This window comes from Mytilus edulis, chromosome 7 (assembly GCF_963676685.1).
Source record: "Mytilus edulis chromosome 7, xbMytEdul2.2, whole genome shotgun sequence".
In the NCBI taxonomy this organism is placed as follows: Eukaryota; Metazoa; Mollusca; class Bivalvia; order Mytilida; family Mytilidae; genus Mytilus; species Mytilus edulis.
The window spans coordinates 3010767-3082855 of NC_092350.1; the positions used below are offsets into that span (position 1 = coordinate 3010767).

At 32.3% G+C, this 72089-nt stretch overlaps 5 protein-coding genes and 1 long non-coding RNA gene across 6 annotated transcripts; 1 reads left to right on the forward strand and 5 right to left on the reverse strand.

Moving 5' to 3' along the window:
- Window positions 1-13475: 13475 nt before the first annotated feature.
- On the forward strand, window positions 13476-15072 carry LOC139529736 (uncharacterized). Its single transcript, XR_011665881.1, has 2 exons — window positions 13476-13561; window positions 14787-15072. It is a non-coding gene; the product is annotated as an uncharacterized lncRNA (long non-coding RNA).
- A 5794-nt stretch (window positions 15073-20866) lies between these two features.
- Window positions 20867-28518, reverse strand: LOC139529737 (glycoprotein 3-alpha-L-fucosyltransferase A-like). The gene is made up of 2 exons (XM_071325608.1): window positions 28369-28518; window positions 20867-23260 (listed from the first exon to the last, which is right to left on the reverse strand). Exons 1-2 carry the CDS (start codon window positions 28388-28390, stop codon window positions 22056-22058), a joined length of 1227 nt encoding a protein of 408 aa, XP_071181709.1. The 5' UTR covers window positions 28391-28518; the 3' UTR covers window positions 20867-22055.
- A 2722-nt stretch (window positions 28519-31240) lies between these two features.
- LOC139482744 (uncharacterized) lies at window positions 31241-32602 on the reverse strand. The gene is made up of 2 exons (XM_071266813.1): window positions 32477-32602; window positions 31241-31974 (listed from the first exon to the last, which is right to left on the reverse strand). Exons 1-2 carry the CDS (start codon window positions 32529-32531, stop codon window positions 31376-31378), a joined length of 654 nt encoding a protein of 217 aa, XP_071122914.1. The 5' UTR covers window positions 32532-32602; the 3' UTR covers window positions 31241-31375.
- Window positions 32603-39373: 6771 nt separating this feature from the next.
- On the reverse strand, window positions 39374-41404 carry LOC139482745 (uncharacterized). The gene is made up of 2 exons (XM_071266814.1): window positions 41292-41404; window positions 39374-40097 (listed from the first exon to the last, which is right to left on the reverse strand). Exons 1-2 carry the CDS (start codon window positions 41344-41346, stop codon window positions 39478-39480), a joined length of 675 nt encoding a protein of 224 aa, XP_071122915.1. The 5' UTR covers window positions 41347-41404; the 3' UTR covers window positions 39374-39477.
- A 4916-nt stretch (window positions 41405-46320) lies between these two features.
- LOC139482746 (uncharacterized) lies at window positions 46321-50186 on the reverse strand. The gene is made up of 2 exons (XM_071266816.1): window positions 50132-50186; window positions 46321-47164 (listed from the first exon to the last, which is right to left on the reverse strand). The coding sequence occupies exons 1-2, from the start codon at window positions 50184-50186 to the stop codon at window positions 46425-46427; spliced, it is 795 nt and encodes a 264-aa protein (XP_071122917.1). The 3' UTR covers window positions 46321-46424.
- A 4943-nt stretch (window positions 50187-55129) lies between these two features.
- Window positions 55130-56940, reverse strand: LOC139529738 (uncharacterized). Its single transcript, XM_071325609.1, has 2 exons — window positions 56867-56940; window positions 55130-55959 (listed from the first exon to the last, which is right to left on the reverse strand). Exons 1-2 carry the CDS (start codon window positions 56919-56921, stop codon window positions 55220-55222), a joined length of 795 nt encoding a protein of 264 aa, XP_071181710.1. The 5' UTR covers window positions 56922-56940; the 3' UTR covers window positions 55130-55219.
- Between the last annotated feature and the right edge of the window lie 15149 nt (window positions 56941-72089).

Consider the following 72089-nt stretch of genomic DNA (forward strand, 5'->3'; position numbering starts at 1 on the left):
ATTCTTCTTGTCCGTTCTTGACGCTTCTTGTCGCTAAAAGTTCTTCTTGTCGTTATTAGTGAGACCGCTATTTTTAGATTACAGGTGGTCATTTACACTACACGTATAACCTGTGTAGTGATTTTTATTTTACGATAAATTTATGAATGAACGATAATTTTATGAATGAACAAGAGCACCTGACCTCTTTCTGAAACACCAATTAAACATATAAAATCGTAGTTATTAAGATATAATTCAGTCAAATTTTCACCACTAAATCAACAACTGAAATGATTCCATATTTTGTTGAAACATCGTACAACCGGAGAACAGAAATCGCAGGTATGAAAATGCACTTTTTTCACTGGTGTTGGAAACCCAAAACTAATTTGACTAGAATTTATGAATGACGGAAATTTAAGCGATAACAATACATCGGAGTGACCTCAAGGTCATCCTCTGTAAAAATGACAAAAAAAAGGTTGACAACAAATAAATAAAGATTCAACTTATTTTGGGCGTTTCATTTTTTTAAAGTTGTCTTGCTGATCGGTTTTGTTACTTTTTTTTTTCATCTACTATTGTTCTAGCAAAAGTCACAAAAAATGTTGTTAAATCAGCCATGCGACTTATCTGGAATGATTTAGCTGACCTTTCTTGTTGTTTACACATTTCAATCATTCAACTCGTGCGTAGATCGTCTTTCCCTCGAATGTTTTTTTAAGGTAAAGATAGCGTGAAATTCTCACTGCACCAGGCATCGGTTATACATTCCTATCATATTTTGATCGGACAACGCTGCGTATTTATATAACCAAAAAGCCAAACACACCCATTTAGCAAGGGTATACTGTGGGACGGGAGAGATCCAGAGATGTCAATAGTTCTATACCCATGCGATTCATTTGGTTTTGAATTAAAGGAGATAAAGGTATACATTAATGCGACAGCAACTCAAAGACTCAGATAAATAAAAATATTTAGAATCAATATTCGGTCTTTTTTTTATAGAAAGATGCGTATACAGAATAATAAGCTCAAAACCGACCCATGACTAAATAATAGTTATACGGAGTTAATTCAATAATATTTACCGTCAAATATTATATATCCGAAAAGGCACATTTGATTTAATTATATGGTCCGAGACCACAATTGTCGTCCCTTGATTTTAGAGTTCCTAGTGTTGACAGTGGGTTACTTGCCATAAATGTTTATACTCCTTCCAAATTTATTTCTCCATGTTTGCCTCGAATTGCAAGTGAGGGAGTGAAATTGCACTGTAAAAAAAATTGGATCCAGAATTTTAAAGGAAGTAGTGATTTGGTCCAGCTGAAAAAGGTTTAAATCAGCACTTCGGAGCTGTCAAAAGATTTCAAGACGCCCTAAACATAAAATTGTCCATAGTTTGAGTTAGAGCCGATATAGTTTTCTATAATTTTGATATAATTTGTCCCAAAAGTAGTACAACACACTTTAAAAGTTTCTTTGAGAAAGCGCAGGTGGTTTTATTTTTATTTTCATTAATGTTCTAAAAGAAATGCAGTACGAAATAATTGTGGTCTCGGACCATATTATCGTTAAAGATATCCCAATAATCACTAGTGTTTGGTTGAAAAATTTCAGCTGCCATATTTTAATTTTGATTCGTGTAAATTTAAAAAAATGGAATGTAAATTGGTGAAAGAAAAACCCTTCACTATATAATATATATATATACAACGCTAAAATATATAATGATAATTGATGACGACCAGCGGCAAATAAAATTAATATCCAGGACGATTACATGTAAATATGATAAGAATATTAACACCGTGTTTTTAATTTCCTAGACAGACAAACTAGTCGGTTTATTTATTGTGTAAGTTCATAAGATATTAGTTTGCAGGAAGAAAAGTCACCCGACCCGGACACATTTCCGAATCTGAGCCGATCAGTCTGTGCTCTTAGTCTATGAATCCATGTGTTTAGCGTTGAAATAGAATACCAATTTAATTAACGTCTTTGTTTGAGCCGTTCGGGATTTAAACAAATGACCTCCCGCTCTCGAGCCGAACGCCCCCACACGAGACCAACCAAAAGAGCGGTAGGGATCGGTAGTACAGAATATCATACCAAACACTAAAGTACAATACACAATACACTTTCACAGAATTCTCAGTTACTAAAGCAAGCTAAAAGTATCTAGACTAAATTAGATGCGTGAGATGATATTTTAAACTACACGTAACATGGATGATCGACTTCAGGGTGGATTTTATGGATCAACACTCTCGGCAAATTAAAACATTTTCAACCTTTTATTCGAATGGTCCGAATATTGCCAGCTGTTTTAAGTCTATTTTTTTTCCTTATTCAATATAAATGAACCCTCATTTCCAGTGATATTTTAAAGTTTCACGTCTAACCTCACTGTCGACCTCCTATTGTATGACCTATCTATTGTATTTAAAATTTATGTGTTATAGTCATAAACATGCATGAGATAATTGCTATTGGACTTAAAGCTAACAACAAAATTGATTGATTCCTCTGTACTAGAACTTAGCACACAAAGACAATATCTTGTAAAATGCTACAATTTACAATTCCCGTTTAAATATTTATTTATTTTTTCTAAAAGGGGGGGGGGGGGGTCTCTTCAGTTTATCACATAACTGAATGCTTATTAAAACAGTTTTAAATATTTTTTTACTTTGGTTTTACTACGATTTATAACATGATTTTTTTTGTCAGGCAAGGATAAAACTAAGGGGGGGGAAAATCAGATACAAAAGGAACATTTACCGGATGAATATTGTAAAGGACCTTATGCTAGGTCTGTCCGAATAGAAGTTCTGAAACAAGCTGTTTAAAAAACTATTTGTTGGAAGAGTTTACTTACTGTTTTCTAAGGTCTGATCTTTACGAATCTATTTCATGATTACTGACATATCAAAAACATCAAGTATATATAGCATGAAGTTGTTGGGAATACTATTCATTGGTCAGTTATAAATGAGGTCTGTATTGGGTTTTGATTGCCTGATTTATTAAATAATAAATCGTTATTTTGAAAAGTTGGATAAACAAATATAAATTTACCCCCTAATTTTGTAAAACTATCATTTAGTGTTATTTAGTCTAAGATGCTATTTTTTTTCATAAATAATAATTATGTGATGTAATGCCATTAAATCGGTCTGTTTTCATTTCAATTTGGTAACTGTTAATTGTATATATCAGTCTGAGTACTGTTTAACTATCATTTAAGTTGAACATATTTAGACTCGTCCAGTTCAGGGGAATTAGGTTTCTGCAAGTGCTTTTTATGTATTTTTCTTATATTTGTGACGGTTTGTAAGTCAGTAAAAGTTCAATGATTAAGTTAATATTGACATTAAAAGACCTCCGAACAAAAAGGGCTGTTCAAATCCCCTCGCCCTTTGGGATCGGGGATCTGAACATCCCTTTTTGTTCGGAGGTCTTTTAATATCAATATTAACTTATCAATGAACTTTTACTATTACATATATATATATATATACAGCCATGTATCACCATCATTGCTGGTGATCCGCTGTTGTAGAGTTGTCACTGACTCAGACGTACTTATATATATACATATGTATATATACAATTCGTCTAAACATCAACCCAACAATGTTAGATCTTGGTTCTACCCTCGCCGGGGTTCGAACCCATGCTACTGTGATATCGTGACACCAAATCGCCTGCAGTGCAGCCGTCCCGCTAGACCACACGACCACCTGGGCTCTACAATAATAGAGCTTTCGCTGGCCGTGTGTTATCTTTCCTCGACAGTTTTAATCAAGCGGCGTACTACAGTACATGATATATAAGGCATGAAGATGTTATTGTTACAGATCAGCTAAATTATCTATAGTAAAGGATCCTACAAATTAATGTAAGATAGAGTCACAGAAAATAATTATATTTATAAGTACGTCTGAGTCAGTGACAACTCTACAACAGATGTATCCATCGGATCGCCATCAATGATGGTGATACATGGCTGTGTACATAATGTATATACAACTCGTCTAAACATCAACCCAACAATGTTAGATCTGTAAATTTGCAAATTTTTGGATCTACCCTCGCCGGGATTCGAACCCATGCTACTGTGATATCGTGACACCAAATCGCCTGCACTGCAGCCGTCCCGCTAGACCACATAACCACCTGAGCTCTACAATAATAGAGCTTTCGCTGGCCGTGTGTTACCTTTCCTCGTCAGTTTTAATCTAGCGGCGTACTACAGTACATGATATATAAGGCATGAAGATGTTATTGTTACAGATCAGCTAAATTATTTACAGTAAAGGATCCTACAAATTAATGTAAGATGCAGTCACAGAAAATAATTATATTAATGAGTACGTCTGAGTCAGTGACAACTCTACAACAGAATTATCCATCGGATCGCCATCAATGATGGTGATACATGGCTGTGTACATAATGTATATACAACTCGTCTAAACATCAACCCAACAATGTTAGATCTGAAAATTTGCTTTCGCAAATTTTTGGTTCTACCCTCGCCGGGATTCGAACCCATGCTACTGTGATATCGTGACACCAAATCGCCTGCACTGCAGCCGTCCCGCTAGACCACACGACCACCTGGACTCTACAATAATAGAGCTTTCGCTGGCCGTGTGTTACTTTTCCTCGACAGTTTTAATCAAGCGGCGTACAACAGTACATGATATATAAGGCATGAAGATGTTATTGTTACAGATCAGCTAAATTATCTATAGTAAAGGATCCTACAAATTAATGTAAGATACAGTCACAGAAAATAATTATATTATAATTATATATATACAACTCGTCTAAACATCAACCCAACAATGTTAGATCTGTCAATTTTATATATATAAATGAAGTGAAGTCAGCATTGTAGATTGCCTTTCTTATTGTTTTTGTTTAATCTTCAATTTTGTTTTACTTAATTTATAACATAATAAAAGAAAATGAACAAATGATAATAAATAATTTTAATTTTAATTTTCGAGTAGGCTGAATCTTTTGGCCTTTCCGAACAAAACATAACATTGTTCAGTGTCCAAATAAAAAACAATGACTTTAAAGTAGTCATGTCATATTATCATTTATACGATAGAGAGATCAGACGGTCACTTTAAAGTGTTATTCTTACAGAAAAAGAGAGTTTTATTCCATATTTCTCTAAAAAATAATGCTTAAATGATCACGTACGTTGAAACGCGCGTCTGGCGTATACAATTATAATCCTGGTACTTTTGATAACTATTGACATACATTTAACCAATGATTTGTTTAGTCGTCCTATATAATTTATTGATTGAACAGATTATTAATTTGCAGTTTTTATTTCACGGAAAGCTAAAGATTATTGTATCTTTATCTTATAGTTCCCTTCTCCGCCATATAATTCTGTCTGCACCTACTGTATTTTCGGCACACTTAGAACTTGTTCAGATCACAGTTTTGTCTCGTTTTATTGAACTTTCGGTTGATTCCGTACATTCCGATCGTCTGGAACTCGCCAACCGAGTGCATCCTAGTTGTCGAAATCCGGAAGGGATATAAAACAAATTATAGCACCTCATGTTTGTGGAGTTTGAATGTACTTTTAGTATATTTCGCCTCTCTTTCATAGTTCTCAGTACTGGACAACATTTCTATTAAAAAATGCATTAATCGTTTCATTAAGTTAGTATTCCAATAGAAAATCCAAAGGAAGTTAGTTTAAACATATTTATTTATAGTGGATTGGGAAACAAGTTTTGCAACTTATATTAATCCCTTTCCACTTTGCGGGTGCGAGTGCTGCCTTGTAGCGGCATTAGCCTACTCTTTTTCGAAATCTACAAGGGTGTCTTTAACGTGCAAGAGATATGGCTCTCTCTTAACACGGGTCAGCCATTTATCGTCCCCTTCCGACGGACTATCATCGTTTCCTCAAGACCATACTCGCAGATGGTGTCAAGGAAGTTGGTATATGAATTTCAGGTTGAAGCTTTTCTACAATACCTTCAAAGAAAAATGACAGGAGATGAAAAGTTATATTGCCTTTGTATAATTTACCATACATTATTCAGGATCTAAATCGCAGAATTAATCTTACACAAACAGGAGCGAGGAGCAGAGCAAGACAAGGACATACTATACAGATCAGACTTAGTTTTATAATGTTTTAATTTGGTATTTGCACTCTTGGCCCAATTGATAACATAAACATAAGGATATGTGGTATGATTTCCAATGAGAGCACCATCCACAAAAGTTCAAATAAAGTAGATGTAAGAAATTATAGGCAATCGTACGGCCTTCAAAAATGAGAAGAAAAAATATTGTATAGTCGTCTATAAAATGTCCCGACATGAAACATATAATACATTTCAATTTAGAACTAACGGTCTGCATTATAACAAGATATTGTATGATTATCAAATATGACAGACTTTAACAAATGTGTCATACAAGATTAAGGTTTATCTAGCTATAAAACCAGGTTTAATCCACTCCTTTCTTCATTAAAAAATACTTAAGTAAAGTGAATAAAACATTATCGAGTAAATAACCCAGATATAGAAATAAATTTAAGGTTTTTCTCGTAAGCCATGGTACACGATTTGTCTCAATTTTTTCAGAAAATATGAAAACCTATATGTGTGGTCATCAACCATTACAGACGATTTCCTCTGTTTATCTCTGAATTGGCAATGTCCATACTGACACCTTATACATGTGAACACGATACAATTATTAACCTTAGTGACTCTCACTTTTGTATCAGAAATAAGAATGAACTCATTCAAAAATTCAGGGGGAATATTGTAGAAACAAATCTTCTGTATTCTATATTCATAACAGAGCAATGGATATTTAACTTTTCGGTTTAATATTACTAAAACCGCTATTGTGCTCAATTTGTTTTTAAATCAAGTACTTAAGATTCAACGTCTGCATTTTCGACAAAATGTTACAACCTGCGTAGCTTTAAAATTGCCTGTGCACTAACATAATGATTTCATTACATATCATGGGTTCATCATCTTCTTGGAACATGGAATTTATCTGCAATCAGTTTACCGGATACTTCCTCTTTAGTTATAGGAAAAAAGATATAAAAAAAAATCCAGATAATTATCTAACTTAACTTATCTTTTCCGAACCATCATTTAAAACATAAGAGGAAAATACTTGATATTATATGCATCAGAAGGTTCTTCAGTGCTATATTTTGTACCTCCAACTTTATTTCCTCATCAGTATTCTTATTTTGTAAGGTTATACCACTACCCGGGTTAGGGGGAGGGCATGGCGACTTTAAACTAGTTTTACCCCGCCACAGTCTGTATGCGTCTGTTTAAAGTCAGCAACCTGTAATTTAGTGATTGTCGTTTGTTGCTTTATATCAAATATGTTTTTGCTGTGCCTCATATAGCTGACTTTGCGGTTTGGGTTTTACTCATTGTCGAAGGCCGTAAGATGACCTAGCGCTATGGTTGTTCATTTATTTGTCATGTGATTCCTTGTTGAAAGATATTTCAATGGCAACATACCACACTTTCTTATTCTATATTGAAAGATGTGAACCGTTAACACGAGTGTTACCTACTTAAAAACAACTATGTTTATCAAAGTTGAAAAAAACAACTCTATAGCTCTATGACTGAAGGTGACATGTAACGCCATTTTATCATACAATTTCTTTAAATAACAAAATGAACATATGTTAGTTCCACTTGCAACTTTATTAATTCATTGTTGGCTTTTGGTGAGGGTACGGGAATGCATGAGGGAGATACATTCCTTAATTTATAATATGGAACTAGCAATTATCAAAATATTGTGCATTGTTAAGATATGCGTTTTTATCCGATATTAGTTTCAAATTGGTAAAACAAAAGTCATGGGTCATGCTATTGTTATCCTTTTTTATTTTTGTTTGCCAAATTAAAAGTGCAATTTTCATAACTTTGGCAGATCGTAAAGAGTCTGAAATCTTGTATACACATTTGCTGTATCTTTATTTCTAACCAGATTTTAGTTATTTATCTCGTTTAGTCTCTTTTAGTGACATTAACCCTAATTATCCTTGAGCTGGTTTTAAATTAATGATTTTGTCAATCTCCTCTTAAATACGCATGTTACGTCCTTATTATTGGGGAAGTGAAACTAATAGGTCCTTAGGCTTAAAATTTATAGTTAATGGGACTATCGCCAAAAAACACAGTAGTGCAAAAGATTGCATATTTAAATATAAAGAGCAAATTTGATTTTGTTGTTTGATTTGTTGTTAACGAATTCAGTAGTAAATTACCTTGCCGACTTCGTCTTTTTTTCATTTGAAACGGAATTTCTCCTGACACAGAAACAAGAAAATATAAAATTATGGAACTGGATTCTATTTGTGTGTATGTACATGCCTTTATCGGTTTCAGAAACTTGCAAATTTGGGTTTATATCTAACTCAACTGTTGATCGTGTAGCCTTTTTAATTACTTACTGGGGGGATTAAAAAAAGTATTTATTAGGCAAACGTCCATAAACTATAGTTCGTTTGTATTCTAGAGTCAAAGAGAACACGCATATCCATTCATGTGTACTTTGTTATGGTTTATTTTCACGTGCACATACATTTGTTGATGTAGTCAAACAATATTAGATCTTTTATGTCTTTCAGATTAAAACTACTGCACTTACTGATCGTTGAGTATTATTCCTTGTCATGGAAAATTCTTCGTTTCCATATCTACTTTTTCAGAAAAGGATATTATTACTTTAGAATGAAACTTTTACTTCAGGAAAATCATAGTGGTTTTTTTTTCAGTGTGCGGCACTTGCGTTGGAATGCAAATTCCATTGGGCTTTATAAACGTAAAGAGTCAAATGTAGAAAGACGTTAGGATTTCATTCAGTCAATTCTATCAAAGACAAGTGGATCACATGAATATCGCTTGGTTCATCCGCAGTATATATAGAACGATTTTGTAATTAGCATGGAGAACGTTCGTCTCATTTTGAAAGTTTTGATAGTCAAGTTGTTGCATTGCGTAGAAGACGCCAGCTAAAACGCAGAGTATATATCTCGTGGACCTAATTACATTTGGCATATAGACGGATATGATAAATTCAAACCTTCTGGCATAGCCATTCATGGATGTATCAATAGAAATTCTAGAAATATTATATTGCTGAATAGTTATCAAAGGTATCAGGATTATAATTTAATACGCCAAGTTATATCTTTATTATAAATTAAGGAATGTATCTCCCTCATGCAAAGCTCTGATTCCTTTCACGGATTTGGCTATACTTCTTTTGACCTTTTGGATTATAGCTCTTCATCTTTTATATAAGCTTTGGATTTCAAATATTTTGGCCACGAGCATCACTGAAGAGACATGTATTGTCGAAATGCGCATCTGGTGCAAGAAAATTGATACCGTTAATTTTATTTATATTTAACTATCAGATCTTTATAGAAAAAAACATATGTACAATTTGCATCAGTTTCTAATTTTCGAATGTAAAACAAATTAACGAGTGTTGATTTAAATGAAGAAAACGCCGTTAAAATCCGTCTATTTCCGATACTGGAGACAACTAATATTTTCTTGAACGAACGATAATGGTTCGACCATGTAGGCTAGAAAGTATCAATAAAATAGGGATATAGGACTTATAGGTATATCGTTCAAAACATTTAATTCATTTTGCATGTTATTGTTGACAAATCTGAAATAAAAAGAAATGTATAAAACGTATTATGTGCCTGTCCCAAGTCAGGAGCCTGTAATTCAGTGGTTGTCATTTGTTTATGTGTTACATATTTGATTTTCGTTCATTTTTTTTACATAAATATGGCCGTTAGTTTTCTCGTTTGAATTGTTTTACATTGTCTTATCGGGGCCTATTATAGCTGACTATGCGGTATGGGCTTTGCTCATTGTTGAAGGTCGTACGGTGACCTATGTTTGTTAATGTCTGTGTCATTTTGGTCTTTTGTGGATAGTTGTCTCATTGGCAATCATACCACATCTTCTTTTTTATATATATATATATATATATATATATATATGCGACTTTTTTAATGTTTCAACTTATTTTTTAGAAGGATGTTCAAGCCTTTCTTTCCGATTCGAGCCATCACAAAATAAGACACAATGCATCAACAGCCGCATCTTCAGTGAGGCCACATATATTGCATACATTTCCGGAGCTGCTAGAAGCTGAAGATTATATTTATAAAGTAGATAAAGACGAGGTCGATGTTTGTTTGGTTAAATGTTCAAATATATGTTATACTTTTCAAATATATATAAAAGTTATATAGCAAAAATGATAAGGAAGACAAAATATACAAATAAGTCGACTTGGCCGATATCATAATAAAACTTATTGACCTTTAATTACGAGGGTTTTTTTTCCATTTCTTTGCGTTTTTACACGCCCGTCACAATTTTGACAGGCCGTATTATTGTATACATCCGTCTGTCCGTCTGTCCCTCCACTTTTTGTTCCTTTTTTTATCCGTGTCAACGTTGCTTTTTATTAATTTGTTTGTTTAAAAAAACCGGGTGATATATATAAACGAAACCGGGTGATTGTGTAGTAAACAACATTGACATTACCCATTTCTTTCGTTCCATACACAGAAATACAAGTATTGAGATGTTCATAATAACTACATTTGCAATCTTTCGTATAATCATTAATTCAGTACTACATTGAGGCTGTTGTCGCTGCTTGAGGTCTGAGAGTCCATAAATGTATCCTCTTTATAGGAGTCTGAATAAGATTTTGCACATTTATTCGTAAATAAGTCGATGCATCCAAGCAAATGTGTCAAAGTGAATTAATTAGATTTAGTCGAAGAATTTTATTCAGACACTTTCTACTCTTCATAGTTTAATTATTTTAATGTATTTAATAAATCTATTTTTCTGTTTTTGTGATTTTTTTTAAATTCTAAAATATGAATACCTCAAACCCTTATGCACTCTGAGATTTAACAACTTATATTGTACTCTTTACTAGCAGTTAGAACATTTTGTATATATAGTTATATAGTTGCCCGTCTGATCGACTTTCTATCTCATTTTGCAATCTGTTATTGCGCACGAACTGCTTGACACAATTTTGTAACACTTTCGCAGATGATTGAATCGTGTTTGTTTTTTCTTTTGTTTTTTTTTTTACCTCCTACTTGACTTTTTTTTCAACTTTTTTTTTTTTTAATTTTTTTTTTAATTTACTTCGGCATATCTTAGAATTTTTTAACACCAAGAACACCAAGAATGTTAATTTATCCCCTTATCATAATTCAATAACTATTTTTGTGAATTTCTAAGTGTTGTTGAGCGCCCCTTAGATTTCCCCCGTCCGAGAGTTAACCCTGTTAGCGTGTTATTGTAATCATCCATTCATCTAATCAATAAAATAATCATTTGGTTTCAGAGCATAATCGGGACATTTCTATCGGAAGGAACTGTTCGCCTGTCCTCAAATTGGAGCTCCTTCACACTGTTCTCCAACAAAATAAAGTCCAAACCAGATCATTCAATTTCACATTCCAATATACACAATGATATATATATGACGTGATTTCCATAACAATCAATTTGTTCTGATTTGGTTCAACTAAAATATTCCCCAAATCGATGACAAACGAGAGTTTCCAATTGAAGTAAAAAAAATCCCTAGCATAGACAGCAACATACCAACTCCACCTGTATAACAGATATACATTTCCCGACTCTTTCGGAATTTACAAGCTTACAGCTGATACTCAAAATGCACCAATGTCCGAACACAAAGTTGATGATCATGAACAACGGTTATGTCACAGAATGTATCGTCCTTTCTCTAAGCATGTGCATCAAAAGATATCAAGACCTTGTTGATAGATATTCCGTATCATACGGAATATCTATCAACCTTTTGATCCAAATTTCAAGACATTTCTATTTCATGATAGTCTTGAAATTTGAATTACAGGTATTGACGTTATTTATTACCTTTATTACGTGTTATAGTGTTCTTTCTATTTGTCTTTTAATATTTTTAACCTTTACTGTCATGGTCATGTTTGATAATATTCGTTTTGCTTAGTATTTATACATATTTTGATATGAGCGTCACTGATGAGTCTTTTGTAGACTAATCGCGCGTCTGGCGTACTAAATTATAATCCTGGTAACTGTGATAACTCTTTACACCACTTGGGCGATGCCACTGCTGGTGGACGTTTCGTCCCCGAGGGTATCACCAGGTCAGTAGTCAACACTTCGGTGTTAACATGAATATCAATAATGTGGTCATTTTTATACATTTCCTGTTTAGAAAACTTTGAATTTTTCGAAAAACTAAGGATTTTCTTATCCCAGGCATAGATTACCTTAGCCGTATTAGCACAACTTTTTGAAATTTTGATGTGAGCGCCACTGATGAGTCTTATGTAGACGAAACGCGCGTCTGGCGTACTAAATTATAATCCTGGTACCTTTGATAACATTTCAGTCTATAATCTACTGAGCTAATATATATCGTATTAGCTCACTAGCAAACTGTGTAACGATTTTATCTTATCTCCTATTTTAACATCGGGTATTTAGACTAGTGGCCTATCAAAGCGATTATGGTTTCATTATTAAGTATTAAGTACGTACTTACATTGGTTTATACAAAAAAACATGTCAACAATAACAACGTTTTATGTATTATGTTTAGCAATTGTTTGATGGGCGCGATATACTAATTTAAGGCTCATCAATCGTATTAAAAATACAAATTAAGGTTACAAAAAAAAAGAACATGAACTCCAAACTAGTAAAGCTGTTTTGATCTACAGGCTAAATAGACGTTTCCTGTTCTGAATACATCACACTAGAATGTTTAATAAAGTTCATATTCTTCAGAAGGTATACTTTCTTTCTTAAGTAAAAAAATATTATGATTCATTTATTGTTCCATGATTGTCCACGCAAAAACATTAAGATAAAGGGTCCTATTTTAGAAACACAGCTTAAGACTTAAATTAATCGTAACTATGAAACTAGTTTTGTTAAAATAATATTCAGCAGCTGAAGCACGTACTTGTTTGAAATGCAAGAAAACATATGAAGACCAGGGGAAAACATGCAGGTCAGATTTTGTTTCTTATAGTTGTTGTTTAGCTATTCGCTATATTGTCGTTCTCATCTTCATATAAATGATATTTAATGAAAATGAAGAATAAGAGATAAACAGTTAAAGATTTAGATTATAAATATAACCTTTCGACACAAGAGGTATATCATTTACAAAATTGGTTTAAACTAAGATTTCGACGATCATGACGTCATGAATTTTGTAGATTTATTGCACTAGTGCGATATTGGAATTTATTGCACGCTAAAGTTTGGTTACTTTCTGTCGGAAATATTATATTGCTATACAATAATATACTTTGTTCGTCTGCAATTCTATTTTTTTATTTATTTTAAAACAGTGCAGCAGACGTTTATGTGGCATGTGCTGAAAAAGCCTGCACGTCGTTCAAGGTCGCCTCTACCAAAACTGCTCAACTGACCTGTGGTAGGTATACTACATCGTAATCATCTTTTGCTAAATATTGAAATGTTACTATAAATGGAGGTTTGATTGACCTGCTAATGAATGCGAAACTTGCATCTAAAGTACTAAATTCTGCAAATGTACTTATGACGAGATATGTCTATATTTTAAGTATCTTTATAACAGGGAAAGTGGACGACCCTGCTATTACAGGAATAATGGTCTCGACAAAGGCTCACAGACTTAGGAAATCTTACTCCCACTTAAATTTAAAACTATTGCAATAATTACGTATATGTCCCCGAACAATGGGAGTGCATTAAACAGTATTAATCAGACATAAAATTACAAAGGTATATCAGAAATATTTTGGAAACTATCGGTTTTAATAAACTGAAATTTAACAGACTTTAAGAATACACCTCAATAAATATGCAACTCGTTAAGTTTGACGAAAAATGGGGCATTCAACGAATATTAAAACAGAAAAATTAATTTTACCTCTATTGCCATGCTGTCTATCCGTGATTGTTTTTCAAGATTTCAGGAGTGCATGTCAAAGTTTGTTGTCCTCTACTTTGGTAGTTTATACATAAGTTGCATCATATCATATAATGTCATTTCTACATTTTATTGACAGTAAGATCTCTGTCTGAGTACGTCTTGGATAAAAGGTTAAGGTCAACATCTTTCGTATAATCATTAGTTCAGAACTACATCGAGGTTGTTGTCGCTGTTTGTGGTGTGAGAGTCCATAAATGTATTATCTGTATAGTAGTCAGGCAGTACATCAGAATTACAACTACAATGTAGTTATTTGTTGTTGCTTATTGACTACGGGTCCCTATGTTTTATCATCTTTCTAGTAATAGGAGTTCCGAAACTACAACTGAATTTCTCCTGCTACTACCAGTCTTAATCTTATAAATTATGGTTCGTCAGTACTACATAACTACTCCTTGGTTTTTAATTCATAAAACAATGCTACGCATGTGATGCCAGAAAAGATTTGTAATCCTTACTTCTTACATTTACGTTTTAAAGAATAGTTATATCTTTTACATGTTTAAACAAAATTTAATTTCCGCTGGTTGTTTTTCATTTCAAAGGAAGAGAGCAATACACTGCAAGTTAACGTTCAGCAAGTAATTATGGATTCAATATCTAACTTGGGTTTTTTTTAACAATAAACCAATTCTAAGTGACAGATGTTTTAACATAACTTGTTTTTTATTTTTCTTTGCAGGTGCGGGAAGTATTCTTGTTAACCTGACTGTCATTGTTTTAGGACTTACATTATATACGCTTTTTTAAATGCTTCATTTTAATAAATTCATATGAACAAACCTGAAATACATGTGATTATTTACAAACAATGTTTAGGATTGAAATTTCGACTAAATCTAATTAATTCACTTTGACACATTTACTTGGATGAATCGACTAAATTACGAACAAATGTACAGAATCTTATTTGGACACTTTCTACTTTTCATAGTTTAATTTGTATTTAATAAATTTATTTTTCTGTTTTTGTGATTTTTTTACAACATTTATTTTAAATTCTAAAATAAGAATACCTCAAACCATTTTGCACTCTTCGGTTTAACAACTTATATTGTAGTCTGTTCTAGCAGTTAGAACATTTTGTATATATAGTTATACAGTTGCCCGTCTGATCCACCTTCTATCTCATTTTGCAATCCGTTACTGCTTGACACAATTTTGTAACACTTTCGCAGAGGATTAAATCTTGTTTGTTTATTTATTTATTAGGACCTCCTATTTTACTTTCTTTTCAACTTGTTTTTTTTAATTTTTAAATCTACTTCGGCATATGCCTTAGACTTTGTTTAACACCAGGAACTGTAATTTATCCCCTTATCATAATTCAATAAAAAAAAAATTTCAATTTCTAAGTGTCGTTGGGCGCCTCTTATTTTGTTGTTTTTTTAACGTCGAAGATTTAGAAATATGGTCGTCGTAAGATTTCCCATCGTTCGAGAGTTAACCCTGTTAGCGTTATTGTAATAATTCATCTAATCAATAAAATAATTTGGTTTCAGAGCACAATCAGGACATTTCTATCGGAAAGAACTGTTCGCCTGTCATCAAATTGGAATTCCTTCACACTGTTCTCCAAAAAAATAAGATCAAAACCAGATCATTCAATTTCACATTCCAATATACACAATGATATATGATGTGATTTCCATTACGAATCCATTTTGTTCTGATTTGGTTCCACTAAGATATCCCCCAGGATTAAAAATTATAGAAACAGAAGACACAGCTTCCTGTGTCATTTTTTTAATTTGACATAAGTGGTCATCTCAGTACCAGAATCGATGACAAAGAGATGCTGAAAGTGTAATTTATGTTTTTAGAAACCAAGAATTATTACCAGAGATAAGGTATTAAAGTATGTATCAATGTCGCAATGTTGGGGAGGGTTGAGCGTTCATAAACATGTACACAATTATTTGTATGTGTACATCCCTAGACATGAGCTTTAATTCAGGTGTTGTGGTGTGTTGCTGTCTGTCGTGGTTAGTTGTTTATGCATTATACACAGGACATTGTTTTTATCATTTGAATTGTTTCACAGTTTTTTTGTGCCGTGGATTTTTGATTTAGCATACTATACGGTTCTAATTTTGATCATTGTTGAAGGTGGTATTGTGATCTGTGGATGCTTACATCATAGTCACTTTGTATTTAGTGGATAATTGTCTCCATGGCAATTATACAACATCTATTTCTTTTTGTAACAACATTTCCTTTTGCAGTCAATTCAGAAGATAAGGATTATATCAGACAAAAATGACAGCTTCAGAATGAATTTTGATTTTAATAAACTTTAAAAGTTAAAATCATTTGGCCATGAACTGTGTATGGTGAAATACCATTTTTATTCCACATTGCATTATACTATCACCGTTACATAAGATATATGTCTGTGTCCAAAGTATATTGTTTACTGTTCTATCAATTTAAAATGTGTGCCTAGGGGTCAAATTTTATTCTATCTATCAAAGCATCGATACATTCGCAACGGATACTGCTCTATTGTTTTATGTCTAATTGTCATCATATATAAACTTAAATTAAAATCAGTGGAGTTTATTGTTTAATTCAACAAAAATATAATACTTATGTTTTTTGCCGATGGATCAATTATTTTATTACATTCAACTTTTTTTCAAAAAATCATAAATATGAATGTTTGATGAAACTGAAAAAGATTTAACAATATTGCACATGCTGTTAACAGATTTCTTCACTGGTACAGCTATTTCAGTGGAGATTCCTGTATATTAGTACCTTAAAATCAGGGTATCCTCATGTATATATGTATAACTTTGTTAGTATACATTATTTATCATTAATACATAATTTCTCTATTATTTTACTATTCTAACTTTGAATATGAAGATTATATCTTTAAAAACAAACTTAGTTTCCTTTATAAAATGAAAATATTTTGACAAAAACTAAGATTTTATCACAAGTTCTTCGAAAAAAATGAAAACATGTAGGAAAAATGCATCTCTTATCCTAGGATATCAAGGATATAAACTACGGAAACTGATAAAATGTCATACCCAAACATAACGTGAAAAACGTGCTTCGGTATTTAAATAATACTTTTTAACTTAAAAGGTTAACTCTATAACATATCGTGCTGCCTCGAGATTTTCTTTTTAAACAATCTGCATTTTTTGAATCACAGATGTTTATTACTTCAAACAAATTATCCAACATTACATGAATGCCATATTCTGCCCAAACACCCACAGTTCAGTTTGAAGTCTAAGAAATAAGAACTTATGTTGGGTTTTTTTTCTTTTCTAAAACCACAAACAGACAGAGTCTACGTTAACGCCCAGGTATAAAGTTTGAAACGAATCAAGTATAATATTTTAATGTTCATGAGATATATTTCCATTTCTACAAAAGAACATCCCATATCAATCTACCGATCTGATGAGTTGAGCTCTTTTCAACTGCTTTCTTTAGTTTGTTAATATGTTTTGTATTAGAAATGAGAATGAACTCATTCAATTATTTAGGTGGTATATTGTAGAAAAAATCTTCTATATTCTTTATTCTATATTCATGATAGAGAAATGGATATTTAATTTTCCGTTATAACCAATATCGCCATTGTAAATCAAGTACTTTACAATAGACATTATTTGCTTCACTTGATTCAACTTCTTTATTTTCGACAAAATGTAACAATCTGCGTAGCTTTAAAATTTCCTGTGCACTAACATAACGGTTGTATTACATATCATGAGCTCATCATCTTCGTGGAACATGGGATTTATCTGCAATCAATTTACCGGATACCTCCTGTTAAGTTACAGGAACAAAGATTAAAAAAAAAAGATAATTATCTTACTTAACTTATCTTTTCCGAACCATCGTTTTATAATAAACCATAAGAGGAAAATAGTTGAAACTATATGCACCAGAAGGTTCTCTTGTGCTATATTTTGTACATCCAACTTTATTTCTTCATCAGTGTCCTTATATTGTACTGTTATTCCATTATCCCGGCTTAGTGGAAGGGGTTAATGCCATCAAGCTAGTTTAACCCGGCGTTATAATAATAATATAATAAATAATAAGCTTGGTACCTTTGATAAATTTTAATGCATTGTTGAAGGCCGTAAGATGCCCTAAAGTTGTTGAGTTCTTTGTCATTTGGTCTCTTGTGGAAAGGTGTCTCATTGGCAATCATACCACATCTTATTCTTTTAAACAACATTTGTTCATATAAAAAAAATAGTAAGGGGATGTGGTCAATAAATAAAGGCAACAGTAGTAAGTCGATGATCAATAGTCGAAAATCGATTTGGCGAAAACAAACCTTGGTAACAAAACTAAACAACGGGAAACACATAAACTATAAGAGGAAAATAATTGAACAATAGTTATACTGAACAGCAACAAAAAAGCCAATATATAAATTGATATTGGTACACTCATCATTGATACCCTCAAAGATATCAGCCTTAAATTTGTATGCGCGTCTCATCTACAATAGCCTCATCAGTGATCAATTGCCAATGAGACTAAATTAATATAGATCAGCATACGGACTGCATTAAATATGTATGCAACTTTTAAATAATAAAATCTAAAAAGACAGTACAAATAAAACATATGTGTTGAGGAAAGATTTGAACTCTTTATCATTCAGCGAAGTAATTGTTTCTTTTAAAATTGTAACACGATGGTGACTGCTGTATCCATATTTTGACTATTTTATTTATTATGTCGTTTAGTTTACGCATCAACGTAAATATAACGGAATTTGATGATACTGTCATACAAAGTGAGAGGTTTAGCGCTATATAACCAGGTTTAATCCACCATTTTCTACATTTGAAAATTCCTGTACAAAGTCAGGAATATGACAGTTGTTGTCCATTTATTTTTGATTTGTTTTGTCATTTGAATTTTGCCAGAGACTTTCCGATTAGATTTTCCTCTGAGTTCAGTATTTTTGTGATTTTACTTTTTAAAATATGCAATATATTTACAACTTTTTCAGACTAGTTTATATGGAGTCCGAAATATTGTATAGACATATGTTTTAAGTTTTTTTCTCTTGTTTAGTTTCTGTTTTAGTGACATTCACCTTAATTGTCCTTGAACTGATTTTAAATTCATGTTTTGTCAATATCCTTATAATGTTACGTCCTTATTATTGGGGAAGTAAAATTAAAAGGTTCTCAGAATTCAAAGTAAATTTGAATTTAGTACACTTGAAAATTTTGAGTAATATACATGAATATAAAAAAGAAGATGTGGTATGATTGCCAATGAGACAACTCTCCACTAGAGCCCACAGAAACTAACAACTATAGGTCACCGTACGGCCTTCAACAATGAGCAAAGCCCATACCTCTTAGTCAGCTATAAAAAAATGAAGTTCGTCAACAAACACATTAGTGCAAAGTGTTGCTTATTAAAAAAAAAAGACACATTTGATTTTGTTGTTTTAATTTTTTGTTAACGAATTTATTAACCGACCTCTTCTTGTTTTCATATGAATCGACGTTTCTTCAGACACTTGTCAAAAACAAAAAAATAAAAAAATCCTGATCTATTAAAATATCACATTCAGATATATGGATGATGTTCTTCCCATTAACAATTCAAACTTTTTCTGATTAGGTTACATTATTATATCCGCCAGAACTAGAAATTAAGGAACAGCAGCCACGGCTTCTTATACCTCATTTAATTTGTAGACTTATACCTCGAGTTCGACATACGCGGTCATCTCAATACCCTAATCTATGTCAAACGAGACGATTTTAACTTTGTAGCAAAATACGTACTTCACCTCCATATGGGATATAAATTTTACAACTTATACAGTATTCAAGAGCTTGCACCTCTTACTCAGACTTTGTAAAACGTCACTAGTGTCTGAGCAAAAAGTTGATGTAACAGTGGTTTGTCAAAGGATGTCTCACTTTATTGTTTTTTAAAGTCATCAGAAGGTACCAAGACCTTGTTGATAAATATTCCGTTTAGTCTGGAAGTATAGATTCTGGGTAGTGGGTAATTACATTGTTTACTATCCTTATAACGTGTTATTGTATTCGTAAACTTGTCTTTATGTATATTACTTTTACTGTTTTGTCAGTTTGGGTGATATCCAATTTACGTGGCTCATACATCCCGTTCTTGTGTTATTGTTTAATGGTAAAATGTTTGTATTATTGTCTTTTATTTTTGCTAATGTGCTTTTATTGTCTCTCTATATATATATAAAAAAGGATGTCTCGCTCTTATTTTTTTTAATTCATCAGAAGGTACCAAGACCTTGTTGATAAATATTCCGTTTCAAATAGTATACAATGGTCTTGAAATGTAGATTCTGGGTACTGACGTTGTTTGTTATCTTAATAACGTGTTATTGTATTCGTATATTTGTCTCTATGAAAATTACTTATACTGTTTTGTCGGTTTTTGGTGCTATCCATTTGACGTGGCTCTATACTTCCCGTTCTTGTGTAACCCATATACTGTTCTACGGTAAAATGTTGGTATCATTGTCTTTCATTTTTGTTAATGTGCTTTTTCTATTTATAACAAAGATGTAGTATGATTGACAAGGACTTCCCTTTTTGTTTTTCTTTGTTACATATGAAGTAACTCTGTACATATACATCCCGTTATTCTTCTTTCATGGGTTTTTTCTTGTCTTTCATTTTTGCCAATGTGCTTTGTCTAAATATGCCTTTTTGTGCTTCTTTGTTACATATTTGTTTGTTTTTATAGTGATTAAGAATATAATACCATGTTGGCTTTGTATATGTATTACAATTACACATGTATTTATCCAATTATATTCTACATGAACATTACAATTACACAATAATGTTAGTGCATGTAAACTCTGTACAATTGCACATGTATATGAAATTTGAAACTACTGACTGTGTGTAAATTATTTAAATCATTTAAGTTTTATTTTGTCCATTTACGGCCCTTGCAATGGTTAAAGCGATTATTTAACATTTCTTATTCGTTATTCTGTAAACCTCTAAAAATGTTTATTTTGAAAATTCACTAAAAACAAAGTATTTGTACTGAAATCACTTATTTCTTTTCACATACATTAAAGTAATATTAGTGTGTCTTAATTGATCTCTAAGCAACACCTATCGTTCAAAAACGACACAAACTGTAATGATATTACAAGTATACGAAACGATCGTCCTCAACTGTGTATTTCCGTACCATTCAATCAGCCTTTTGGAATACAATAGCACAATAGACTGTTGAGTATAATTATGAGAAGATCTCAACTATTTATTTCCGTAGCTTACAATCAGTCATGTGGAATACAATTGCACAATACTGTCGGGTATATGAGAGATCTAAACTGTCTATTTTCGTTGCCCACAATCAGTCTTGTGGAACACAATAGCACAATACTGTCGAGTATGTGAGAGATCTAAACTGTATATTTCCGTAGCCCACAATCATTCATGTGGAACACAATTGCACAATACTGTCGAGTATATGAGAGATCTAAACTGTCTATTTCCGTAGCCCACAATCAGTCATGTGGAACACAATAGCACAATACTGTCGAGTATATGAGAAATCTAAACTATCTATTTCTGTAGCCCACAATCAGTCATGCGGAACATAATTGCACAATACTGTCGAGTATATGAGAGATCTAAACTACCTTTTTCCGTAGCGCACAATTAGGTTTGTCACAATGAGTTATTTAATTCTGAATTTAAAATATTTTGTATATTGTAATTATTTTTATATTAGTTCCTTAAACTTGAGTATATTATGCGTTCATTCAAAACATACGCGGTGCCATGTTTAATATATGTTCAAACAGTAAAGAGAAATACCATAGATGTAATACCCATCTACATATATATATATATATAGCTACATCTATGGTACTACCATCATTAACGTTAAGTTAATTCCATTTGTCTTTTGTATCTGATTTATGTGATTAATCCCAGTACCAGTAATCTGGAGCCCTGTCCTTTATAACAATTTGTGATCTATTCTGGGGTACCAGACAGTTGTTTCGTATTGTAAACCATGATGAATTTTCAAGTACTTTTGATGTGTTGTACTTATTCAATTTTTCACATAAAGAGCACATGGCTCTGTAGTAACTAGCATAATAAGGTCTGAATTTATCTTTCTCCTGCAAATATGACGAATATATTTGTTCATCGGAACCAAGGCTTAACAAATAGTTAGCAAGAATCTCGGGATTCTCAAAGTCAAACACATTGATGTACGTTTTCCGTGGGACGAATTCGTCAATATTCGGAGCACCTCGGATTACTGGGATGATACTGTACTTGTTATTGTAAAGTGTAAACACTTTTTCTGAAACATAATCCTTGCATAAAGAGTTTTCAAATGAAAGGTAGAATTTATATTCTTTACTTATTTTTTCCATGCATTCAGAGCCATTTCTAGAACAAGTCAAATTACCACATTTTCCATATACGTCGACTGAAATATATTTTCGTAGTTTTTGGACATATTCATCTCTACCGGATACGGCAAAACAATGACTCACTATCCATGCTACCTGCTTTGTTTTCTTTCTATAAATATCTGAATAGTTTTTCTTCGCTCTAATGACTTCCTTGGCAATGCTAGCATATGGCATTGAGATGTCCGACGTATGGCCGTATGTTATTGACCAATTAAATTGTCCTAACCATGCCTTCTTTAGGTAATTTTTTCTCATATAGAATGGCGTTTCCTGTCCATATAATATCCATATCTGGTCAGTTTGTTTAACCGGGGTTTTTTTTGGTAGATAATTATGTCTGAATATGACTACATCTGCTACCGACATCTGTCCTAAATCAGTTGTTATTTGACAATTGTTGAATCTACAGGCTCGCAGACTTATATGTGCCTTTTTCAGAAAATATGACGGCGAGTTGTGCCAAAGAATTTTATACGTCTCATTTATGGAAAGCATGCGTCGATTCAGGAACGTCACTCCACCGTTCTTCTCATTTGGTCCGCCAAAATACATCGATTTTATATCCATGAACCTGGGACTAACCAGTTTGTTTTTGCAACATTGGTTGAAGTTGTTGTAAGTAGAGAGCGCATGGAAGCATAGTAAACTGCACACTGTTGTTAACCAGAGGAAGTATTTCACTATTTCAAGGTTACGGTTACCTAGTTGTAAAAATAGAACCAATAAATGATTATAATAAAAACTTTATTTTGATAGTAAAATATCATAAGGAGCAAAGAGACAAAACTGATTTAAAGCAGATAAAATGCAGATAAATACTGTTTATAAAACAAAGAAACGATTACTGATAGAGAGCAAAATTTGTATATCCTTTAGCTCAAATTAAAACAATAATTATGCAGTCATGGTGTTTGTCCCGCCCACAATAGAAGAGGGTTATCATGTGTATAAGAACGAGCAACACGAACCCTACCCTGCTCCTGTTACGCAGTCTTCTGCGGCTGAGTTTTCTCTAATAAACTAAACTAAACAAAACAATGGCGGGGACTTCGGTGCTTGCCAAAGAGATGACAGATCCTGTTTCGCTAGTTGTACCTGCTAATGTTTCTTTTGATTAACCCGGTTTAAGAATATTAATTGTACGTCTCTTACAATTTGGTTTTAAAAAGCTAAATAAAAACCGAGTTATCTTTCGTAGGACACTGTTCATGACATATTTTAGTGTTAAGTTTTTGCTAGTCATTCTGTCAGTTATGATTCCAGATCGGAATACAAAATTTATTATAATAACTTTGTAGATTAAGAAGACCAATTGGCCATACAGCATTCAATATGCAGAATACATTTTTCATGAATGTTAATTACTTTAGCATGTCAACTAAACAAAGGGAATGATTGCTATTAGACATGTTACGAAAAGGTATATTCACGACGCTGAGGTTGACAATTTAGACTTTAAATGTGGGGACTGTGTCAAAACACGAAATAGATTACCTGTGCATACTGAGAATATTATTTAAAAACTGCATTGATCCTTTTGGAGACAATTTTATTATAAATATTCCGTATGGAACGAATATTCAAAAACATATGTACCATAAGAAATATAAAAAATATATGTTAATAAATTCCATAATATTTTTAAGAAACTCTAATGCAAAAAAATGGGGGAGCGAGGTGTAAATGCAGTAGATATGCGGGGCAGCGTAGAGACGGGGTAAGTACGTGTGTGAACCCTTGATAGACCTTGTAAATAATCTAAAGTATTATATTTTGTTTTATACCTATACTCGTGAACATATATGAAACGATCGTTTTATATGCTTCGTTAAAACAAAGGAGTTATCAAATGTTTTTTATCCAGTTGTTTGCCACCTAAATTTTTATCTAACGGGGTCTGTTTAAATATCTAAACACGATTTTTATACAATTTCAACTTGACACGTGTTGCATTATAGTTTCCAAAAAAATAATCCCGGTCATATAGCTTTTAATGCATGTATGTTCTTCCTTTATTTCTTTCAATTTTTTTTCAATTAAACAGTTTAAGATCAATTTGTATTTTCTTCATAAGGGGTTTGTGATTGATTTATCAATTGTTGCTTAATACCTAGTGGCAAACATCTCATGCATGCTCAGGACGATAAGAGGTTTGTGTAAAATATGACTCACCGGTTGAACATCCCTGCGGAGTTTTAAAAGCATTGCATTGACACCTTGACACGACCTTATGCAGATATGTTGTATTTTATAAATTCCTGAAACGATTTGTGGAAATTTCATAAGAAAATGACAATAGGAAAATTAACACCGATGACCAATGGGTCTTTATTCTATCTAAGCAACCAATGCTAGGAGTTTCGTTAAAACTCTTTATGGCGTTTTTAGATCAAACCTGTTGGATGTGTACCTATTACTACTCTACGGAGGTAACATTAAGGTTTTTTTTCAGGGAGGGGAGGAGCTTGGATTAAATTTGTTAAAAAGCAATTATATCACGTCTTCTCTTTTTTTTATATATAGAACAGGAGTTTTGAGTAAAAAAAGGCAGTATGAGCAGCTTGGCCAAAACAAAAGGCAGGTTGACTGATAATTTATGTCCCAAAAAAAGGCAGGACAAACTAATGGGAAAGGCCGGACCGATAAGAGCGACAAATTAAAATGCAGGAAATATATTACGAACATGTTGTACCCCGCAATACTTTCACATGCTTGTCCTAAGTCAGGGCCTGTAGTTCAGTAATCGTCGTTGCCTACTGTCTGGCATATTTGTTCTTCGTAAATGGTTTTGTTATAAATTATTTCACTTTAATATGTCATCTTAGGGGATAAAATTTAGCCATGTCGATCACCTCTCGTTGGCCCCTACAGACGCCATAAACTAGAGCTAAACTACGAGCAGAAAGAAGAAAATGTAAAAAAAAATGAATTTGCGTATATCAATGTGTCGGGTAAATGTCGAACACGCTCTATGGCGCTTAAAAACTTTCAGAGTTATTGGCAGCTTATGGAGACACCCGAGATAAAAAAAAAAAGATGAACCATACTATAGAGCTTTGTGTGGGATTAGTGGAGCGACCGATTGATTTTTTTCCAGGCACTGTAATAAAACAATAAAACTAATATCTAACTGGCTTATTATGTATACATTGCTGTCTGCTCTATGGTCGGGTTGTTGTCGCTTTGACACATTCCCCATTTCCTTTCTCAATTTTATTATCAATCTAGAATCGAATGAACTTGTATAACTCTATGCCCCCTTTTTCTAGCCTATCGACTCCTGCAAGCGTACACATTTCACGTCTTATAAAATCCAGCAATTATAACACAAAAGCAATGTTCATATACGAGGTTATATTATGATGTTCTAGATAAATGTGATTTGAATTAATCAAGACTCACAGGACTTAAATTTAACCTGTTTAAATCTACAATCAATGTTTTGACACCGTCCCCACATTTAAAGTCTTATTTGTCAACCTCAGCGTCGAGAATATACCTTTTCGTAACATGTCTATTATGTACTAGATACCAGATGATGTAACAGTACCCAAATATAGGCAAATGTAAGGCCTTCAACAATTAGAAAAAATATCATAAAGTTATCACAAACATAACATTAAAACGATCCAAAAACGGAAAACCATGCTTAAAACAATACAAGAAATAGGTCAGACAATAACCTGCTATTACCACTGACTTTCGGGGCTAAGAAAATGCACATAAGGATCTGGCGTGGTTAAACATGTTCCTCCGGCTTATTTATTTAGGACAACTGTGTGTCGAGACACTGAACGTCTAGTTAAAGAACATACAATTATATATCTTAAATTTATTTTGGACTCTTCCTTCATTTGAAATAATGTCAAACATTTAGGACTACCAAGAAAAAACTTGCTACCAAAATCAAAGAATAGGGTGAGGGTTAGAAAACAAGTTGTCGCATTTTTTATTTTATTTTTATTTTAGCGTTCAGTGGCGGATCCAGAACTGTTTGTAAGGGCGTCCCGCTGACTGACCTAAAGAGTGCCACTCCAGTAATGTTTCCACGATTCACAATATAATTAACCATTTTTTTATCCTACGAAAGGAGGGGGCGGACTCCCCTCCCCCTGGATCCGCCTATGATTCAAAACGTAGAGTTCGAAGAGAAATTTGCAAAACAAGTCCCCATCAATAACTCTTTACATAGATGACTAAAGAATGTGTAACACGAACCCTATAAAACAATGGCGATGACTTCGGTACTTGCCGAATAGTAGACATAATCTGTTTTACTAGTTGTACCCGATAATGTTACCCTTGGTTACCGTGGTCTAATAATATTAAATGTACGTCCCTTACAATTTGGTATTAGAAAGGTAAATAAAACCAGAGTTATCTTTCGTAGGACACTGTTCTAGAGATATTTTAGCGTTTAGTTTCGCTAGTCATTCTGTCAGTTATGATTCCAGATCGGAATACAAAATTTAATATAACAACTTTATATATTCAGAAGACCAATTGGCCAGACAGCGTTCAAAATGCTGAATACTTTTTTTCATGGATGTTAATTACTTTAGCATGTGAACTAAACAAAGTGAATGCTTGCTATTATTTACTAGATACCTAATGATGTAACAGTAAGCAACTATAGGTCACGACAAGGCCTTCAAATATGAGAGGACAAATACCATAAAGTAGGTTATCAAAAACATAACATGAATGATCCAAAAACGGAAAACCATGCTTAAAAACAATAAAATAAATAGGTCAGACAGTAACCTGCTATTACCACTGACTTTCAGGACTAAGGCAATACACATAAGGATTTGGAGTGGTTAAACATGTTCCTCCGGCTTATTTAGGACAATTGTGTGACGAGACACTGAACGTCTCGTTAAAGATAAACTTAATTTGCTACCAAAATCAAAGAACAGGGTAAGGATTAGAAAAAAAGTTTATTATTTTGTTTTTGCATTTTTCCCAAAATAAAATAAAATAGTAAAGCAGTATACATGTTTCTTTCTTTTTCCATTGAAATTATCATTACGATCAATAATTATGAATGAAAATATAGATTTAAAGGAAAATATATCAAAATTAAAAAATAAAAATTGAAAGACAGTATTACTTTATTGATGGAATTATTAGAATCTATTATAACTACATTTATGCTGTCAATGTATTTCTGATTGAAGAAGTGATCAATCAACAACTATTTATGAAACAATAATCAAACAAAATAAATCTAATCCGAATTTTAATACATAATCGAACTATTTGCCACTGGACATAAAGATATAAATAATAACTATTTATTAAATAGTAAACAAAATTAATTTAATCTTGAAATGAATGAAATATTGGACACGGGTTATTAAGAAATTAATAGTAACAATTTATCAAATACCAAGCATACAAAATTGATTTTATCCTAATATATGAATGAACTATTTGCCACTGGACATAAAGATATAAATAATAACTATTTATTAAATAGTAAACAAAATTAATTTAATCTTGAAATGAATGAAATATTGGACACGGGTTATTAAGAAATTAATAGTAACAATTTATCAAATACCAAGCATACAAAATTGATTTTATCCTAATATATGAATGAACTATTTGCCACTGGACACTAAGATACATTGTATAAACAATAAACTAATAACTTACTAATCCTAATATATGAATGAAGTATTTGCTACTGGACGTTAAGATATATATAACAGATTTATAACTTACTAATCTTAATATATGGATGAACTATTTGCCACTGGACATTAAGATATATATATATATATATAATAAATTGATAACTTACCTATCATGTGTATCATTATCATATTGGAAGTTTGTAAAATAAACAAACAAATTCTTGCACAAACTCTCGAGATAAGTTAGAATGAACTTTACCAATTGGGCGGCGGCATTAATTTTAGCAACACGATGGAATGTCACGTTCCAGACGACTTCAAAACATTTTTGTCGTATATTTCTTTGATCAGATGATGTAGAATTATAATGTTGCCCAATACCTACTTAATTCTCATTGGTTATTGAAGTGTCAACATTAAAATAAGTGCTGGGAAATTATGTGCAGTGGTAGATTACTTAAATTATGATTTAAATATAATGTGCTATTACCCTCTCGGAGAAAGTACAGATAATTATACTCTAAGATTTTTCATTCACACATTTTAAGTCATTTGACATTTTTATTTAAAATGAATCTCTCCTCTAATTCATAACTATTTTGATACAATTTCCTGTGAAAACATTGATTTTACAAAATACCTTACATTTTCAATCCACTTTATTAATTTTATGCTATAAAAATACGCATACAGACAACTAATATATAAAGTTTTAAAACAAACAAAACTCCTTTCAACACTAAGGAAGCCGGATACGGTCAATTTCCTGACTTGGACCGGCAAAGTTCCTGACTTGAGACAGTCAAAGTTCCTGACTTTGACCGGCACGGTTCCTTACTTTGGATATGAAAAATTACTAACTCGGGACGGCAAAATTCCTTACTTGGGACAGGCAATGTTATTGACTTGGGACAGATATGTTTCCTGACTTAGGACAGATATGTTTCCTGACTTGTGACGGCAAGGTTCCTGACTTGTGACGGCAAGGTTCTTGACTTTAGACAGGCAAGGTTCCTGACTTGGGACATGTACATTTCCTGACTTAGAACAGGTAATGTTCCTGACTTGGGACAGGCAAGATTCCTGACTTAGGACAGGCAAGGTTACTAACTTTGGACATGAAAGGTTACTAACTTGGGACGGCAAGTCTCCCTACTTGGGACAGGCAAGGTGTCTGACTTCGGACCGGCAAATTTCCTGACTTGGAACGGCAATGTTTCTGACTTGGGACAGGCAAGGTTCCTGACTTCATTACTATTGATGTGCATACTAATTTAAATAGATGTCAAATTTTTATATTAAAAAAAAGCTGTTCACATATTATTTTGGCGTCTGAAGAATTTACAGTTAAAATTGAAAAATATCGGCCAACTCCTCGAGCTTATATTAAACAAGTCTTTGAGAGATCAAAAGAATTCTTATATATATTTTTCTTTATTGTAAAATCGTGCCATGCTAAAAGATTCCAACGTGAAAACACCAAAAAGATTATTACAGATATATATGTAAATCTGAGTAGTTTGTACTTTTCATAAACAACTTATTAAAACAAATTAAATGATCAAAGAACGGTGACACCCGGTCAAACCTATAAAAATAAATGCAAACGAGTTCATATCTTACATATATTATGTCTATTACAGCATTTTATGTATATTTTGATGGTAAATATATATTAATTCTCAACGTGAAAACAGCGGGTCACTTTTACTAGTAGAGAAATACTAAAGCCATTAGGTTGTAAATATAATTGGTGACGTATGCTTTGACCTAGTAACTCTATTTTAGAAATCGGTGAAGTGTCGAATAAAAATGTAAATAAAGAAGCGGCATCATAGTTTCCTATCATAATGCATCACGAAAACTTGTAAATCTATTCGTAATATGTCAACTAAATGTTCAGCGCTCACAAACGTGGCTAAGTCCGCCATATTCCTTGTGTTCCTGTCCAAAGTCAGGGACCAGTAGTTCAGTGGTTGTCGTGGGTTTATGTCTGGCATATTTGTTTTCGTTAATTGTTCTGCTATAAATTATGTCGTAAATTTTCTTGTACACTTTTTCAAATATTTTTTATGTTGGAGCCTTTTATAGCCGACTAAACGGTATGTGTTTTTCTCATCATTGAAAATTATACAGTTGCATATCATAATCAAACAATTTGAACTCTAATGAATTAATATCTGTCTTATTCGCAATCATACCACATCTCTCTTTTTTTTTTAACATAAAAGAAAAAAATGTAATAAAATATCGTACATTTCTAATAAGGAAATACCGGTTGAGTCGACATTGTAAGCGTCTGCTGCTACATATGCAAGCATTCCATATCTTGTAAATGTTGTCAGGATATCATAATAGAGAACAGTAGACAAATAAGTACACAGCTTATTGATTAACAAGAATGTGTCCAAAGTACACGGATGCCTACTCACACTATCATTTATATGTTCAGTGGACCGTGAAATTTGGGTCAATACTTTGATTTGGCATAAAAATTTGAAAGATCATATCATAGGGAACATGTGTACTAAGTGTCAAGTTGATTGGACTTCAACTTCATCAAAAACTACCTTGACCACAAACTGTAACCAAAACTTTAACCTGAGCTTCGCACTATCTTTTTCTTTGTTCAGTGGACCGTGAAATTGGGGTCAATACTTTAATGTGGCATTAAAGTTAGAAAGATCATATCATAGGGAAAATGTGTACTAAGCTTCAAGAGTTGATTGGACTTCAACTTCATCAAAAACTATCTTGACCAAAAACTTTAACGTGAAGCGTTACGAACGGACGAACAGACGGAAGAACGGACGCACAGACCAGAAAACCTAATGCCCCTCTTCTATCGTAGTTGGGGCATAAAAACGTCTAAAGGTAGGAACACGTTAGAATGGTCATGTATCCGTACCGTACATGCAGATTTGAAGACTACTGTGTCTTCGTCATTGAATTAACCAAAACAAACATGAATGTGTATTTCCTATTTAAGAAAAGTTATCCAGGAAAATCAGCTAGAACTAAAAAAGACTTAAGTATACATATTTTCAAACTTTTATTATAAATATGAAAAAAATTATTATTCCTAGAAACATTGTTACAAATGTAACGCAATGGATTTCTTTGTTTAAATTGTGTATACTGCCTAAATATCATCTTGAGTTTATAAACACGTGATCACAACCAACCATTGCCAACTTGTCTGTTTGTTTCTAACTGGCTTCGTCTTTCATTGAAAATTTGGTCGAATCTGTTATTTCTGTCAATATTTGTTCTCCTGTCAATATTTGTATCAAATCTGTTTCTTCTATCAAGATTCGTATCAAATCTATTTCCAATTCTACCATCTAAATTTGACGTTTGTCCTAGTACGTTTAAAAAATCATTACCCAAACTATCAACGAATCGTCCACCTATTCTTTGGTTTCTATTTTGAAATCCACCATCTTGCCACTGAGAACCGCCCTGCCATCTATCTAAATTATCTCCCCTGCCGCTATTGCAAATGTCAATGTCACAGCCTCTACACCTCACGCCATGTTCAAATTCGATTGTTTCTTGTACACACTGTGGTGGTATTATCTGTAGAGTACACGGTTTGTTGCATTGAAGCAGTTTGTTGCTAGGTAGCACGGCATGATCAGTGGGTATATGGATTGGATCTTTAACAAACCCATTGCCGTTTGATATATGGACGGGATCTTTCAGAAATCCATGATCCTGGGGTCTAACCACGGAAGTATGTTTGGTCTTTTTGTGATAGCCATAGCTGCGACCTACAAAATAAAAATGTTATTTTATTTGTATTATTTAAATTATTCTAGCAGTGTTGATGTGACAATTCATATTTATATGTGTGTGTGTGTGTGTGTGTGTGTGAAATGGATTGTAAAACAATAGATGTACATATATGGTTATAATTAATGATAAACCGATAAGTACAATCAGTGTGTCCGAAGCAGTCAAACGCCATCACTGTTGAGACGTTTGACACAATAAAACCTAAACTATTTTTTTTAATGTAACTTACACGAAAATTCTCTATTTTTACTAGTGTCAACAGCGTTTAAAATATTTCTATAATTTTGTAGGTTATCAATGTTTTTCTTTTCATTTTTTGTTTGTTATCCTACGTCTACATTAATATTAAACAGACCAAAATAAGTATTATTTTTTTTTTCAAAATAACTTTCTATTATTTTTTTTTACACTACACGTGACTTCAATTTACATATTCACAAAATAAAACATTAACATTACAGATGTTGTAATTCATACCTTGAACTGAGCATAGAGAGACAAATAGAAACGTGCAACAAATAAGTGACTTCATGTTAACTGTATATTGTAAACTGATACACAATCTACAAAACCATGTTTCTTTTATACCATACAAAATAAATGTCCTTAATCGTAACGTATACGCAGTGATTGTATTGTAATGGATGAAAGTTAGTGTAAACGTCATTGAATTTGACAGACAATGACACCTATATTGTCATTGTAACATTTTTATGACATTTTTATGGATTACGGACAACGATGAGCGAATACGGTATCAGTAATATGTAATGAGTGACGTATGAGATACAGTAACGTACTCTATGTAATGAGTGACGTATGAGATACAGTAACGTACCCTCCCTCACATAACATGTTTCTGAATCCACCGTTTTTATAGTCTTTATCATTTATCGTACATTTGATACAAAAATATCGAACTCAAAGGAAAACTCAAAACGAAAATGTTTTCATCAAAGATCGTCTAATTGGAAATTTACAGGCTCAAACACATCACACGAATGGAAAAAAATGTTATATTCCTGATTTGGTACGGGCAAGAAGTTCGATTTAATAAGTTTAATGTTATTTAGCATTGAATATTTTGATCTTGCCTCTAAACGGAAACCTTAATTTGATTGGTCATCCTATGCGGCCATTGCATGTTGTGAACGTGCTGATATATACAATTTTTTGGGCTCTGTGATTTAGCTGAATTAACGTTCATCCAAATGACCAATGAAAACAATCGGTCGTTTGTGGTTCCTTCGATTAATAGTATTGCAAATATACTAGCGGAAATATAAACGTTGCAACCTTTACCAAACTGTCGTATTTTTTTTACCAACCTAAAGCTAAATATTATGATATTTAATCATCTTGTTAATCTCTGCGATATTGGTTAAACACATCCTCAGTTTGTATGTGTACACAACTGTTTTATGTGAGTCCTTTGTGGAACATAGTATAAACATTTCTTCTTTCTTTCTTCTTTTTTTTGCAAGGAAAGCAATGTTGTTATTTTTAAATAAATAAATATACCTTTTCGCACAGCTATGAACATGGAGCAGTCTGTCTTTGTGGTGGTGCGTTCTATAATTTGGCTACGACAGCTACGATTCATGTATATGGCAAACTCAGGTGATAATCATCCAGACATCGGAATCACTTCAGCAATCAAATGTGTTTCTGGTAACATGTTCAACCGAAAACAACAGCGCTTAAGTTTAATATTTGTGCCATATCCTAGACAGTGTCTGAAAGCATTCAAGATATTCTCAAATGATAAAACGACGATATAATATCACCTTATTATAAAGATTTAATAATTCATGTAAGCAGTTTTGTCTTTTGTATCGTGTTTTGTTTTTCTCTCTTGTTAATTTTTTTTTTTTTGCTTTTGTTATTTTTTCTTCTTCTGCTATGCGAATCTGAGCTGGGATTCTTTCCGTTGTGTTCTATAATTAAAGCGTTATTGTTTATGTGTTTACTGTCAGCATACATGTGTATTGTATATGTTAGAAAGGAACAACTTGATATAAGTTGCCATCCAATCGTAGTGCTACATGAAGATATCATTAAATCAAAATAAAAAAGTATCATGTGTTCATAAACAATGACGAATAAAAAAAATCTTACTTTCCAAAAATGGGACGAAAGATAGAAAGATAGATCGAAAATAAACTGAGAATGCCATGGCTAAAAATAAAAAGACAAACAGACAAATAATAGTACAGAAGACATAACATTGAAAACTAAAGACTAAGCAACACGAACTCCACCAAAAACTGGGGGTGATCTCGGGTGCTCCTGAACGGAAGGCAGATCCTGCTCCACATGTGGCAACCTATTTGAATTATAACATTTTTTCAAGAATCTGAATTGCAATGATGCCAGGTTATGTTATAATAAATTGACATATATCCAGAAATGCACGGTGTTTCCGTTAGTATAGTATAATGTAGTTCGTTGATGGTTCGTTTGGTAAACTTGTGCCCACCAGGTACTGTAACTTGATTTTCAAAATTTCGGTGTTCTATTATTATCATGGTTATAATTATGGTTTACTTTGGGGTTTTCCCGAATATTGTCTTTGATTTTCTTGTGTTGTTTCAAACCTTGACTCTCAAATGGCTTGAGACGAGTTTCGGGTGATATCTAACTTTCTAACCCCTTTTTACCATCACAAGTTTAATCAATATCCATTCAGAGACCAATTAAAACATAACCATTCCATTGTTTTGTGTTATATTGTTACATGTCTATTTGACTCATACTTTATTATTTCATAAATGCACTAAATCGTGTACACTTCTTGAACAGAGAACAAACATTTTATAATTTAAAGTACCATCAATTTGTCAATTAACTTTTTTTTCCAAAAGGAGCGTATAGTATGTTGTCGAGGAATTAATATGGAGGTTTCCGAAAGGAGCTTCGGTTGTCTTATTATAAATGTATATGTATTGTTGTTCTGTTTTTACAGAAAAATATAACATAACTTGAATTTTATATATTGAGGTATACCCCCAAATTGATTTTCAGTTTAAAAATCTTATGATTTTTTGTTTTTTTTAAATTTAAGAAAGTTGAAGACATGCCAAGTTGTTTCAATCTTATTACTGTAAGGGACGACATCAAAAGTTCAATGTAGGATTAAAAAAAAAGCTTAATTCATATAGTTTTTTCACTAACCCCCTACCTCCCCCCCCCCCTTTTTTTTTTCTTAATTTAATTTGGGAAAATTGATTGACCTAAATCGATGTCAATCAAACAAAACTTTTGACCCCACCCCCAATCTATTTGATTTAAGTTTTTTTTATCCTTCTTCATTCATTTTTTTTGTCGTCCGTATTAAAGCGGTATATATTTCCTGGAAGTTTGTGGACGGTAGATTGGTATACTGGACCCCTGATGTTGTTTCGCTCTCAATCATCGGGTGACCAGTTTAGGTAGATCGGGTGTCTTTCTTTGAGCAACAGTTTTCTGATATGTTGCAAAACTATTTTTTTATAAATATATTGTAAGTATCATACGCATTCAGTATACAACAAAAGCATCTACAAGTAAATCGTGCAATATAAAACATAAAGTGTGGTTAAGTGTGTTCAAAATTATCATAAAAATCCTGATAAAATTATGGCAGATAATTGTTTTGATTTTAAAAGGGCAATTTGTGGGTTTGATTTTTTTTTTCAATCAAAAAATGCCCCTGATCCCCATTTTTTTTTTTATTTTCAAAATATTTATGAAAAGCAATTCTCTGATTGAATTTTGAATAATTAGATCGTGTAGTATTCCTCAATGTAAAGAAAATATTAATTTTCTGCCATATGGGCAATAATAATAACTGATTTCTTTAATTTCAATGTATTCTAATGTAAAACAAGGTTTGACAGTGTGACACCTATATTTAATAATACAATTTAAAAGTACATTGACCTAGAAGTATTTAACAGATGTTGAAGACAATTCTACTGTCGAACACTAAGAAATCCCAGCTGCCTTAATGTGAAAAATCTGTGAACGAAAAGAAAAACAAAGGCATTAATTTTAGCAACACGATGGAATGTCACGTTCCAGACGACTCTAAAATATTATTGTCGTATATTTCTTTGATATCATGATGTAGAATTATAATGTTATCCAATACCTAGTTTATGTTCATTGGTTATTGAAGTTGTTACATGTTGTCAAGTGTCGAGAAATTAGTTTCAGTGGTAGATCACTTTAATTATGATTGGATATAATGTTCCTTACAATAAACCCTTCGTTCATTTTTACATTCATTCATCGCAGGCACTTGTTTCTATCCATGGGAAGAATCACTCGTAAATATACGTTGAAAGTGGGTCTTCCCATGGATAGAAACAAGTGCCTGTGTCATTCATTCATTCATATATAATTGTCGATCTGCTCTTGAAGCGTCACATATCTTATTTCAATTTTTTGTTAAAATATAGATTTTACATTTTCAAATTGTATAGAAATACCAACATTTTTCCATGAAATAATTCTTAGTCAAGTTTTAAGTATTCTATAGCATTATATGAAGTGTATACATGTTTGTCCGTATAAAATTTCCTTCACAACAAAAGATTGACCTAATGCGGATCCAGGATTCCATAAATGAGAGGGGGGAACTAAAGAAAATTTTAGTGGTATAGGTAAAAAGTCTGGACTAATTACAAATGATGCTCCACGAGGAGGAGCCCGGGAACCCAGGCACCCCTCCTTAGTCCGCCTCTGTTGAAGAAACCTAAACGAAACCGTGGCCAAAAGAATAAAGCTTAGGGCCACGAGCACATGATACGCCTGTCGCTCATTCAAAGAATAAAAAACCAAAACTCCTCAATGTCATATCAAAAATATATAGTATATATAAAAAAAACTGAAGGGAGTTTATTTTAATAGATATAAACCAGTCATCCAAATTTGGTTAAACTGCTCAAAACACGTTTGAGTTGTCAGAAAACCGGAAAATCCCGCCCTTTTAACAAATAACATCCCATAGCTCCCATAAATTAAGCTTCAAAGGTGAGCTTATGTGAAAAGATATCAACGCTTAACCAAAGTTTCACAAAAACTGTTCAAAGCATTTTTAAATACTCGTCTGAGAACTGGAAAATAGCCCTTTTAGAATGAATAAAGCTCCATAACTCGGACACGTAAAATCTTTAAAAAAATCGACATATTTACGACGTACGGACGAACAACGGTATATAATAATACGTCCCGGTAATAGGCGTATAGAAAGAAAAGTAAGGAAAACAGTCAATGATACACGTCACTTAAACTACAGCTGTATCAAGGATCCGACAAAAAACGTATCAAATTGAGGGTTTGGATTGTTAAACACATTTTGATGCTCTAATGGTTGCACCCGTCCTGTTGAATATAAAAGGTCAAATTCCGGTTAAATGTAGCATTCAAAGATAAATTCATATAAAACGAGGAAAGAACAGATTAACTGAAGGCAATAACAATCAAAAGCAAGGAGTAAACACAGTTTATTTGATTTTTTTTATACGTTTTTGATACGTTATTTGGATGGAGAGCTGTCTCATCGGCACTCACACCACATCTTCCTATATCTCTCTTAAGACTCATAAAACCAAAAGACATTTACATCAACAGTGACAAATAATAAATAAGAAACAACACCACTAAAAACCGAGAGTGAAATCAGGTGCTCCGGAAGGGTAAGCATTTCCTGCACCGTATACGGCACCCATCGTGTTATTTCTTTGTTCAGTTCGGTAATGATGGAAGGTTATAATGAATGAGGAAGAATATCAGATATGATTTCTGACACACTTTTGTCATAATGGCCAATCAGCTCATGATGGCGACCGTAAAATTTATTAAGTGAGGACCTTAATTTAATTGATTCATAGCCCTGTCTTAGCAAATTTTGAGAAAGCTGTAGTCCTTGTTCAACAAAATCAACGTACTTTGAGCTAGCTCTAGAGTAACGTATCAATTGAGACAAAAATTCTTTTGTTTTTGAGGATATTTGCATTAATCGAGAGATAACCTCAACTTTGTTTTTTTAACATACATTTATGTGTCAATTTTAGGTTTTATATGCCCATACAGGTTTCATACTTTTGATGGTCTGTTTTATTGATTATTCTTCTGTAGACAAAACAATATTTCTTAGGATTTGTTATTAAATTATGTTCTCCAAGGGAAGTAATACAAACGTCATTAAATAATTTATCATACTTGAACTTTAATTATTTAAGAAAGTTTAACAGATTTACTGTTCAATGGTTAAACATGTGTTTAGTATAACTATACATTTTTTTTACAGCTTAACATATTGTTTCATAGGAAAATTTGTGTACAGAACCCATGTAGTCTTAGATGCATGATTGTTTTTATTAGTTGTTAGTGGTTTTTAACAAGCTGTCAGTAACTGCAAGTACTCTCAGATCTGTACGTTGTGTTTTTTGTTGTTGGGATATACAAGTACCCGGCCACGTCCACTCTGTGTAGTATTTCTATTGGTATCCATCTGATGAGTCAAGCCTTTTCAACTGATTTTCATACTTCGTTCTTATGTTGTTATGTTACACCACTGTCCCAGGTTAGGGGAGGTTTAGGATCCCGCTCATATGTTTACCCCCCCCCCCCGTCCACCCCCCCCCCCCCCCCACACACACACCACCACCACCACCACCACTACCACCACCACTACCACATTCTCTTTAAATGTGCCTGTCCCATATCAGAAGCCTGTAATTCAGTGGTTGTCGTTTGTTGATGTTTTACATATTTGTTTTTCGTTTATTTTTTATATAAATAAGGCCGTTAGTTTTCTTACTTGAATTGTTTTACATTTGTCATTTCGGAGCCTGACTATGCAGTAAGGGCTTTGCTCATTGTACGGTGACCTATAGTTGTTACTTTTGTGTGTCATTTGGTCTTTTGTGGGGAGTTGTCTCATTGGCAATTATACCATATCTTCTTTTTTTACATTAAAGTAAATATTGCCCTTGAACAGTTTTAACCATGAAAAAAAATGTCCGGTTGACACAATTTCATGGGGGACATTTTTAAAACCTAGTAATGAACCTTATGCAAAGTTTGCCTACAAAACACTATATAAAAAATCTTTTAAAAAACTGTATGTTGATGTATATGTGTAGCGTTGGGTTAAGGTCTATTGAGCTTAAACTTAATCTAATTGTCATAACAAAATGGATGAAAACTTTAAACATCTAGGCAGTTTTGGCAATTTGAAACTTGGTATGCAGTTTGGGTTTTGCTCATTGTTGAAGGCTGTAGGATGACCTATAATTGTTATATGTACGTCATTTACTCTATGGTGGAAAATTTCTTCTTGGCAATCTTGCCAATCTGATTGTTTGTATGACAAAAACCAATAAGTAAGAAATAGATCTTTACCCGTTTATTGATTATATAAAAATTGTACAGCAAAATACTCTGGATTTCTAAATGTTTTACAAAATACTCAAATCTTCACCACGTGATCATAACCACCCACTTCCAACTTGTCTGTTTCTCCTGTCATTTAAGTTTCTATCTAATCTGTTTCTTCTATCAAAATTTGTATCCTGTCTGTTTCTAAATCTACCACCTAAATTCGTGTTTTGTCTTTCATTAAAGAAATCACTACCTAAACTGTCAACGAATTCTCCGCCTATTCTGTTGTTTAAATTTTGGTTTCTACCTCCACCTAAACTATCAACGAATTGTCCGCCTATTCTGCTGTTTAAATTTTGGTTTCTACCTCCACCTAAACTATCAACGAATTCTCCGCCTATTCTGCTGTTTATATTTCGGTTTCTGCCCCCATTTTGCCATTGGGAACCGCCCTGCAATCTATCTAAATTATCTCCCCTGCCTCTGTTGCATATATCAATATCACACCCTCTACACCTCACGCCATGTTCAAATCCAAATGTTTCTTGTATACACTCTGGTGGTATTATCTGAAGAGTACATCCTACATCACAGTCAGGTAGTCTCTTACTTGGTAACACGACAGGTTCTTTAGGTATATGTACTTGATCTGTCGGGAATCCAATATGATCCTTTGCCTTGACCACGTGAGCCCTTTTTGTCTTTTTTTGATAGCCATATGTCCGACCTGAAATGATAAATTAAGAAAAAAATGTAAGTCAAAATATACATTTACATTTAGTATTACAAGTGTTAATATCTTTAATTTCGTTAATTATAAAAGAAATGGTAGATTCTCGTCAATGCTCTTCAACTTCGTACTTTATTTGGCCTTTTTTTTTTTTTTAACTTTTTTGGATTCGAGCGTCACTGATGAGTCTTTTGTAGACGAAACGCGCGTCTGACGTATATATAGAATTTAGTCCTGGTATATATCTATGATGAGTTTATGTTCAATGATAAAGCTAGGAACAACGACGATTTCGCGAAGCTTTCGTACGTAGGCATGTACATTTGACGCTTGGTCTTCGGTAATATCATCGTATCGGACAGAGGAGTAATAACCCAAAAAAAAAAAAGTTTCAAAAGATGATTAATTTGAAAAACTCAATAAATGTAACATTATTGTTAATTTTAGCATATATGTTATTAAGATTTCAAAGTATATTACTTAAGTGTTATACATGTTGAAACAATTGATATGGTGTTTAAACACAATCAATCATTTATGTTTTGTCTTTTCTTTTCCTCGCAATAAAACATTGCGTTATTGGTCGGACTTTATAAGAGAATACATACATTGACTTGATTGTTTCATTATAATTATTCGTTTTTCGAACGTATTCATTATTTATTGATTCATTAATTTCAACACAAATATAAAAAATGAAAGTAATTGAAAAATATTTATTAATTTTGAATCCATAAAATTGAGTTTGCACATTCATTAATTAAATCAATTAATATATCACACTTTAAATTGAACTGGGGGAAGAAAAATATCCATGTTGTAGCCACATTTTTTTTATCGAATACAATTTAAATACAATTGTGGCGCGCTCGTAGAACGAAACATTTCATTTTAATATTTCCGTATAAAAGCGTATAATGCATAATCAAAATATAGATTTTATTATTTGTTTTTGATTTTGTCTAATCAACGCAAATTGTCCAATTGTTATTTTGTTCCATTTTTATTTTTTAGTAACTCATCACATATATCTGAAACTTCTATTTATAGTAGTCTCAGTATGTATTAAAAATTATACAAAAAAATATATTTAACATTTCAAAATCTATTATGTTTTTTGTTTTTTTTTGTACAAATTATATGAATGAACTTTAAAGCCCGGATTTATATTAACTAAAAAGAAAATCATACCTTGAACTAAATAGAGAGAAACCAAAATAAGCACAAAACAAAGAAGAGACTGCATGTTCAATGTTTTAAAGTTATGTCCAATCTGCTAAACTTTCCTTCTTTTATACCTTATAAAATGTCCGTATTTAAACTTATTCTACGTTGATTGGATTATATTAGATGAAAATAAAGTGTGACGTCACGATATTTGACTGATAATGACACCTTAATTGCCCATATGTCATCTTTATTACTTTTTATGGACACATTGGGCGAATACGGTATCAAAAATGTGTGTATAGTGACGTTCCATATATATATTTATATATATTTATATAGTAACCTACAACATTGGGTGTTCAAAATCAACGTATGCTAGTCGTTTAATGTTTGTTTATTGTCTAAACTATCGTTATGTTTCCCCCGTGTTTTTTGTAAGTTTAAAATGCGAAACGTTCAAAAGACGGGTTATAAATATAACCTCATATTTACCAAATTACCTTAACATTTAGTGTAAGTTAAACATTGACCAATGAAGTACAATAATGTTTTTTTCTCGAATCAAATATGTCAATTGGATAAATGTCTAAAGATTTTTCAATAATTGTATGCCTATACACTGGACTATGTCTTCATTCATTGCTATCGAGGCCCTATGAACTTTGACAACTACTGTTGTTTCTTTAATTTGTGTTCTTGTACTTGTATTGTTGCGTACCTTGAACAGCTTATACAAGAAGCAGTAACAGTGCTCTTAACAACGAGTAATTTCGTATTGTTTTGAATACATGTTAGTTTATTCCACATTGGCTAGAGTTATAAGGAAGGTATCAGATCTCACAAAACATGTTTAACCCATTCGCGTTTTTTGCGCATGTCCAAAGCAGGAATCTCTGGTCTTTGTTAGTCTTGTATGTTTTTATTGAAACTTAGGTTCATTTTGATGTTTCGGAAGTTAGTTTGACATTTATTTTTGCTGAAATACTGCATATTAGTTAGGGTCCAGGCATTATCCTTCATCAAAAATTAGTTCATCGAAAATACCTCCTTATTTCAAAGACCAGTCTGTACCAATCATTTCTTATGCCTATACCAAACCTATTGCAACTCAAATATTCAATTGCAAACACGTTTTGCAGGATCTCAGTATTGACGACTACAAGTCTAAACCTCCTAATTGCACTTGTGCTAGTTCCCAATTCACATATAATCCGGCTGGCCACGTTATTACCGGTGACCTCAACATTGTTAATAACACTTTCCTACGAAATGTGTTATCGATAGGTCCAAAATATCGAGGCCGAAATCGATCAATTGAAATACAACTTTGAAATTTTGATGAATTCAGTGAAGGATTATGCCAGGAAATGGGCTAAGCGTGAGAAAGAAGACGTAGACACTCTTTGCGAATGGATTAAGGCAGTGAGGTCGTTGATGCAAATCAGAATTAAGAAACTGAATGGGTCTATCTATGCTCAAGCTACGTCAATCTTTAAAGACCCAAATGTTGCAAAACACTTATCCTACCTTTATGACAAATATGTTGTTGTCCCCCACAGATAAAGCCCCAAACAACATCGTTTTTATGTGTAAAACTCATTACATTAACTGCTTGATAAACGAATTAGGTATATACTTGGAAACCCAACATATACCCCCATGACACTTACCAAAGAGGAAATCCTAGATAATCATAAATCTTTTCTATGTTCCTTTGGAGTTTCAACCAAAGATGATGAACTGGATCTTCCATCACCTTATTGGATACCTAAACTGCATACGTGTCCTTACAATCAACGGTATATTGCTGGGTCTTCCAAGTGCTCCACGAAACCTCTAAATTATTAACATCTATGTTATCAGCAACAAAGACGGGCTTCAAAGTTTTTAATAAACTGCCTATTCTAGAGGTGGCGTGAATCAGATGTGGATACTTAAAAATTCCAAAGATATTTAGAGTTCATACAATCGTACTCTCTTTCATCTTGTAATAGTATTAAAACATTTGATTTTTCTACACTTTATACAAGTATTCCACATTCCAAACTAAAAGACAAATTGAAAGAGTTGGTATTGCTTTGTTTCATAAAAGAAAAATGACCAACAAAGATATAAGTATCTTGTCTTAGGAAGAATACATCCTACTTTGTAAAGGACCACTGTGGTTCAAACAAAAAATTCTCTGGAACTGACATTATCAAGATGCTTGATTTCTTAATTGACAACATATTTGTTACGTTCGGAGGACGTGTTTTTCAACAGAATTCGGCATTCCAATGGGAACAAATTGTGCCCCTCTTCTTGCCGACTTGTTTCTTTATTATTATGAGGCTGACTTCATACATGAACTTCTTAGGAAGAAAGATAAGAAGTAAGCAATATCCTTTAACTCTACTTTCCGCTATATAGATGATGTTCTTTCACTACATAATTCAAAATTTGGTGACTGTGTCGAACGCATCTATCCAATTGAACTAGAGATAAAGGATACAACAGCCAGGTACAGTTAAGTCGGCCTCATATCTTGACTTACATCTAGAAATTGACAATGAGGGTCTATTGAAAACAAAATTTTGAACACCAAATCAATAATTGCGATGCTTTCACACATGAGTCTGCTGTCTACTACACACTTGTCAAGTGTGCTTACCTTTTAGAAGCCTATTATCTAGGAACCAATGTGAATTTCGTTATTCAATCTTTTAACAATGTGGAAACTTGAGCACGCTGAGTATTAACAACAATGATTCAGAAAGTAAAAATAGAATTACAACATGAACAGAACAAAAAACCAGCAAAAATAGAATACCAACGAATAAATTATGTCAAAATAAATAAAAATGTACTTAATCTACATATAAATTGTAATAAAATTGATTGTAACAAATAGGGAAATTTACTTTGCCGGAAGCTTTTTTATTATTTCAGAATGTTTTGATTGACGTGTACTTTTTATAGACACTATAATAAATAAATATGTGAAAAGAAATAATAATATTTTAATGCTTATGATACAAACAAAAACATGGTGTATGCATCTAAAATATATCTCACAAAGAATGGAAATATGGTGTTACAGCTCGTAAGGACTATTGGAGGACTGGCTTTGCTAAAGCATTCGCATTCGAAATAACATAAATGATTCCAATTATACTGTACATATATGCGTATTTTCAATCAATTTCTCTTCAGTGATGTGCGAGGCCAAACTATTTCTAGAGTTATCACTTATGATAAGCACTTGTCTAAGAGCAAGTGCGTGTTGTACTCGGTATATTATGATATCGCGAATAAACATGCCGTTTTGAGCCTTTGAGCCTCCTTATTATTCAAACTTTGTTTTAGAAACAGATTTAGAAATCAATCCTCTAGTGGACTACATGTCCCCTCTCTAATCCGATTGTATCAACAACCAAGAAGCCAGTACATCGGCACTGGCATAACAATACAGATAGTGATGTGATATCATAATATACCAGGTACAATACACACTGGCTCCTAGACAAGTGCTAATAAAAAGTCAAAGTTCTGGAAAAATTGGAAAAAACAAGTATTATATCTTAACATTTCAAGAGTGCAAACACTACGAACATATCAAATCGATTATTTAACGTGGAATGGCCATACATTTCTACATTATTAACGACTAGTATTGCAATTACAGCAGCTATAATGATATCACTGTTTAATGGTTGAGATGTACATTTTGACAATTAATACCTCTGCATTGTTGCAACAAAATCAAAATAACAAAAATACAAAACTCCGTTGAAAATCCATAATGGTAAGTTGGTCATGAAATGGCAAAATCAAAACCTCGAACACAATAACCGCATGGATAACAACTGTCATATTCCTGACATGCTTTGATGAAGACATTTTCTGGTGTAGAAAACGCAAAAAACGTCAAAATATTTAAAATTCATACATGGATACAAACGTTTTAAAAGAAAAGAAACATCTCTTTATAACATGCATGCGTCCTTATTGCTTCTCTTGGTTATCAGGACCACTCGAAGCCGAATGTTTGAATATTTTTCAATTGATTTCTATAGTCCTTTCTTGATTTGAAATGTTACACAACTGTCGCAGGTTTAAGGGGGATCCCGCGAACATGTTTAACCCCGCCACATTCTGTATGCATTTGACTGTCCCAAGTCAGGATCATGTAAGTCAGTGGTTGTCGTTTATTGATGTATTAAATAATTTTTTTCGTAAAGCTTTTGGACATAAAAGGACGTTACATTTCTTGTTTGATTTGTTTTACATTTGTCATTTTATAGATAATAATGCGTAATTGGCTTTGCTCAATGTTGAAGGCCTTATTGTGACCTATAGTTGTTAATTTCTATTTCATTTGGTCTCTTGTGGAGAGTTGTCTCATTTGCAGTTATACCACATCATATTTTTTAAATCAAAGTAAATATTGTCCGTCAACAGTGACAAAATGTTCGGCGGACACTATTTCATGGGGGACATTTTGAAATCCTACAAATGAACCTTATGCCCAGTTTGAGTACTTGCTTTTCATGTATTTAGTTTTGGTGATATATTTGTGATTTGTCTCATGCTTAGTTCGTTTCTGTGTGTGTTACATTTTAATATTGTGTCGTTGATCTCCTCTTATATTTAATGTGTTTCCCTCAGTTTTAGTTTGTAACCCGGAATTGTTATTTTCAATCGATTTATGAGTTTCGAACAGCGGTATACTACTGTTGCCTTTATTTGCCTACAAACCACTTCATAAAAAATCTTTAAAGAAAGTATGTGGATGTATATGTGTGTGTCGTTGGGTTAATGTCTATTTCGTTTAAACCTAATCTAATTGTCATAAACAAATAAATTTACCCATGTACTCAAATTGAAGACTTTAAACATCTAGGCAATCTTGGCACTTTAAAACTTGTTATGCGGTATGAGGTTTAATTCATTGTTGAAGGCTTTAGGATGACCTACAATTATTATCTTTTCGTCATTCAGTCTATGGTGGAAAATTCTTTATTTGCAATATTACCCAATCTGATTGATTTTATAACAAAACCCAATAAGCAAGAAATAGATCTTTACCCGTTTATTGATTATATAAAAATTGTACAACAAAATACTCTGGATTTCTAAATGTTTTTACAAAATACTCAAATCGTCACCACGTGATCATAACCACCCACTTCCAACTTGTCTGTTTCTCCTGTCATTTAAGTTTATATCTAATCTGTTTCTTCTATCAAAATTGGTATCCTGTCTGTTTCTAAATCTACCACCTAAATTCATGTTTTGTCTTTCGTTAAAGAAATCACTACCTAAACTGTCAACGAATTCTCCGCCTATTCTGCTGTTTAAATTTTGGTTTCTACCTCCACCTAAACTATCAACGAATTCTCCGCCTATTCTGCTGTTTAAATTTTGGTTTCTACCTCCACCTAAACTATCAACGAATTCTCCGCCTATTCTGCTGTTTAAATTTTGGTTTCTACCTTCACCTAAACTATCAACGAATTGTCCGCCTATTCTGTTGTTTAAATTTTGGTTTCTACCTCCACCTAAACTATCAACGAATTCTCCGCCTATTCTGCTGTTTATATTTCGGTTTCTGCCTCTATTTTGCCACTGGGAACTACCCTGCAATCTATTTAAATTATCTCCCCTTCCTCTATTGCAAATATTAACATCACACCCTCTACACTTCACGCCATGTTCAAATCCAAATGTTTCTTGTATACACTCTGGTGGTATTATCTGAAGAGTACATCCTACATCACAGTCAGGTAGTCTCTTACTTGGAAACACGACATGTTCTTTGGGTTTATGTACTTGATCTGTCGGGAATCCAATTGGATCCTTTGCCTTAACCACGTGATCCCTTTTTATCTTTTTTTGATAACCATATGTCCGACCTGAAACGATAAATCGAGAAAAGAATGTAATTCAAAATAAATTTACATTTGCATGTAGTTATACACGTTTTATCTTTAAGGGCATACGATACAGTTACAGGGGAGGTAATGACGTTGCTAACATAAAATGTTATTTTCGCGACGTCAAACTGTGACATATCGGGAAAAGATGCATTTTTTGACTGATTTTTATCATTCAAACTGATTTAATTTGAAAACGAGTGCATGGACCCCTATTTTTTAAAACGACATTTTGTTTCATTTTGCAGGGAGATTATGTGAACCAAATTTTATAAAACTGTAAATAGTGCAATTTTTTTAATGTTAATAAATATACAGCAAAACTTTCATTTTTTTCTCAATTCATGACCATTTGATAGATATGAGTTATTTCTGAATAAAAAATGCATAAATTGATTGCACTGCCGGGTATTTCAGGTTGAAGTGATTTGTCAGTGTTTGTTGGAGGAGGGGGGAGATCTGGTAGGACTGTAACTGTCTGCATGTCAGAATCATCAGAATCATACATTTGAGATTGAAAAAGTTGCAGAAGTTCTTCTGTTACTGCAGGAGGGGAGGAAGAAATTACTGGTTCTTTTGGTACCTCATGAGGATCAATTAGAACGTCAAATCTGTATCTGGCTTCAGTGATAATTTTCCCATCATTTAGTTTGATTTCCCATAACGGGAACCCAAAGTTTTTATTTTCAGCTAGTATAACACCCTCTTCACCCGAGATAAGTCTAACTCTTTTTCCCCTTTCTAGAACTTCGTTCAGAGACATCTTTTTATTATGTAATTATTTAGCAGACGATGCGATCGCGATTTTGTTTACACGTAACCAAGGAGTTTTACGAGTTTAAAGCAGGCTAAGTCCGAAAAGTTTGAAGGTAAATTGTTTTATTCTGAGAAGTGTCTCCAAACAAGGTGCACCAAATATTTAATGCAGACAGAGAAAAAAGTAGTCCCGGCAGAAATATTGACCAATCAGGTGCCGAGAACAGATTTTTCACTAGTGAAAATAAATTTGTCTCACACCGGTCAGGAAATGTGAAAATAGCACAAAAATTAGAGAAGGGTTATTTCTGAATAAAAAATGCATACATTTTTAGAATACTTATAAAATACAGAAATGACAAATTATTTAACGAAAAACTATTTGTGTTTATCTTTTGAAACAAAAAAGTTATGGCTTTCTTTCGAAAGGGAAAATACGGCCACAAATCCGAATTTTTAGCAAATATACCAGATTTCGACCTCATTTAACTCAAAAAGTAGCACATGAAGGTATATTTTTTTATTACATATTTGATTTAATCAGGCAAACAATAGCCTATATGGAAATTTTCATCAAACTGTAAATACGGGATCAAAACTGTATCGTATGCCCTTAATTTCTCTAATTTTAAAAGAAACGACAATCAAGCTAGTATGACCCGACAATTGTTCGTTCAAAGTTCACATTTAGGATTTTGTATATTTCTTTAATCTATGCTTTTTATTATTATTCCGAGTCCTTATTGCGTTTTAATAATTTATTAGTTTATTGTATTTTACGCTATTCAAAAGTTACTTGTATTTTACACTTAACTATAATCCTTTCATTTAGATCAATTATCAAAGATTTATATCCGTCTTTAAGATAAAAGGTTTTGTGATAAAGAATATAGATAATTTGACACTAAGTGATAAATGCCGAAAGCTATTCTTGACAAACTGATACGAACCATGTTTTAATTCGTAATCCCCGCTTTCGGCAAAACGCGAATTAATATTATTTAATAAAAAGATATTTGATTGGTTCATTTTCCGTATGTCAATCAGTCTTTTGAATTTGTATTTTATATTTGTTTGTATGTTGTTATTCAGTTATGTTTTAATATTTGAAATATATGGATGTGAAATAAATATGTAAACTTTCCAGCGACTTGGACTTTATCTCAACTACCGCTAGTTTCCCAGAAACTAACTAATATGACAGAGGTGACCAACAACCTGGTCATACTAGGAACAACCACGACGTCGCCAAGCTTTATTACGTAAGCATTTTCATTTGAAACTTCGTCGACGATAGTCGCACCATATCGGAGAGAAGAGTAATAACCAAATAAATCGTTTCAAAATTTTGAAAAACTCAATATATGTAACATTATTGCCTTTGCCATGTGATTATGGACTTTCCGAATTGATTTTCCTCTAAGTTCAGTATTTTTGTGATTTTACTTTTTTTTCAGCATACATGCTTTTAAGATTTCAAAGTATTTTATTTATTGTTATCTTTTGCAACAATTGGCAGGTTGTTTAAACACAATCAATCATTTGTGTTTTGTCTTTTCTTTTCCTCGCAATAAAACATCTTGTTATTGATCGTATTTTATAAAAATACATACATTGACTTGATTGTTTTATTATAATTATTCGTTTTCCGAATTCATTATTTATTGATTCATTAATTTCAACACAAATATCACAAATGAAAGTAATTGAAAAATATTTATTAATTTTGAATTCATAAAATTGAGTTTGCACATTCATTAATTAAATCAACTAATAGATCACACTTTAAATTGAACTGGGGGAAGAAAAATATCCATGTTGTAGCCACATTTTTTTATCGAATACAATTTAAATACAATTGTGGCCCGCTCGTAGAACGAAACATTTCATTTTAATATTTCCGTATAAAAGCGTATAATGCATAATCAAAATATAGATTTTATTATTTGTTTTTTGATTTTGTCTAATCAACGCACATTGTCCAATTGTTCTTTTGTTCCATTTTTTATTTTTTAGTTACTCATCACATATATCTGAAACTTCTATTTATAGTAGTCTCAGTATGTATTAAAAATTATACAAAAAAATATATTTAACATTTCAAAATCTATTATGTTTTGTTTTTTTTCTACAAATTATATGAATGAACTTTAAAGCCCGGATTTATATTAACTAAAAAGAAAATCATACCTTGAACTAAATAGAGAGAAACCAAAATAAGCACAAAACAAAGAAGAGACTGCATGTTCAATGTTTTAAAGTTATGTCCAATCTGCTAAACTTTCCTTCTGTTATACCTTATAAAATGTCCGTATTTAAACTTATTCTACGTTGATTGGATTATATTAGATGAAAATAAAGTGTGACGTCACGATATTTGACTGATAATGACACCTTAATTGCCCATATGTCATCTTTATTATTATATTTTATGGACACATTGGGCAAATACGGTATCAAAGATGTGTGTAGAGTGACGTTCCATATATATATATATATATATAGTAACCTACAACATTGGGTGTTCAAAATCAACGTATGCCAGTCGTTTAATGTTTGTTTATTGTCTAAACTATCGTTATGTTTCCCCTGTGTTTTTTGTAAGTTTAAAATGCGAAACGTTCAAAAGACGGGTTATAAATATAACCTCCTATTTACAAAATTACCTTAATATTTAGTGTAAGTTAAACATTGACCAATGAAACACAATAATGTTTTTTCTCGAATCAAATATGTCAATTGGATAAATGTCTAAAGGTTTTTCAATAATTGTATGCCTATACACTGGACTATGTCTTCATTCATTGCTATCGAGGCCCTATGAAATATGACAACTACTGTTGTTTCTTTAATTTGTGTTCTTGTACTTCTATTGTTGCGTACCTTGAACAGCTTATACAAGAAGCAGTAACAGTTCTCTTAACAACGAGCAATTTCGTATTGTTTTAAATACATGTTAGTTTATTCCACATTTGCTAGAGTTATAAGGAAGGTATCAGATCTCACAAAACATGTTTAACCAAGCCGCGTTTTTTGCGCATGTCCAAAGCAGGAACCTCTGGTCTTTGTTAGTCTTGTATGTTTTTATTGAAACTTAGGTTCATTTTGATGTTTCGAAGGTTAGTATGACATTTCTTTTTGCTGAAATACTACATATTATTTAGGGTCCAGGCAGTATCCTTCATCATAAATTAGTTCATCGATCCTACCTCCGTATTTCAAAGACCAGTCTGTTCCAATCATTTCTTATATCTATACCAAACCTATTGCAACTAAAATTTTCAATTGCAAACACGTTTTGCAGGATCTCAGTATTGACGACTACAAGTCTAAACCTCCTGATTGCACTTGAGCTAGTTCCCAATTCACATATAATCCGGCTGGCCACGTTATTACCGATGACCTCAACATTGTTAATAACACTTCCCTACGAAATGTGTTATCGAAAGGTCCAAAATATCGAGGCCGAAATCCATCAATTGAAATACAACTTTAAAATTTTGATGAATTCAGTGAAGGATTATGCCAGGCAATGGGCTAAACGTGAGACACTCTTTCCGAATGGATTAAGGCAGTGAGGTCGTTGATACAAATCAGAATTAAGAAACTGAATGGGTCTATCAATGCTCATACTACGTCAATCTTAAAAGACCATAATGTTGCAAAACACTTATTCTACCTTTATGACAAATATGTTGTTGTCCCCCACAGATAAAGCCCCAAACAACATCGTTTTTGTGTATAAAACTCATTACACTAACTGCTTGATAAACGAATTAGGTATTCACTTGGAAACCCAACATATACCCTCACGACACTTACCAAAGAGGAAATCTTAAATAATCATAGGTCTGTTCTATGTTCCTTTGGAATTTCAGCCAAAGATGATGAACTGGATCTTCCATCACCTTATTGGATACCTAAACTGCAAAAGTGTCCTTACAAACAACAGTATATTGCTAGGTCTTCCAAGTGCTCCACAAAACCTCTAGATTATTGACATCTATTTTATCAGCAACAAAGACGGGCTTCAAAGTTTTTGTGAAACTGCCTATTCTAGAGGTGGCGTGAATCAGATGTGGATACTTAAAAATTCCAAAGATCTTTCGAGTACATACAATCTAACTCTCTTTCATATTCTAATAGTATTAAAACATTTGATTTTTCTACACTTTATACAAGTATTCCACATTCCAAACTAAATAACAAATTGAAAGAGTTGGTATTGCTTTGTTTCATAAAAAAGAATGGCCAACGAAGATACAAGTATCTTGTCTTGGGAAGGGATATATCCTACTTTGTAAAGGACCACTCTGATTCAAACAAAAAATTCTCTGGAATTGACATCATCAAGATGCTTGATTTCTTGATTGACAACATATTCGTTACGTTCGGAGAACGTGTTTGTCAACAGACTTTCGGCATGCCAATGGGAACACATTGTGCCCCTCTTCTTGTCGACTTGTTTCTTTATTATTATGAGGCTGACTTCATACAGGAACTTCTTAGGAAGAAAGATAAGAAGTTAGCAATATCCTTTAACTCTTCTTCCCGCTATATAGATGATGTTCTTTCACTACATAATTCAAAATTTGGTGACTATGTCGAACGCATCTATCCCATTGAACTAGAGATAAAGGATACTACAGATACAGTTAAGGGCCTCATATCTTGGCTTACATATGGAAAATGGACAATGAGGGTCAATTGAAAACAAAACTTTACGAGAAAAGAGATGATTTCAGCTTTCCAATTGTGAACTTTCCATTTCTAAGTAGCAACAATCCAGCAGCACCTGCATACGGCATATATATCTCCCAATTGATATGATATTCCCGTACTTGTATTTCCGATCATCCTTTTCTTGATAGAGGGTTTTTGCTCACAAGGAAGCTATTAAATCAAGCGTTCCAAATGGTGAAATTTAAGCCATCTCCTCGTACATTTTACGGACGCATCATGTGTTGGTTGACCGTTATGAAATAACTACAATCCCCTTCCCATTCATAAATATGACCTACCGAATAAGACTATTTTCCGGATTTGTTATCTCATAAGCAACACGACGGGTACCACATGTGGAGCAGGATCTGCTTACCCTTCAAGAGCACCTGAGACCATGCTTAGTTTTAGGTGGGGTTCGTATTGTTTATTCTTTAGTTTTCTATGTTGTGTCATGTGAACTATTGTTTGTCTGTTTGTCCTTTTAATTTTTAGCCATGGCGTTGTCAGTCTATTATCGAATTATGAGTTTGACTGTCCCTCTGGTATCTTTCGTCCCTCTTTTGAAGCCCGCTTCCAGTATTTGCTCAGTGTATTGGAAACCCATTGATGATCCTTGGCTCTGTTTTCTGCTCTTTGGTCGTGATAATATCTCTTCGAGACATTCCCTGTTTTTATTCTCAATTTACGTTACCCTATTGTCTTTTTGTTACTACTCTTTGTAGGGTATTTTTTTTGTCATTTGTACGATATGTTCAATGATATGATGTGATCGTTTAGTTCAATATATTTTTGTCCTCATATTGTGGAACAGTTCACTTGAGCTCAACCAGTTTGTGTTTGCTTCTCCTCTTTTGACGTATCTCGTAAGAGACGGTCGTACGTTTCTTTCTTTTAATGCGAGAACACATTTTCATAATTCCTATTATACACTTTAATTTTCTACCCTAGATATACATCGCCGTGGTCAGATATTGCACACCATCTTAAAATAATACTTTGAACACCAAATCAATAATTGCGATGCTTTCAAACTGATTTTTTTTTCAGTTTCACACATGAGTCTGCTGTCTACTACACACGTGTCAAGTGTGATTAATTTTTAGAAGCCTATTATTTAGGAACCAATGTGAATTTCGTTATTCAATCTTTTAACAATGTGGAAACTTGAGCACGCTGAGTATTAACAACAATGATTCAGAAAGTAAAAATAGAATTACAACATAAACAGAAAAAAAAAACAGCAAAAAAAAAAATACCAACGAATAAATTATGTCAAAATAAATAAAAATGTACTTAATTTACATAAAATTGTAATAAAATTGATTGTAACAAATAGGGAAATATACTTTGCCGGAAGCTTTTTTATTATTTCAGAATGTTTTGATTGACGTGTACTTTTTATAGACATTATTATAAATAAATATGTAAAAAGAAATAATATTTTAATGCTTATGATACAAACAAAAACATGGTGCGTGCAATTAAAATATATCTCACAAAGAATGCAAATATGGTGTTACAGCTCGTAAGGACTATTGGAGGACTGCTTTGCTAAAACATTCGCATTTGAAATAACATAAATGGTTCAAATTATACTGTACATATATGCGCATTTACAATCAATTTCTCTTCAATGATGCGCGAGGCCAAACTGTTTCCAGAGTTATCACTTATGATAAGCATTTGTCTAGGAGCCAGTGCGTGTTGTACTCGGTATATTATGATGTCGCAAATAATTTTTATAGTCCTTTCTTGATTTGTAATGTTACACAACTGTCGCAGGCTTAGGGGGGATCCAGCTCATATGTTTAACCCCGCCACATTCTGTATGTATTTGACTGTCCCAAGTCAGGATCATGTAAGTCAGTGGTTGTCGTTTGTTGATGTATTAAATAATTTTTTTCGTGAAGTTTTTGGACATAAAAGATAAAGATTTCTTGTTTGAATTATTTTGCATTTGTCATTTTATAGATAATTATGCGTAATGGGCTTTGCTCAATGTTGAAGGCCTTGTGGTTACCTATAGTTGTTAATTTCTGAGTCATTTGGTCTCTTGTCGAGAGTTGTCTCATTGGCAATTATACCACATCATTTTTTTTTACATCAAAGTAAATATTGTCCGTCAACAGTATTAACCATGAAAAAATGTTCGGCGGACACTACATAAACAATCTTTAAAGAAAGCATGTGGATGTATATGTGTGTGTCGTTGGCTTAATGTCTATTGCGTTTAAACCTAATTTAATAGTCATAAGAAAATAAATGTACCATGTACTCAAATTGAAGACTTTAAACATCTAGGCAATCTTGGCACTTTAAAACTTGTTATGCGGTGTTTTGTTCATTGTTGAAGGCTGTAGGATGACCTATAATTATCATCTTTTCGTCATTTAGTCTATGGTGGAAAACTCTTTATTTGCTATATTATCCAATCTGATTGATTTTATAACAAAACCCAATAAGTAAGAAACAGATCTTTATATAAAAATGGTACAACAAAATACTCTGGATTTCTAAATGTTTTTACAAAATACTCAAATCGTCACCACGTGATCATAACCACCCACTTCCAACTTGTCTGTTTCTCCTGTCATTTAAGTTTCTATCTAATCTGTTTCTTCTATCAAAATTTGTATCCTGTCTGTTTCTAAATCTACCACCTAAATTCGTGTTTTGTCTTTCGTTAAAGAAATCACTACCTAAACTGTCAACGAATTCTCCGCCTATTCTGTTGTTTAAATTTTGGTTTCTACCTCCACCTAAACTATCAACGAATTGATCGCCTATTCTGCTGTTTAAATTTTGGTTTCTACCTCCACCTAAACTATCAACGAATTGTCCGCCTATTCTGCTGTTTAAATTTTGGTTTCTACCTCCACCTAAACTATCAACGAATTGTCCGCCTATTCTGCTGTTTAGATTTTGGTTTCTACCTCCACCTAAACTATCAACGAATTCTCCGCCTATTCTGCTGTTTATATTTCGGTTTCTGCCCCCATTTTGCCATTGGGAACCGCCCTGCAATCTATCTAAATTATCTCCCCTGCCTCTGTTGCATATATCAACATCACACCCTCTACACCTCACGCCATGTTCGAATCCAAATGTTTCTTGTATACACTCTGGTGGTATTATCTGAAGAGTACATCCTACATCACAGTTAGGTAGTCTCTGACTTGGTAACACGACAGGTTCTTTAGGTATATGTACTTGATCTGTCGGGAATCCAATGGGATCCTTTGCCTTGACCACGTGAGCCCTTTTTGTCTTTTTTTGATAGCCATATGTCCGACCTGAAATGATAAATTGAGAAAAGAATGTAAATCAAATTAAATTTACATTTACATGTAGTATTACAATTCTTATCTTTAAATGATAAAGCTAGGAACAACGACGACGTCGCGAAGCTTTCTTACGTAAGCCTGTACATTTGACGCTTGGTCTGCGGTAATCTCATCGTATCGGAGAGAGGAATAATGACCCAAGAAAATGGTTTCAAAAGATGATTAATTTTGAAAAACTCAATATATGTAACATAATTGTTTATTTCAGCATATATGTCATTAAGATTTCCAAGTATATTATTTGGTGTTAAACATGTTGAAACAATTGGTATAGTGTTTAAACACAATCAATCGTTTTGTTTTGTCCTCGCAATAAAACATTGCGTTATTGATCGGACTTTATAAGAGAATACATAAATGTAAGAAATGGAAGTAAATGAAAAATATTTATAAATTTTGAATTCATAAAATTGAGTTTGCACATTCAATAATTAAATCAATTCATAGATCACACTTTAAATTGAACTGGGGAAAAATATCCATGGTTGTATTCACAATTTTTAAATCGAATACAATGTAAATACAATTGTGGTGCGCTCGTAGAACGAAACATTTCATTTTAATATTTCCGTATAAAAGCGTATAATGCATAATCAAAATATAGATTTTATTATTTGACTGTTTTTGGTTTTGTCTAATCAATGCAGTTTGTCCAATTGTTCTTTTGTTCCATTTTTTATTTTTTAGTTACTCATCACATTTATCTGAAACTACTATTTATAGTAGTCCCAGTATGTATTAAGAATTATACAAAACATATATTGAACATTTCAAAATCTATTATGTTTTTTTTTCTTCAAACTATATGAATAAACATTTAAACCTGTATTTATTATCATAATGAAGAAAATCATACCTTGGACTGAATACAGAGAAACCAAAATAAGCACAAAACAAAGAAGAGACTGCATGTTTACTGTTTTAAAGTGATGTACAGTCTGCTAATTTTTCTTTCTTTTATACCTTACAAAATGTCCTTATTCAAACTTATTCTATGTTGATTGGATTATTTCAGATGAAAATAAGGTGCGACGTCACCAAATTTGAGTGATGGTGACACTTGTATAGTCTTTGTGACATCTTTATTACTATTTTATGGACATCGGTGTGCTAATGAGGTATCAATGATGTGTGTAGAATGACGTATCATAATATATACAGTAACATACACAAATTTCCCAAAATTAACTTGTGTAACATTACTCGTTAAAAGTAGGTTTATTGTATAATAAATACAGTTGGTAGATTATCGCCCCTGTAATGGATGCGCCCATGATATTTTTATAAGAGTTAGTTTTCGAGGCATTTATACTGTTGAGAGGGGCAGAGACACATATGTATGTGTTAGATATGTTTATGTGCAGTTAATGCAGTGCGTGTAAAAACAATACAGTACAAAAAACGATATAATTTACGATTTTCAATGATATTCCCAATCGCTATGATGCCAATGTTACATGTACACTATCGTGACTATTGAAAGTGTTTTTGTAATTTACGCTTGACTTTTTTGACTACTTGATATGAATTATAGAATTCACATAACTTTGAGAAACGAACCATATATATCTAGACTAAACTCCGGTGTCGTACATAGATGAACAATACTGTATACATGTAGTAGCAACTGTTTACATGTAGTTTCAAGTGTGTGAAAATATTTGAAAGTAAGCAACCTAATATAGCATCTTTTCATACAATTTAAAGAATATCCAAACTACATATTAATATTAATATGGCATCAGCTGACTTTAAAGAGCTCAAAAGCCTCATAATGGGAGTTGATAAAAAAGTAAGTGACTTTTCACAGCAACTTAAAAAAGTTGAACATAATTTAACAGGCATGATCAATGAAGTGAAAACTGACGTTAATGTACTGAAAACAAAATACGATGAATCTCAGGTAGAAATAACCACTTTGAGACGAGACTTCACAGAGTTGGAACAGGGTGTTGCAGGTATGGATCTGCAAATACAAGCAATTGAAGGTGAAAAATTACAAAAACAAAAATATGAGCTTCAAACCCAGATGAATGAGTTAAAGGATCAGGTTACATTGCTTGAAAAGCACGAAAGAAAATATAATGTTATGATTTATGGTATTGATGACAGTAATGCAGACGAGAATATCTATTCTGTTACTCGTCAGTTGTTTAGCGAAAATTTAAAAATTGAACAGAGAAAAGCAAATGCCATTCCAATTGCTAATGCTCACCGCGTACCAACAAGGGGTAGTGGACCCAAACCAATTATTGTTCGATTAATCCACTATGGAGATAAACAACTCATTATGTCCAGTGCCCACAATTTAAAAGGTAGTCAAATTCGTATTCTAGATGATCTACCCGTATCCATGAAAGAGGAAAGATTCCTTCTGTCTCACGTAGCCTACAAAATACGCAAAAAAGAAAAATTGCAAACACGTATTCGAGATGTCGGGGCACATATGACACTTGAAACCCGTAAAAATAGAGGGGAACCATGGAGCACAAGAGAATGATCAGCGATACAAAACAATATATACCTTTTTCTAATAATTTACATGTCTTTATACAAAATTTTACTTGTAAAACAATAAGCCATTGCCATAGTTATTTGTTTAAATACATACATGTACATGTATAACCTTTTTCTTCATCATATTTTCACAGATACCATTAATAAATTGATACCAAATTGTAAGTATAGAACAGGGAATTTCATTCCAGCTTTATAATCTATTTATGCAAATACTTAATTTTTGGTTTGTGTTTTTTTTTATTTTTTTATTTTTTTTTTATTTGTTATTTGCTTTTTGTTACTTTAGTTTTGCTTGTTCTCTATGCTTTCTTGCATGATTATCTGCAATATATTGGCAGACACATATCAATGTAAATGCTAATTCTGATTTATATATATACATATACTCATTTTCCAATTTGCTGAGTTAAAATTTTTGCCTTTATTATTCATTTATATGTTTATTCTCTGCTGCTTATACATGCATAGTTTTTGCTATTGCTAGTTATTTACTTTTATTCTGAACTGCTATAATGTGCTTAATGCTGTGGTTGCTATATGCTTTACTTTATTTTATCAAATACAGACTGACACAAATGAGTTGAAGTTAGAATATGTAAAGGACAGACCACTTTTAAAGTGATGTTTATATTTCAAATTTAAGAATGAGACGCTTGTTTAAAATTATCTTTCCTTGGTTGTGTTTATGGTACATGTACATTATAATGAAATGACATTACTGTAGTAAGTTTTACACAATCTTTGCTGAAACTTACTCATTAATAAGATATGCATACACACACTCAGAATGTGCAGTCTATGTTTGACTGTTAGATAGTTTTGTTAGTTTTCAAGATATATTGATCATGCGTTAATTTGATTTACACTGTGATACAGAAGTTTTGCTACATATATATAGTGACACTACATTTGAAGTCAGTCAGAGTTTTTAATTTTTTGAAATCATCTCTCAACTACGCACTGTTCTTTTAAGCAAGAAATATTAATATTTAGATAAATCTTATATATTTACAACTGCACCTCATAATATCATAAAGAATATTGATCTTTAATGGTACAAATGTATCAGAGATATATTGAGTATAAAACATCTCTGCCTTCTTAAATAGACATAGGATTATATAAATCTGTGTATTTGACTTTGGAGTTTTAATACATAAATACAAAGGACAAACATAGAAATTCCAATATCTACATGTAGTCAATTGAACAACTCTGACAGTCTTGAAATATTGTACATAATAAGCTTATTTAGAATGCATCTAATAGTTCATTTAACTAAAACTGTTTTTCAAAATGAATGAACGCGTTATAAAGACAACATCTTATGATAAAAATATTGACAAATCTGACTGGATCAGATTTGAAGGCAGAACAATGGACATTTGTATACTTGTGCTTCTTGTGTGATCTTTTCTTTTTTGCCATAACCACATATAATGGAAAAGTATCTGTGTGTGTTCGAAAGAATGACAGTAAGAAAATTAAATGTTATATGAAATTATAGGAATGAAATAATCTTTCAAAATATGTACATAACATGAACTATACAGATATTCACTGTTGGGTGCTCAAATTAAATTTCCATCTGAATCCAATGTATTTATTGAAATTTCTTCTGAGTTATCTCCCATAGACCATTTAGAGTGACTATCCTATACAACAACAGTGAATGTCTCAGAGTGCAAATTTAGTATTTGATTTTAATGTTGGACTTTGTCTTGCTATTGTATTTTATGTTTTCTTATATATGTATTTATTGTAAATTACAAATATGTCTTAAGGTTTCACAGATCTGGAAAAACTATACAGTTTTAAAGGAAAAGAACTTTAAAAGTCCCTTGATTTCACAAATTTCATGGTATATTTATGTATACTCACTAATCATTAGAGTTATAAATATTGATAAAGCTAAACGCATGCATGAAGGGTGATATTCTTAAAATAATTTCTTATAATTGTCAAGGTCTGTATACAAAGGAGAAACGGAGAGATGTTTTGAACTATTTAAAGTCGAAGAATTTTAATGTATATTGTCTTCAGGACACACATTTAACAGAACAAGATGAATTAAATATTAAAAATCAGTGGAAGGGAGAATGCCTTTTCAATTCATTTACATCCAATCAGAGAGGGGTGGCCATCTTTTTTAATGAAAACTTTGATCTTCAAATTCACAAAGTTAAAAAAGATGAGGGTGGAAATCTTCTTGGATTGGACATTACAATTGAAGAACAAAGAATTACTTTAGTAAATATTTATGGGCCAAATGTAGACACTCCTTGCTTTTATCAAAAGGTGGCTGACATTATTGAGGAATTTGATAACCAATCTTGTATTCTTTGTGGAGATTTTAACCTCATTCAAAGTTTTAATCTTGATACCCATAATTATGTTAATATCAACAACCCAAAGTCTAGAGAAAAAGTATTACAGCTAATGGAAGACTTTAATCTAGTTGATCCATTTAGAGAATTATACCCCAATCTGAAAAGATTTACTTGGAGGAAAAAAAAACCCTTTAAACAATCTCGTTTAGATTTTTTTCTGATTTCTGATAATATTTTTCACTTTGTTAATGATGTTAAAATTAATAATAGTTACAGGTCTGATCATTCACCTGTGGTCTTTTCTTTCAAGATTAATGAATTTATAAAAGGCAGAGGCCTTTGGAAGTTTAATAATTCTCTTCTTCATGATACTGACTATGTTAAAGAGATAAAAAACCTCATAAATATAGTAAAAGAACAATATGCTGTCAAGATATATAGAGATGAAATTTTACAAAATATTGACAACTCTGAAATTGAATTTACTGTTGATGACCAGTTATTTTTAGAAACTCTACTCACAGAAATACGTGGCAAAACTATTTCATATGCCTCTTATAAAAAAAAGGCGGGTATAAAAATTGAAAATGAAATTATTTCAAAATTAAAACAATTAGAAGAAAATGCTCTAACAGTAGAAAATCTGGAAGAGATTGATCAGAAAAAAGCAGAACTTAAAATGTATAGACAAAAGAAGGTTCAGGGACAATATGTTAGGTCAAGAAGTCAGTGGATTGAAGAAGGAGAAAAACCTACTAATTTTTTTTTAAATCTAGAGACTAGAAATTATATTAATAAGACTATTCAAAAACTTACTTTAGAAAATGGTGTTATAGTGGAGGAACAAAAAGAAATCTTAAATCAGACAAAGGTGTTTTATGAAAAACTTTATAGAAAACAAGATTGTTTAAAAAAGGTTGATTTAACACGGGAATGTTGTTATGACGAGATACCAAAGCTTAGCGAGGATGAAAAGCAATTATTGGAGGGAAATATTAATTTTTCTGAATTAACTGCAGCATTAAAGAGGATGAAAAATAACAAAAGTCCTGGATCTGATGGTTACACTGCAGAATTTTTTAAAATTTTTTGGATTGATATTGGTAAATTTGTCCTTAGATCTATAAATTTTGGGTATGGGAAGGGCCAAATGTCTGTCACCCAGAGGCAGGGAGTGATTACATGTATTCCAAAAGATGGTAAACCAAAACAATTTCTTAAAAATTGGAGACCTATTACTTTACTTAATTCTACATATAAATTGGCATCAAGCTGTATAGCAGAGAGAATAAAATCTGTTTTGTCAAAATTAATAAGCTCGGATCAAACTGGTTTTGTTCCAGGTAGATATATAGGCGAAAATTGTCGATTGATATATGATATTCTACATTTTACTGAAGAAAATAATATTCCTGCTGATTGATTTTGAGAAGGCATTTGATTCCATATCTTGGTCATTTCTTTATGATACATTAAGATATTTTAATTTTGGTGAATCTGTTATATCCTGGGTTAAAACCTTCTATAACAATATAACAGCTGCGGTGACACAAAACTGCTGTCTGTCAGAATTCTTCACTATAGAGAGAGGCTGTAGACAGGGAGATCCTTTATCCCCTTATATTTTCTTGCTATGTGCAGAAATATTAGGCATTTTGGTAAGAAATAGTAGGGAGATAAAGGGTATTACTATAGATGATACAGAGTTTGTACTTTCTCAATATGCAGATGATACATCCTTGATATTAGATGGCTCGCCAGAATCGCTCGATGCATCTCTTCGTGTTCTCCAATTGTATGCTGAAATCTCGGGACTTAAGATAAATATAGAAAAAACAAGTGTTATTTGGATAGGTAGCAAAAAACATAGTCAGGATCAAATTTGTGTAAAGTGGGGATTGAAATGGGGCTCCAGTACATTTAAACTACTTGGAATTACTTTTTCAGTCGACCTAGATAGAATGATTAATTTAAATTATAGGCCAGTTTTAGATAATATAGACAACACTTTGAAAAAATGGTCAAAACAGTATCTCACCCCCTTTGGAAAGATTACCATTTTAAAAACTTTGGTCATAGCTAAATTAAATCATCTGTTTCTATCTATCCCTAGTCCAGATGAGAATATGTTACTTAATTTAACAAATAAAATGTATGCTTTTATCTGGGATAATAAACCAGATAAGGTCAAGCGAGATCTTTTATGTCAAGATTATTATAAGGGTGGTTTAAAAATGCTAAATTTAAAAGCATTTATACAGGGACTAAAACTTACATGGGTGAGACGTTTGTATAATTCGAATTCAAAGTGGGTGAGATTAGTCTCTATTGTGGAGCAAATAAATTTTATTGAAATAAGTTATATTGGGCCTATTAAAAGGTCATCAAATAAATTTTGGCAAGAAGTTTTTGATGCTTGGAAAACCCTTAATCAAATTAGAAAACCAAGATGTATTGATGAAATTCTATCTTATTCTTTATGGGAGGTAGAAAACTTTAAAATTGGTGGTTCAAGAGTCTACTATAAAAACTGGGCAAATGCGGGAATTTGGACAGTGCAAGATTTGTTAGATGACCAGGGCAAAGTTATGTCATTTCAAAATTTCCAACAATTATATCAATTTAGGCCAAATATTTTACATTATTATGGAATAGCACACTCGCTTAATGAGTGGTTAAACACGATAAATATTGAAGTAAACGAGAGAAGAATTCATGCAATAATACCTTTTAACATAAGTATCTTTTTTGAATCAAAAAAAGGTTCAAAAGACATGTACAACATATTGAATGAAAAATATATTACATTTGCTGCAAAGGAAAAATGGGAGAACCATCTTAATATGACTGGTATTAACTGGAAAAAAATACACACTTCGTGTACAAAATATAGTAAAAGCACTAAGCTTAGCTGGTTCCAATATAGAATTATCCATAGAATTTTGGGAACTAATTCACTACTTTACAAGATGAAAATAAATAGTAACAACATGTGTACATTTTGTAAAGAAGGACCAGAGACCATAGAACATTTATTTTGGAGCTGTCCGATGGTCGCCAGTCTCTGGCATGCACTAAACATTTGGATTTTTGAAATGACAAATATTGAACTGCCTTTGAATATTATGATTATTTTATTTGGTATCTTAGAAAATGTTAAATTGAATTTTGTTAAAAATAAGATTATTCTTTTTTCAAAATACTACATCTACCGAACAAAACTACAAGAAGTTTTGCCAAATTTAAATGCTTTAAAAAACTATTTAAAGGAACACTTGAATTTAGAAAAATACATTTCATTTAAAAACCTCTCTGTAGAGGAATATAACAAATACTGGAGTCCCTGGGCCCCTATCATAGAATAAATAATAAATGTTAAAATTTGATTGAAACACCACTTATGCATATCGCAAGAACAAGTAAGACTTCAATGTTATAAGATATTTATTTATTTTCAAGCTACTATTGCACCACCATATATATTCAATTGTTGTTTTATTATATAATACTTCTTTTGTGTTAAAATGCCATTCTGTACACCTTTGTTCATACATGTTGTGCTAGTCTATTTGTTACAATAAAGAAAATTCATTATAAAAAAAAATAAATACAGTTGGTATGTTTACTGTCTGCTGATTTGTTAAAAGTATTACTTTTATTTTTATTGTTGTCAATTTGTATAACTACATGCCCACTCTGAAGTTGTGTATTCATACGCCAACATGTGTGTACGTTGTAATTGTTAATATGGATAATATAAAAAGTTCTATGAGCCTTCCTTTTTATTAAAAATTTATTTATAATGAATGTCAATACTTTTTTTTGAATTTATGGAACCATAAAATTAGTTTTTGACTATTCACATTGTACATAATCCGCTTCACGAATTATTCAATGTTAAGAGTCAAAAAAGCAAAATAAATAATATCCTTTAATAAAAGCTATTGTTAATGTTCCCCACTGTTTTTCGAATGTTTAAAACGTTCTAAAGACGAGTTATGAAAGTGAACATCCATTTACAAATTACCATTCGAGTTTAACATTAACCAATGACACACAATAACGTTTTTCTCGAATCAAATATGTATAATGTCTAAATAATTTTTAATACTTGTATGTCCTCACTTATTAATTGTTTTTCCTGTACATGTATTAATAGTTATCAAAGGTACCAGGATTATAATTTAGTATGCCAGACGCGCGTTTCGTCTACATCAGACTCATCAGTGACGCTCATATCAAAATATTTATAAAGCCAAACAAGAACAAAGTTGAAGAGCATTGAGGATCCAAAATTCTCAAAAGTGGTGCCAAATACGGCTGAGGTAATCTATGCCTGGGATAATAATAACTTTTGCGTAAAATTCAAAGTTTTGTAAACAGGAATTTAATGCGTGCAATTGAACAGCTTATATAAGTAGTAGTAACAGTTTTCTTAACAACGAGCAATTTCGTATTGTTTTAGATACATGGTATTTTATACCACATTGGCTAGAGGTATAAGGGAGGGTTCAGATCTCACAAAATATTTTTCTCGGCCGCATGTTTGCGCCTGTCCAAAGCAGAAACCTCTGGTCTTTGATAGTCTTGTGTGTTTTTTATTTTACTTTTTGTTAGCTTTTATGTTTCGGAGGTCAGTGTAACATCTATTTTTGCTAAAATATTGCATACTATATAGGGTCCAACAGAAGCACTGTAAATTTGTAATGAATGAATGAATTTTATTTCTTATTAACTACATAGTTACATAGAATATATATGTATAAACAATAACATTAAATATTAAAGCCCATAAGAACAATACAAACATAATAGATATAGGAAGATGTGGTATGAGTGCCAATGAGACAACTCTCCATTCAAATACTAATTTATAAAAGTAAACCATTATAGGTCAAGGTACGGCCTTTAACACGGAGCCTTTGCTCACACCGAAAATCAACATTAAATTCGAGACCCATTGGTGGCCCTCGGTGCTGTTTCTGCTCTTTGGTCGGGAAGTTATCTCTATGAGACATTTTCCGTTTCCATTCTCAAATTTATTCTACACTATTGCCTTTTTGTTACAATTTATTGTAGGGTATTTTTTAGTCATTTGTACGATATAGGTTCAATGATAAGATGTGATGGTTTAGGTTAATTTAACACAGCTCTCTTACATTTTGGGATAATTCTCGGGTAGATAAGCTCTTTTTGATTGTTTTCCCCTCTATTTATGTATCTTTTATTAGAGAGAGTTGTTCGCTTCTTTCTTTAATGTGAGAAAACATTCTTATAATTCCTATTTTACACTTTATTTTCTACCCTAGGTATAGATCGGCGTGGTCCAATACTACACATCTTTTTAAAATAATACTTTGAAAGCCAAATCAATAGCTACGATTCATTTGGCTTTCAAATTGATTTTTGTTCAGTTTCACTCATAATTCTGCTGTCTACGCCACGCGTGTCAAGTGTGCTAAATTATAAGAAGCCTGGTATCTAACAGACTTAAAGAACTAATGTTAATTTCGCTATTTCATCTTTTAAACCATGCAGAAGATTTAGCACGCTAAATATTTACAGCAATGATTCAAAAATTTAAATAAAAAGAACAAACAGAAAACATCCAAAAAAAATTAGCAACGAATACATAATGTCAAAATCAATTAAAATGTACTTAATTTACATATAAATTGTAATAGAATTGAATGTAACAAATAGGGCAATATTCTTTGCCGGAAGCTTTTCTATTATTTTAGAATGTTTTAACTGACGTGTACTATTTTATAGATATTTTAAAAAAAATCTAGATATTTTTTAAATGCTTATGATTCAAGCAAAATTTACAAAAACATTTTAAATGCAATTATATAAAAATATTTCATAAAGAATGCAAATATAATGCTCGTAAGGACTATTAACAGACTGACTCTGCTAGTCTCCATAGTGATTGAGATTATAACAGGAGTTGGCTGTTGGGTCCCTGTTTTTGATATGTTTGCCTATTATGTCTGTTTGTTTTGTTCACGCATCGTTGTCAGTATAACGGAATTTGATGCGCGCGTCATACCAGAGAGATTTTTAGCTAGCTTTAAAACCAAGTTCAATCCGCCATGTTCTACATACGAAAATGCCTGTACTAAGTCAGGAATATGACAGTTGTTATCAATTCGTTTTAAGAATTTTGGTCCTCAATGCTCTTCAACTTTGTACCTCTTATTTAGCCTTTTTAACTTTTTTGGATTCGAGCGTCACTGATGAGTCTTTTGTAGACGTAACGCCCGTCTGGTGTATACTAAATTCAGTCCTGGTATCTATGATGAGTTTTTTTTTTTAATATGTTAGAGCTTTTGATTTTGCAAATTGACTAAGGACTTTCTTTTTGAATTTACCTAGGAGTTCAGTATTTTTGTGATTTAGCTTCTTCCTGCTAGAATTTTTATCAAACATGTTGGAAAAAAATCAAAAACATTTAAAGCAGTTAAAATAACATAACGGTACCAGTTATACTGCACACATATATGCGCTTTTCGGCTATTCATTTCCCTTCAGTGATGTTCGAGGCCAAAATGTTTCCATAATCATCACTTATAATTAGCTTTTGCCTAGGAGCCAGTGTGTATTGAACCCGGTTAATTTTGATATCCCAAATAACAATGCCATTTGAGCCTTTTAAGAAAAAAATCATGTTTTATTATGCAAACTTTGTTTTAGAAACAGATTTTGAAATCCATTCTTTGGTGGACTCTATATACCCCCCCCCCCCTTTTTCCGATAATATCAACTTTGGCACTTGCATAACATTACGGATAGTGAAGCGATTTTACAATATACCGGGTTTACTACACACTGGCTTCTAGACAAATGCTAATTATAAGAGTTTATTCTGGAAATATTTGAAAAGCAAGTACTATAACTTGACTTTTCAAGAGCTTGCTAATTATACATTGCAGACACTACGACCCGACGCTTTATCGAGGAATGGCTATACATTTCTGTATTATGGTTACGGATTTTATGATAATGACACCTTTAATGTTATCATTGTTTAATGCTTGAGATGAATATTTTGACAATAAATGAAGGCCGTACGGTGACCTACAATTGTTAATGTCTGTGTCATTTTGGTATCTTGTGGACAGTTGTCTCATTGGCAATCATACCACATCTTCTTTTTTATATTACTCATTTCTTGATTATGGTTAAATTAGCGTGTAACAGCTGAAAAAAAGATTGCCTGTAAGAAAAATAAATCCTTATAAAAATTATTGCGTGAAAGAAAAGCTCTAAATTCTGGTTGAAATATAAAAATAAGCATACAATATAATTACAATAAATCGAGAGAAAACATAATATATAAAAAAGAAGATGTGGTATGATTGCCAATGAGACAATTGTCCACAAGAGACCAAAATCATGCATCTTAAAAGACTAAACTTTCAATCCGTACACATCCAACATCCAATGGATTTAGTGTAAAGACGTCATAAACAGCCAGAGAAAAACATGACCTTGTGCAATGCCAAGTTACAGGTATCGACAGATTGTAGATCCATGAATATGTATATGTATATAACATACTAGTAATATTTAGTTAGCTTTTAATTTACTGATAACAAAATCAATATTTAAATATAAGTCTGTAATTGATATGGAAAAAATACTTTTGAAATAAGTCTAAAGATTTCATAGAACTTACTTTCCATACCATTATTTAGCACATAATGAGAAAAGATTGTACATACAAATATTTTTTCTGAATTATTTTCAACATAAAAATCGTGTTATGAAGCGATAAGATACACAACCCTTCTTATATGTATGTATGTAATGGTTACATTATTTGGTATGATTGCAAATGAGGCAAAAGGTCCTGCTTTTACAACTCTCATCCCATACAGCAGGCTATAAACAATTCCAGAATGACAAATTAAACGAGACGACTATAAGCTTGATTTATATAGAATCCGATTCACAAAACACAAATATGATATATTCCAACAAATGACAACTACTGATCAACAGCCCCTAGAATGATGACGGCCACATACAAATCTATTTTGACATTTACGCAGGAATTGAATAAAAGAGATTATGTCACAAAAAACATAATATGTCACATAACCTAGGTATAACTCTGATTGGATGTGTGTTAACTAATGCTTTATTGAATCAATATAACGTTTGTTTCAGCAGTCTCGTGATACGAGGTTAAATGATATCTGTATCTAGAAACTTTGATACTGGCATAAATATGCTACTGATTTTTTAGAACATGCATGAAAGTCCCAACTATGTATTGGCTTCCGAAACTACACAAAACACCTTACAAATATAGATTTATTTCGTCTTCAAGCCATTGTTCCACTACTAAATTATATATTCTTCTTACCAGTACACTTGGTACAATTAAAAACTTGATAATAAATTGTTCAAATAAGGCCTTCGAAAATAGTGGAATAAATACTTTTGGAGTGTCAAAAACTCGTTGGAAGTACTTGATAAATTGCATGCTTATATTGGTGATTTTGAATCTGTTCAAAGTTTTGATTTTTCTACCCTATATACCAAATTGCCTCACATTCTCATTAAGAAAAAAATCACACACCTAATTAAATGGGCATTTAAAAAGTCAGAATGTGAATATATATGTTCAAATTCTTTTAGGTCATTTTTTAGTAGCAATAAACAAAAAATCAATTGGACATGCTTTGATACTATATCTGCCCTTGAATTTTTACTAGATAACATTTTTGTTCGCTTTGGTGATTCCATATATCGTCAGGTTATCGGAATTCCAATGGGGATTAACTGTGCACCACTTATTGCGGACCTGTTTTTGTATTGCTATCAGTTACAATTTTTGACAAAAATCAGCAAAGACCCATAGAAACAACATCTGATACACAAATTTAATAATACTTTTAGATATTTGCATGATATTTTAGCTCTCAATAATGACGACTTCAGTATGTATACTAAAGAAATTTATCCTGTTGAACTTACTTTGAATAAAGCTAATACTAACAATGACCACTGCCCTTTCCTCGATCTTGATATATATATCATTAACGGAAAGCTTAATACTAAAATTTATGATAAAAGAGATGATTTCTCATTTCCTATCGTTAATTATCCATTTTTAGATGGTGACGTTCCCCTGTCACCATCTTACGGTGTTTATATATCTCAACTTGTACGATTCGCTCGTGTATGTAACAATGTTTCAGATTTTAACGAGAGAAATTTATGTATTACTGAAAAATTATTACACCAGCGTTTTCGATATCACAAACTAGTCAAAACATTTACTAAATTTTATCATCGGTATAAGGACATCATTCGTAAATATAGCTCAACATGCAAACTTCTTATACGTTCAGGTATTTCACATCCACATATTTTATGGAAATATTCTTTATAAAGCACAAAAAAGTCAGTATTCACCTCAGAAGCTAACAAAACCTTTAAATAGACTTATTAAGAAGGGATATAGTTACGATACTGTTGTCAGGTCATTTAAGATTGCATATTTTGGCGTTAATATTGATTCTTTTGTAGGGTCTTTGCATCGGAACTAAACACATTTATTATTAATAAACCAGTTGTTGGCATGACACGAGTTATGTTCTTCTCATATATGTTATGATGGTATGATATTAAACCCCTAACGGGGAGGATTGTGCCTGATATTCATATGATGAAGACATAATTTTTCAATCAGTTTAATTGAGGTCCAGAGCTGGCATGTCAGTTAACTGCTAGTAGTCTGATGTTATTTGTGTATTATTGTCATTTTGTTTATTTTCTTTGGTTACATCTTCTGACGTCAGACTCGGACTTCTCTTGAACTGAATTTTAATGTGCGTATTGTTATGCGCTTACTTTTCTGCATTGGCTAGAGGTATAGGGGGAGGGTTGAGATCTCACAAACATGTTTAACCCCGCCGCATTTTTGCGCCTGCCCCAAGTCAGGAGTCTCTGGCCTTTGTTAGTCTTGTATTATTTTAACTTTTAGTTTCTTGTGTACAATTTGGAGTTTATTATGGTGTTCATTATCACTGAACCAGTATATATTTGTTTAGGGGCCAGCTGAAGGACCCCTCCGGGTGCGAGAATTTCTCTTGCATTGAAGACCTGTTGGTGACCTTCTGCTGTTGTCTGCTTTATGATTGGGTTGTTGTCTCTTTGTCACATTCCCCATTTTCATTCTCAAGTTTACTTGATGAAAGTATTCAAAATAAATCGCAGGTGAGTAATGCACGTAAAACAGAGAACACTAAAAGAAATATCCTTTGGACGCAGCCTATCTCTCACATTGGAGAGTTCATGCGATTCCCTTGGTTTGTTTTGTTGCAAAGTGCCTCTTTTTAATTGATTTACAAGATTAAAACATCAGTAAACTATAGTTACCACATCTGATATACCCTTTAAACAGCTTATAACATCTAAATAATTACTAATAAGTACACTTATTCTATGTTAGTTTGATTGTATAAAACAGTAGCGCGTCATTCAAAAATAAGTCTGCATATGAAAATGAAATGTTATATTCGTGATGACACGTACTTCTACCAAAAAAGTCATCACCTGAATAAAAGAAAAGCGTTATAAAACTTTTCATGGTCTTATAAGCATTAAAAAGTAAATGTTAGAAAATTAATGCTACTTTTTTAATTTTATTTCGGTGTGAAAGTGGTAGTAACGCACAGATATTCCGCGCTTCATCCACATGTGCTTGACAAAGGCATTCATTACTTAATTCAATATGTTGTCTCTTATTATTCTACTGTCTGTACAATGAATAGAGAAATGGACGTTGTGTATGGAAATAAGAAATGTAAAAATGTAAAAATGTTACACTAGGCAATCTTCCAAAAAAGTAGTGTTGTCAAATCGTACAGTTTCGTACGATTTTATAATACGATGAATTGAAGTTGGTCGTTTGGTATTAAAAGGCTTATTTGTGAGCATTTTTCGACTTTTAATAATCCAATACACCGTATCTACTATGGCGTTTATAATAACTTCAGGTTAAAAAATAAAAAACCTCCTTTATTTCATCGAATTGAAAATGTCGGAAACCGATGAATGTTTCATTTTCTCTAGATGTTTCAGAAAATAATATGGAGTGTTTCAATTTGAAATAATGAAGTCTGTTACTCGTACCATCAAGTACACATTACGTACATTCACGTTGATTTTCGTTTCACAATTTTTGGTTGGTATTTCGTTAATATTATGACA

Excerpts from the sequence above, each read along its gene's own strand:
- LOC139482746 (XM_071266816.1), bottom strand. The coding sequence starts at position 50,186 with ATGCAGTCTCTTCTTTGTTTTGTGCTTATTTTGGTTTCTCTCTATTTA. Across the intron at positions 47,165-50,131 it reads TTCTCTCTATTTAGTTCAAG|GTCGGACATATGGTTATCAA; the intron begins GTATGATTTTCT and ends TTATCGTTTCAG.
- LOC139482744 (XM_071266813.1), bottom strand. The coding sequence starts at position 32,531 with ATGAAGTCACTTATTTGTTGCACGTTTCTATTTGTCTCTCTATGCTCA. Across the intron at positions 31,975-32,476 it reads CTCTCTATGCTCAGTTCAAG|GTCGCAGCTATGGCTATCAC; the intron begins GTATGAATTACA and ends TTTATTTTGTAG.
- LOC139529737 (XM_071325608.1), bottom strand. The coding sequence starts at position 28,390 with ATGATAATGATACACATGATAG. Across the intron at positions 23,261-28,368 it reads GATAATGATACACATGATAG|GTAACCGTAACCTTGAAATA; the intron begins GTAAGTTATCAA and ends TTTTACAACTAG.
- LOC139482745 (XM_071266814.1), bottom strand. The coding sequence starts at position 41,346 with ATGCAGTCTCTTCTTTGTTTTGTGCTTATTTTGGTTTCTCTCTATTTA. Across the intron at positions 40,098-41,291 it reads TTCTCTCTATTTAGTTCAAG|GTCGGACATATGGCTATCAA; the intron begins GTATGATTTTCT and ends TTATCATTTCAG.
- LOC139529738 (XM_071325609.1), bottom strand. The coding sequence starts at position 56,921 with ATGCAGTCTCTTCTTTGTTTTGTGCTTATTTTGGTTTCTCTGTATTCA. Across the intron at positions 55,960-56,866 it reads TTCTCTGTATTCAGTCCAAG|GTCGGACATATGGCTATCAA; the intron begins GTATGATTTTCT and ends TTATCATTTCAG.